The sequence below is a fragment of the Lynx canadensis genome, chromosome C2, assembly GCF_007474595.2.
Source record: "Lynx canadensis isolate LIC74 chromosome C2, mLynCan4.pri.v2, whole genome shotgun sequence".
NCBI lineage: Eukaryota > Metazoa > Chordata > Mammalia > Carnivora > Felidae > Lynx > Lynx canadensis.
Window position 1 is genome coordinate 82,909,013 of NC_044311.2, and position 72,089 is coordinate 82,981,101.

The window sequence follows — 72,089 nt, forward strand, 5'->3', positions numbered from 1 at the left end:
GTGCATACCTTATACCCACTGAACATTTCAATTCATATTAGACACATTCCAAATGCCATATATGGTTAGTAGCTACCACTTTAGACAGCAGTTTTAGAAACTTCATGTGAAAATATCCAAGAACCATCAGATGGAGTAACTCATGTATATGGTGTTATTGATAAGGTAAAAGTGGATAAGATCATGAAGAGAATAAAGAGAAATTTAAGAAGAAGACTATAGATGTATTCTTGGAAATATCCATGTGCAGGAGGCCTAAGAGAAGTGAGTGGAGAAGAAAAAATATTGAATGGGTAGGAGAAGAAACAGAAATAGGGATCATGGAAACCAAAGGAAATGAGATATGTAAGAATTAGAAAGTGCAGAACAGCCAACTGACACACATTGCAAGGAATAAAGAGAATGAATATTGAAAAATAAATGAAAAAACTTGGCAGTCTAACTGAATTTTAGTGTGCTTGACAAGAGCTAGTTTGGTAATAATTTCCAATCACTTGACAGGAGTGTTCTGGAGGAATATAGGCAGACTGAAACAAATCATGGACCTGACTTCCATAATTCATTCTACGAATTGATTGTAACAAGTGAGGATATAACGCAAGAAGGCCTGAGTGTGAGCTGAGGTCTTGGATACAGGAAGTTCAATGTCCTTACAAGTTGTTTCATAGTGAAAATAAAGAGATGCTATAATATTGTGTGCATCTATAAAATATGAGGGTTTGTTGTGCATTTGTTTGTTTAAGTCTGCCAGAGACATGCACATTTCAATAGGCTAAGGAATCAGGAGAGAACACAGATACAAGGAAAATAAAAGAATAATACAGGGAGGAAAAAATCCTAAAGTAGAGACATATTTCTTTTCTTGAGTTAGAAAAAAATAAAAGGTTGTTAGATATATAAAAATATGTATAACCATAACAAAAAGAAAAAGTAACTAAAATGAGGTTCAATAGCCTTGGGCTTTCACTAACATAGCAGAGACAGTCATTTGTACAACAATATAGGGATGGCATAAAGACTTTTATGAAAGTGGGAAATATTTTCCATGGACCTGAGAGTCAACTGAAGCAAACAAAGAAACATTGGGAAAGTAGCTATCATATCATAGTATGAGTTAGCAGCGAGTCCTATGAACTAATCCAGTTAATTATGAATTTCTTCCTTTGCTTTCAATTATGGATTGGGATATATCTGAATTTGGTAACTGGCATGACAGAAATTCATCAGGACAAGGCATTGATGATTTGTTTATTAATCTGTTTTTTTTTTCAATTAAAAAAATCTCCACGCAAATATTTTGCGCACCTGTTATACCAAAGGCACAATGCTGGACACTTGCAGTACAGCAGTAAACATAATACAGTTCCTGTCCTCATGGATCTTACAGTCTGATGAGGCAGAAATTCAAATATGTAAGCAAATACAGTATGTTGTGTTGGTATAATACAGTACATACATGGGGCTGTTGGGCTGCATTGGAGAGTCCTCTAACACTGACATGAAAGGTTTCATAGCAACAACTCCGTGGTGATTAACAGAGTGAAGATAGTGTGGGAAGAGCTCAAGGAAGAAAAAAAAAAGAAAAGAAAAGAAAAGAAGAAAAGAAAAGGAAAGAAAAGAAAAAAGCCAGTCATCAATATGTGAGTGGGGCTCAAGTATTTACTGAGGACTTACTTGTGGCCCAGATCTTTTTGCCATATTATGGCTGATAAAGTCTATTTGTCTTGAGTTTGGAATACCAACATCAATGCTTTTCAAAACAAGACATCTACTGAGTAACAAAGTCACATAAAACTGATGTTCTTCAAGCTGCATTTATCAACACCTACAGTAACCCACAGACAGTGTTAATTTTGAAGTAGTAATATGTAGCCTGACTTTTCTCTCTCATATACCTATTTCCAGCTTGTCACCAAATTCTACTGGATACACCTTAAATATGTATCCAGAATCCAGACACTTACCACCCCCATTGCTACCACTCTGGTCATAAGTCACTGTCCTTCCTCACCTTATCATGCAATAGATTTGTCGCTGGTGTCAGTGTTCCAAGTTTTGCCCTCCCCTTAACATGCCAAATGTCAGGCTTGGCACTCGTCTGCTTAAGATTCCTTACTAGTGACCTATTTATTCAGAATAAAAGCAAGCTCTTACAAAGGCTTTCAATATTCAACATATCCAGTTCTTACCTGTATGACATTATCTACTGACACTTTTAATGCCCCTCTGACCTCTCTTCAGCCAAAATAGTTTTCTTTCTGTTCTGTTTTGCAGACACTGTTTTCTCAATGACACCTACACTGACTACCCTTATTTAAAATCACAAACTGCCTGCAAAACCTTCCTCTGCTCACATACCAGATCCTACTCTCCTAGTTCTATTTGCCCCACTTAACACCTTCTAACATAGTTTACAATTGACCTGCTTGTTATTTTTATTATTTACTATCTGTCTCCCCTCATTAGAAAATAAGCTTTACAAAGACAGGTATATATCACATGTGCCTCCAAAAGGACTTCTCATGGCACATGCTCCATGTATATATAGAGTAAAATAATATTTATTCTCAGCAGAACACAAATCACTTTTCCATAAATGTGTATACAACCCCACATTTATGTTGATGACCTGTAGGTATGGAATTATGCACTGTACTGTTGCTGAACATGCAATGATCTGAAGTTCTCTCACATGTGATATAGCTTTAAAGTTACTGAGAGTCTCAGCAAGAGTTTATGACCTTATTTTAATGAAGAGGAAAATCTGTCTATCTACAAATTACCACAATAAACGATGTTGTGGACAAGTTAAGGATGTACAATATTAGAGCTAAGAATTTTATCAGAATTTGAAAATTGTGACTCCCTCAGAAAATGCATTAAACATATCTTCTGTGTGAGGAGCCAGGTTTGAAAATAAGGGGATGAAATGACTGAAAAAAAAATGCCTCTAACCTCAAAGGAATTTAAATTCCAAAGGGTACGGAGGAAGTTGTCTGAGGAAAAGATCCAACGGAAACAGCAATAGAAAGAGATTATGCTAAAACAGAAAAATCTATAAAAAAAAAAAAACAAATTTGAAAACTACTTACATAGGCTAGGCACTCTTAGGAATCCCACCCCACCCCACGTTGGTAGTCTATTTTGTTATTATCCATGATAGTAGGACTAGGCAAAGAAAGGTCAATCAACCTGTAAATTAGATGCCCGGGTTATATACAACTGGGAAGCCTGGAATGGATACATTATTAAGCCCTTGGAAATTCAAATGCAATCTGTGGCAGGAGCAGCTCCTTTTTTCTTCCTGGGGGCCTTCACCTTCATGATGCTGAAGCCATTCTGCATCCATCCCTACCCCTGCTATTTAAATGCTAATTATAACAATATTAATAATACAACAATACCACTAGCAACAGCAATAATCATAGAAATGTGATTTAGAAACATCTGTAGTTTCTTTTATGTAGAAAGGGAGTAAGTTATATTATCAGTGTCAACAAACCTTCCGTCTTTATTCTATCCTATATGGTCATTTTCTGTGACATTCCATCCCTGCCATTTCCACTATGACTTGATCTTTTTTTTTTTTTTTTGACCATTCAAGTACCCTTATTTTCCCTAACATGTATATCCATTTTGTCATCTATTACTTTTCATATGCATAATATATGTATAAACATAGTTTTTCATGTGTAATTATCAACTTTTTCATCTGTCTAAATTTATTTGCCTATATCTATCTAGACATTACAAACTAGTCTTGCTAAATATTGAATTCATCTCTATTGTAACTATTTTATATAAAGTTTCAATAGTCATCTAGTTTAAAGATTTTTTTTTATTTTAGAGAGAGAGAATATTCAGGTGAAGGGCAGAGGGAGAGGGAAAGAGAGAATTTTAAGCAGTTTCCACACTAAGCAAGGATCCCCTCATGGGTCTTGATCCCACGACCCTGGGACCATGGCTTGAGACAAAATCAAGAGTCAGACACTTAACTGAATGGGTCACACAGGCACCCCAGAGAAGTCATCTAGTTTAATTCTTTCAGTTTTCAAATGAGGAGACAAATTTAAAAAATATTAATTTCCCTAAAATTGCTCAAATTATTGATGAAAAGTCAGGTTTAGAAAACAATAAAATATATTAATATATTACTTTTGGTATACTATTGTTCTTTTTATAACAGAATTTACCCCGAACAGAGCAGAGCAAATTAGATGTAAATTTAATAGCAACAAAAATATTTCATTCAAATAAACTACTTAGGATTTAGAGGGTTTTTTTTTCCTATTTTGTTTTGTTTTTGAAGGATGTTTTTGCCATCTCAACACTCCTTTTTCTGCACATTGCAGGCTAACCCAAAGCTATGATACAATTTTGCAAAAATACCTCATTGTAGTATTTCTTAAAGATAGCCATTATTCCTGTGGCAAGAACAGTACATTTCAAAACAACTTAATATGCAAAATAGTCATCTGTTTCCCATAGCTTCTTCACCCTTTTCTTTGCACTTGAATGGATTTCAAGATAAGTAATCTTGAAGAATGATAATCTTGATAAATGTTTTCCTCAATGACAAGAATTCTTCAAACACATCTAAAAAGAGCAATCGATATTCATTGCTCAAAATCAGAATTATTTAACCTTTACATGATGAATCCAATCTCCTTTCCACCTTGCTGTTTATCATTTATAAAATGCTGGAAGAGTATCACACTTTGTCAAAATGAATTTGAAATTGAGGTATCTTGCAAAATGTATGAATAAGAAGATAAATACACATTGCCATATCACGAAATGAAAATATGTAAACAGCCTCTGGCTGCTACATAGATGAGTTGGTAAGCACACAAAGCCAAAAAGTGACTGCATGCTCCAGTACGTGGTAAAACCTCTCCTCTCACTTAATCTTAGCCTGAGACCAAGCATTTAACTTTTTGAAAAATCTTAAAAATCAGTGCCTTTTTCATAGGTCCTATGGTGGTCAAAAAGAAAATTTCATGGAATAGAACAGTTTTGGGACAATGGAAATAAAGGGCCTTGTAACCAAGAGGCCCATCTACCTTGACCATATATTGCATTTTTGTAACTTTGTATCTTTGGCTCAGACTACTTCTGCCTGGAATGCTGGGTTCCTCCACTGAATTATCACCTCCATTTCTAATATATAATCTATATCTTTTAATAGCATCTTACATACACTCTATCACGTGTGAAAATAATTTTTTGTATAGTTGCCACCATGGAATGCTGGAAAATCCATGACAGTGAGGCCTATGAGGGATGTATCTCTGTATCTCTGTTCTGCGCAGAGGGCCTGGCTCACACTTACCAATTAGTGAGTGAATATGAAAGTACAATGTAGCTGTTTAGTTACTACCAGCTCTATTGAATTGGTTAGGGCACCTGAAAGATTCAGTTCTCTCAAGATCTCCACTGTGAAATGTCACTACAGGCTTAGACAGCCGTGATGAATCATGGCTTCTGAAAGACCATATTTAAAATAAGCCTCTGTTGCCTGGGAACAAAGCAAGTCCCACTGGCAGTTTTATGGATTATCTTACTAAATGCTGATATCAGCAAGAAACCCCTAAGAACGCGGGATAGAAAAAGACCGTAAAAAGGTAAGGAGAAATCAGCATAGTCATGCTTTGTATAGACTTTTACCATTTCCATATACTTTCTTCACTTCTGAATCATTTTATCCATATGATAGATACTATTATTGGTGGTGGTGGTGTTTTTATTATTATATTTCCATATTCTACTGAAATGTTGCTGAAAGTACAGGACCAGCCTGTTTTCTTGGCTTCCTTCTTTTTTTGTGTGTGTGGATTTTCACTTTTTAACGTATGATTTTAACTCACAAATCAAAACTCTGTTTTAGGTCAAATTTTATATATATATAAAAATAAATTATATATATAAATTATAAATATAAATATAAATATATATAATATATAAAATATAAATACATACAAATATATATAAATAAATTATATATATATATTTTTATATCAAGATGAAGACTATAGCTGTCACATGGGTGAGATTCTCTCTCTACTCATAAAAACAACCGAACAGCTCTTCCATGTGACTAAACATTCATGTAATTCACAAGAAGAAACTAACTTCTAAAATTATTTTAAAGTTAGTTTTGAAATTATCCTTTTTAGATATGTATTTAAATTATACACACATTACATGTGAGAAACCCCTTTAATAAACAAATTTGGATATGAGCCAGAAAATCATTTTCATGACTGAAGACTAATTCTAAGCACTTGATATATATTAATATCTAGCTTCTTTTTTTCTTTTTCCAAAGTTAGTTAGTGAAGAAAATTTTCAGGACACTTCACAGGGTATATGTGTAATGTTCTTTTTTATTTTCCTACTCTGCATAGATGAAGTGAGTTTTCATGGAACTAAATTTCTTCTAAACTGAAACTGTAAAGGGACTCATGAGTCAAGGGAGATACCATTAGTTAATAGCGAGGTGCTGGGATGAAAAACTATTGTCTTTTTTACTCAGGAAGCTTCAAAACTACAGATTCTAAAAAAGGGTGCCATTTATATATCATGTTTTCAAAATAAAGGGGAAAAATTAAGATACTTCCAAACTGTTATTAAGAAAAATATCCAGTAGAGGTTAAGAACATATCTAAAGATACTGAAAACATAAGACAGAGACGAATAAAGTAACTTAGTTGTGGCACAAATAATCTGATGTATGGATTCAAAATCCTTGCTTTGCTCAGAGGATTAGGGACTGTTTCAGGGAAAAGAGGCATTTGGATCAGAAAGGAATTGGTAAAAAAGACACTAAGACATAGATTTCAAAGCCTTATCATACACAATTTAAAATAGCTTATTAATAATTCTTATATTGATCATATGTGAAGATGGTAATATTTTAGATATATTGGGTTATATATATTGTATTATAAAAATCAATCTTGTCTGTTTCTTATTACCTTAATATAGCTACTTGAAAATTTAAATTACGTATGTGGCTCTCATTATTTATCTATTGGATGGATGCTATTCTAAATAATTTACTTACTGGGTAACCATAGAATGCTGAACATTCATCTAAGAGTGAAGATTTTTGCTGATGGAAAGGGGGAAATTTCTTCTTATTGAATCTGAACCCTATAGAAAGTTACATTCAGCCTTGAGATAATTTCAACCAGAATCCCAGGAAGAAACCATCTAACTAGATTATATGCTGTACAGACTTTAGCAGAGCAGTTCAGAAGATTATGTGGGAGTTAAAATATATGCACATATCCCATTATATAGCAACAAGATATGTGCTCAGAGAAAACTCCCACACACCACTTAGAATACTGGCTTAAATTTTTTCACCAGTAAAGCAACTTTGAATAAAGGAGGAAAAAAAAAAAAAAAACAACTAGCAGTAGTACAGTGAATGCCACATACTGTAGTTAAATGGCAAGGGTTGTTTTGCTTAAAATAAATTTTTCATGACTGTTTTTTAAAAAAAGTGTCTTGCTGGGAATTTTTTTCCTTTGATACGGTCAGATAAAAAACTCATTACTTCTTACTGAAATTTTATGACTGATTCTTTGCATATTTGAAACAATTTGAAGAATATTTATTAAATGCTGTTTTGTGTCAACCTAGCTGAAGTCCAATAGAAGAGATTGGTGCACAAAGAAATAAAATAGTGTAAAAAGTTGAAGAATTGAATTACATCTAAAATGCAAATCTAACATGATTTTGCCTGAGAAGCATATTATTTAATCATACTGTCTTTATTTTTTCTTAAAAATCAGATGACTACTGAAAACCTTTAGCTACTTTTAAAAAACTGTCTCACATGAGCCAAATATGAGAATTGACCCTTAATTTAAATACATTAATATTTTATTCCGAGGACCTGTCAAGAATGATACAGTGCATATGTGTTTCTACTGGCATTTTATATTTCATAATTATTATGTGGGTATCAAAGAAGTGATTTTTTTCCAATCTTTTTGAGTCTTCTGTGAAAAGATTTTGCACTTTCCTAGTCAGGCTCTGACATGATTATGTATATGGAGTGTAATTGATTTGCAGAAGAAATGCACCATGATGGCAGTCGCTGCAGACTTGCTCCTTGGTGCCCCACTTACTTAAGCCATGATACAGATTTTTCTGGGGAAAAAGAGGTCAGGTGTTTTGACTCTATGACTCTATACATTTTTACGGGTGGCCGGCTTTTATATTTCTTTTGAAGCACTAAACTGTAACTATGGCTTGTAGGATGATCCTATAACAATCTTTAAAAGTGTCCAATTAAGAGCCATTCCCCACCTCAAATTTCTAAATCTGAATCAGACTAAACAGAAATTAGCTGATTTTAGCTATTTGCATCTCTTACTATTTAAAATATTATTTCAAAATACATATTTTGAAAGTAATATAATATCACATTTAATATTCAGGTGGCAGATAGCTTAGATGGGACACTTCACTTTTCTTCAGATCATACAGGATTGGTAGAGTATTGGAATATTTAATATATGATTTCCATTTTCCTGGTTTTTATATTTTTGCTTGGTACCTGGCCTTTAAGGGGAGTGAATGGGGAAGGCACATTCAGTAAACTGACTTTTAAATAAGATAATTAAAATATAAATAAACATCATGAAATTTTTCGAGTTTTAAAGAACGTTAGGAGTCCAGCCTGGGTGAGATGGAGTTAGTACCAGTCATTCTGTGTTTTGCACTGAATAAAATCTGGACAGAATACACAGAGCAGCTCTTTGAGGACTCTGTAAAGTAGTAAGCAAATTGGGGAAGAGGTCTGGAATTCAATTACTGATGAATTGATGACTTTATTATTTTTTTTCCCCAACATCTCCCAGCCAACACTGCACTGTAGTAGACAGAGAGAGCTTGGGAGAAGCCCTTTAAAACTGGTTCAAGTTGCAGAAAGGGAAATCATACTACTCAGAGACAATGTGAAAATCTGTTGTATTCTCTTCCTTTTTTCTCGGCCCAGCCCCTAAGTAATCCTGTGGCATAATAAGAACCCACAGTAGCCAAAACTCTGAGCAGAAGAACCTTCCTCTACCTTCAGTTGAGATGTAATTCCAAGAGGGTGGGGCCAACCATCATTGCTTTCTGTCTTATTTGTCCTTCCATTGTTTGGCTCATGATGTGGGCACACTTCAGAAGTGCACTGGAGAGCAGGATAACTAAAGTTCTAGTTTTCTAGCTGAAAGATAAAATAGAGAAGCCCCCAGGAACCAGAAAGTATGAGAAGGTCATGGACAGGAAAAAACTAAGGAGATAAACCCCAAATAATTGTTTGTAAACCTTGGACTCTTTTCCAAGCTGTACACTTGTGGAGTTGATATTATTTAGCATAAAAAGACTTTGAGAACTGATTAGATATACCACTGCCCATGTCTAAATCTGGCCACTAGGTGGCATATACACCAGACAGATCTAAATAGCAATGAGAATGCTTTGAAAAGTGTACTGGCATTGGAACCACAGACACAGGAGGCTAGTTGGAACTTAAAGACTTAACCTAACCAGGTACTGACTATAAAAACAAAAATGTCAACACTGTCCAAGGATTTAAAGAATATTCACAACCTTATAATATAATATTCAAAATGTCCAAGATACAATTAAAAAATTACTTGACATGTGAGTTAGCATGAAATTCTCAACTTTCATGGGAACATGCAATCAACAGACATGAATGGTGAAATTAAAAAGATATTAGAATTATCTGACTTTTAAAACCAAAGGAAACATAGAATGAGTACTAAACAGAAGATATAAAGAAGAACCAAATATGAATTGTAGATCTATACACACAATAACCAATATTAAAATCAAAAACCTCCCTTGACCAGCTCAATAGCAGAATAGAGGTGACAGAGGAAAGAATCAGTGAACTTGAAGATAAATCAATAAAAACCATTCAAGATGAACAATACTGAGAAAAAAAATTGAAAAAATGAAAAGAGCTTTAGACATCTGTGGGTAAATGACAACAACAACAAGAACAACAAAAATCTAGCATTCATGTTATTGGCATCTCAAAAGAAGAGGAAAAAGGCAGTGCAGGAAAAATATTTAAAGCAATAATGTCTCAAAGTGTCCCAAATTTGGCAAAAGAACTAGACCGTGGATTCCAGAAGTTCAGTGAATGCCAAACAGAATATACACAGACAAATTCACATCCAGACATATCAAATCAAACTGCTAAAAGTTAAAGGGAAAGAAAAAAGTCCTGAAAGTGCCCAGAGAAAAATGACACATTACCAAGAGGATAACAAGCATGGAAGCAAGAGAGAAGTGGCACCATGGTTTTAAAGTGCTGAAAGAAAAGAGCTCTCAACCCAGAATTCTCTATCCAGTGAACATATGCTTCAGGAATAGAGATGAAATAAAAACACTTTAAGATAAAGGAAAACTAAGGGAACTCATTGCCAGCAGACCTGCTCTAAGAAATTACTGAAGAAAAATTTTTAGACCGAAAGGAAATACTATGAAAAGCAAACATTAGGAACTAAGAACAAAAAAAAAAAAAATGCCAAACATCGAGGTAAATATAATTGATTATTCTGTTCTTAAGCTGTTTAAAGTATGTGCAGGTTAAAAGCGCAAACTTTAAGTTTGTCTGATAGGGATTTCAAGGTATGTAGATAATCATAATATAAGAGGAGGGGCCAAAGGAACCTATATGGAGGTAAGGTTTTTTACATTTCATCCAAAGTGGTAATATATCAATTCTAAATAAACAGTAAAAATTAAACATGCTTATTGTAATCCCTAGAGAAAGCACCAAATAATCCAAAAGAAGTCAGGAAAGGAGAAACAAAGAAATGGAAAACAGAAGGTTAACAGAAGGAACAAACAGAAAGCAAATATAAAAAAGCAAATAAAATCCAAACATATCAATAATTACATTAAATGCAAATGGGCAAAACAAAACTATTAAGAGATAAAGATTTTCAAGGTGGATAAGAAAAATTAGACAATCAAATTAATCCCTACTTTACAAGCTACCCCCATTTCACAGTGAGGAAAATGAGATTTACAGAGAAATTAACTTGCTCAAGATCCTACACTGACTAGATTTAGATGAGAGTTTTTCTTATAAGTATCGTCGCCTACTACTATACCAAATACTCTGTTTCAGTCCTCTATGGTATTGCTGAGATACGATGATGATGTTATGACAAAATAAGGGTAACAAGGCTGCATCCTGTCAGGACTGTTCACTGGATGGGAGTCATAAGCCTCTGCCAAGGGAATGTGTTACTAGGAGCTCCATTGGAAAAACAAAAAACAAAAAACAATAGCCATATAAGGAAAGAGTCAAAGATGGAAGAAATGGCATCAAGCCCTATAGTAATATAGTAGGTCTGACCCAATTTCCAGCCTCCTTCTGTTGGAAAATAGAGGACCAAGTTTCCCCAGGCTTTTCCTGATAATTGGCTGCCATTCTGACAGAGACAGAGAACCTGAGCTAGTTTCCACGTGTGTTCTTTTGTTGCACTCTCTTTGTATTTAGTAGATTCTAAGCACTGCAACTCAAGACAACCTGAAGTAAATTTCTAACTCTTCCTTTCTCATCATCAGGGCAAGTCAAAGGGGACTTAGAACTTTGACAGGCTGTGTTTCTGATGGCAAAGATAAGGACAGGACTGGAGAAATACAGAGTAGATGGGCTGAAATGGTAAAGTACAGAAAAAAAATACCACTGAATTGCTTACCCTTCTGGAACACACACAGAATACTCTTTTCTTGTTTGTGACAGGGTTAGTCAGTGTGCATGTAACAGAGGAAGAGTCGTATGTTGCCTTTTATTTGGTTTCTAGGGGATAGTGCTGGGCAGAAAAGAAAATATTAGGAGTGACAATTTTGTTTGCAGAGGACAGTATGCTCTGAGTCAAAGTGTGGAAAAAATTCTGTCCCAGGAATTGATGGTCTAATCCAAGACAATAAAACAGACTACGATGCTAAGAGAAATATCATAGCTAAAACTACACTGTCAGGAGAAAGTGAACTTCTTTCCAAGTAACAGAGAAGCATGTCTTAGCATGTTCACCCTAAACAAAACGGCATTGTGAGCCATGACAGGAGAGAGGAGAAATAAAGCCAGTTTTCTATAAAGGTCCAGATAATTCATAGATGCCCTGATGACTTTGGGAGCTACTATCTCAAGATAGCAGCCACGCTTATTGACATAACCCAGATCCAAATATCTTATGCAGAAATGTAAGTACCCATTTGATGTGGCTGTTTAGATAAATATCTCTCTGAGCTCAGACAGACAAAATTGTCCTTGAATCAATTACAAATATATAGATGAATTTAATATGAGGCTAACTTCAAATCTCTGAATATACCACTACACCTTCTCTAGGAGATTAGGCAAGATGCCAGAAAATGGCAGGGACATGGAAGTGGCGTGGCATCTACCACCACCTGCTATTCAAACTGTCTAAGCTTTATCAGGAAGGGAGTCTTCTGCTCATAAGTCTCATGGATATTTACAACTTACAAGGTGTCTAGAAATCCAGATTCATCCAGTCTTAAATGGGCACTTAATAAATACGGGTTATGCCTTTTTTAGGAGGTTATTTAGTGGGGTGATTCTCAACTCCTACGGAATGGAATCACCTGTCTTCATTCTAAACCAATTTAATCCTCTTTCTAGGCTTGCAGCTTGAGCCTACATAGTTCTGATATGCTATCAGGATAAGAACCACTGAATAGGTCCAATAATAGGAAGTGCACAGGTCATTTTGTTTCCTTAAATAAATGGAAAAGGCCTGAAAACTAAATCATTTTGATTGATGATTTAATCATTAGAGTCCTTCACGTGGAAGACAGATACATACATTTGACCAGACCTGGGTCTAGTTGTAGAGGCAACGGATGGAGGAAGTAAGAAGGGAGAGCTAACTCCTTCAATTTTTGCTTTTAGGACTAAGTTCCGGATAACTATGTATCCTCTGTCAGAGAAGTGGATAGCCCTCTGAAAGTCCGCAATTATGTTGGCTATATTCAACAAACCATAGTCATTTGTTTTGAGGCAGGCCAGAAATAACTCTAGCATTTAAGATGGAGAGTGGGTTAGTCAAGTGGGTCAATGTCTCCCTTGCCCATAATTCCATGCTTAGTTTGTATGTGTGTTGAGATGTGCCAACACAGGCTATCTGGTATAATGTGGGTGGGGTTATACCTCAGTGAAACCATTACATAAGGGTATTGTAATGGATGTTCTCCTATTTAACCAGATGTGCTGAGCCGATAGAATCTGTGTTATTCCAGAGTTATCTGGCCAAGGAAAAGAACTACCACTCAAAAAATTAGGGTAAAAAATGTTAACTAATTCAGAGCTAAGTTAGTCAAGCAAGTGGTATGACAATCTGAAAATGCATAGATGCATAAAAAAAAAAAAATGAAGCCAAGGATGAAAATGGGGTTGACAAAGACAAACCAAAGCGTAGATAGGCTGACATGTAGTTTGCATATTAGAGACCTCTTCTTTCAGTGTTTTCCTTGTGTATGTGTCTGTGTGTTTCTCTGGGTCAGGAACATATTTTTGAAGATGACAGCTTGCAATGGAATGGTAGGGCTAATGCATGAATATCTATATAAGAGACACAGCACATAAATTAAAATATTATTTTCTAGATAATGTATTATTTTCTAGATAAGCTTGTCAAATGAGTTAGAAAGATAACATGACAATATCAATAACATTTTAAATTCTTAAGAAATAATTATGAAAGCTCATTCCAGAGAATGCATATTAATTTCAATTAAAGTATAGTATGTCCCTAAAAAAGCCTACAGGTCAATGACACATTAAGAGAATTTTACAGAAGGTAACTCAAGGACTTGATACCCACCCAGGTGTCATTCACAGGCCAAAGTAAGCAAAAAGGCATTCTCAGGTCCTCAAAGCCTCAGAATTGTTACCAGCTTAAGAGCTTTTGAGAGTGTGCACAAGACTGTTGCAAGCTGACTCGGAGAAGAAAAGTTTGAATAGAAATTTGAAGAGATGCGTAATTGATTATTGAAATAAGTAGGCCAAAATTTAAAATTACAGAATGAAAAAAAATGAAATCAGTGAGAAGCTAAGTAACGATTCTTAAAGTCTAATTAATGTAATTATTGGGGGTATTGCTAATTAAATTAATGGAGACTAAAGAGAAGAGAGAAAGTTTAAAATGGAGCAAAACCGTGTGTCTTCTATAAGGGCACCTACTCCTTAAGACAAAGCACTGCCAGCAGAATGATCATTTCTGAAACCTCACCCCAGTTTAAGTGAGATGAGAAGATGAAGGGCATTGTGGTTAATCCCCCAAAACAGATTGATCTGATCACACAAGATAATCACACAAAGTAGATGATTTGTGATTAATCACTGAATGGGAGTTTTGTCATACATCTGGAAAATTCTGAGTATGTTTCTCAAAGACTTAATCAGATTAGAATTATTTTTATGAGTCTATCAGCAAACTTCCATCTTAATTTGAATCATAGAGATGAAAATGCCTAGGTGTTCTAATAAAAATAAACCTGAATTTAAAAAAAAAATTATGAGATTGTTAAAAAAGCTAATGCAGAGGAGCACATGGGTGGCTCAGTTGGTTAAGGGTCTGTCTGACTCTTGATTTCAGCTCAGGTCATGATCTCATGGTTAGTGAGTTTGAGCCTTGCATAGAGCTCTGTACTAACAATGTGGAGCTTGCTTGGGATTCTCTCTCTCCTTCTCTCTGCATCTCCCCGACTTGAGCTTTCCCTCTTTCTCTCTCTCTCTCTCAAAATAAATAAATAAACATTTTTTAAAGCTAATGCAATCTTAATTTAATACTGTTACCATGATGAGAATGAGGGAGCATCTCTGGACCAGTTACATCGAGAATATCATGTTCAGTTATGCACTCCAAGTTACTAGAATTTGCTCTGAGTGAAGTAAACAGAATGGCAAATAAAACATTTAAAATACCTGAAGAAACTTAACAGGAACCCATGGGGGAGGGGAAGGAAAAAAAAAAAAAAAGAGGTTAGAGTGGGAGAGAGCCAAAGCATAAAAGACTGTTAAAAACTGAGAACAAACTGAGGGTTGATGGGGGGTGGGAGGGAGGGGAGGGTGGGTGATGGGTATTGAGGAGGGCACCTTTTGGGATGAGCACTGGGTGTTGTATGGAAACCAATTTGTCAATAAATTTCATATATGAAAAAAAAAAGAATAAATATTGTGTCTAGGGAAAAAAAAATACCTGAAGATATTTCACATGAGTAGAGACCCTTGAAGATTGGGAAAGAAATGACAGTGATCTTGAAATATCTGTATTGCTTTTCTATAGGTGAAGGATTAAATTGACATTGACTAGTTCTAGGGAGTGAAATATGAAACAATGGGTAGGAGCTACAGAAGAACAAGTTACTTCATATAAAGTAGAAATTTATAAAACCAGTACTGCTGCCATGTATAATAGGCTGCTTTGGGAGATTAATATATTTATCGTCATTCGTTGTTCAAGTATATGCTATAATCTAGAGAAAAGACTCAAGAATGGTATGTATGTCCATCCCAGATGACTTTGAAATCCCAAGTAGCCCTGAGTTGAAGACTTAAAATAACTGTTGGGTGATATTTTGTAATGGTCTAATCGTTACAGGTTTTTTCTTCTTTTTTTTTGGTTATGAAAAAGTAGATACGATATATACCTTTGATTTAAAGTAGCCAAGATGCATTTTCTAGTCCTCTTTGTAATGCTCATTTAAAAACACTGACAGATATATACTACGTTGTTGTCAAATGTACCACAGTGGTTTGTATCTTCTTAAGTGACCCTCACAGTGCCTTTGCATAGCGGGCATTTAATCATGTTTAGGGAATTGAATCTATAATGCCTTTATTTCCTCCCCCCCCCCCTCACACACACACCGTGGTTTATGGCAGTAACTTTAACCCACTAATCTTTGCAAAATTTTTCTAAACCAGGTTTTAGAAAATCCAATGAGATGTGGGAGGAAATACAGTCATTAACAAGTAATGGAAATTTGTTGTTATTTGCTACTCCGTATTCATTTCCATTTCTTCTTGATAAATGGACCCTGAATTCCACTCAAATATTCATCCCTCATCTATGCAGACCTGTATCTTCTTGGGGAAAATACATCCAACAGATACATCCAAGAAAAGGGTCAGGTTGACTTAAACTAGTCAATTCATATCAAATTTCTGGCTTCAGTGGTTCATCCAAGTATGGATACATTACCCAATTTGGGCCAATGAGATTTTAGAAAATATTTTTGTTTTTTTGGTGGGGAGGGAGGTAGACTGTAAGAGACAGCACTTGATATAAATATGTGGCATCTGCAACTTGTGAAAGAATACCTTACTTGAAGAGGGACATTATCACAGGTGGAGGTGGGCGGAGCTGAAAGCTGCAGACAAATTTAGCCTCAGGCAGTGATGCTGTGAACCTGGAGAATTGCCATTCTGGTTTGGGGATTCTGTTACAAGCAACCACAAGCATCCTAACAGATACGGAGGCTAAAACAAATCCAAAGAGCGCCTTGACAAAACTTTGAATAACTTTTCATTTTTATTGGTATTAACTCAGTTTCCCCCCACCTCCTCATTTGAACCCTCCTTCATTGTTTCATTTGTATTTCCCAATAAGTCGTGATTTTCATGTCTCAACTTTTCTTCAAATTATTTCCTCTACTTGAGGGACCCCTTGTCATCTCTCTTTTATTACTCAGTAGATACCTTGTTTCTTTTCAATCCCTGTCTTCCCTGCAGGCCTCACTGTTGCATTATCAGTTGTATATAAAGGTTTAGTCACATACCTATTGTAACACTTACTTTCAGGTATTTACATTATTTATTTATGTGTCTGCCTTTCTTGGATTTTTTTGAGACTAAAATTTAGGCTACAATCCTTAAACTCAACCAAATCTCTAGCTAGTAAATTATGAATCAATGAATAAATGAATGTGCTATATAGTTCTTAACCCTGAAAAAGTAAAACATTAAGTTTACCACCAGTAACTTCATATTGAGCAAGTAATTTTTGCTTTGGCTATTATGTTCAATAAAAAAGCTGATTTATTATGATTCTAATTTTGATGTTTTGTTAAAAATAAGGCATAGCACCTTTTCACTGACAGATTATAAGATAAACACATTGACTTCCCAAAGAAGTTTAATATTAAAAAAAAGTGCAAGTATTTTGTCTACATGCATGAGCATCTCAAGATTTTAATTGCTTTTTACTTCAGGAAGGTTGTGATATATAAACATTTTACAAATCTGATCTCAAAAAACAATGATTTGAGTAATCTGTGCTTTAATGCAAAAATGAAACATTAATTTGTTCAATTTTCTCATACAACATGTTTATTAAACATTTCAGTGTCAATAATTTCTTAAAATTGTAACATTTAATCTTATAATGGAGCTAATACCAATTCTATTCATAGGAGTGTATTTTGGACTTTTAAACAACTTTAAGTAAAATGAATGCCACTGTCTTTAAGTTGTGCTTGGAGCAAAGACAAAGAAACATTAATTCTTTCCAACTAATAAAACATCTAGTGATGTAATTTTTATTATGAAATTATTTTAAAGCTATTGTATGTTTAATACATTTTGCTTCTGTTACTGAAGCTTAATATATCATCTCTGAATATTAATAATTTTCACTTAATTTAGATTTTAAATATTGAATTTTTAACTTGGGCTGCAAGGAAAAATACTGAAAAATAAAGATTTGCATTTAGCATCTTTTCCCTGCCCTCAAACATAACTTTTCAATCTGATATGACTTATCATGGAATCTGGATCAGGAAGTATAGCTTTTTAAGATAACTTTTCAAAAATAAAAAAAATACTTCTACATCAAAGAAGAATTCAGAATCACTTAAGTCTGAAGGAGCATGTGCTTTGATAATTATTTCCATCTGTTCCTTTTTTTATTATAAAGTGGCAATTTATATTACCATTAGAAATATACATTTGTATATAAAGTTTTGCATTCAAACCTCTTTATTTTTTGATTAGCTATGACTAAAGAACACAAGTCAAATAAAAACTCTATATATCCTTATTTCAGAAGCATATGTATATATACACATATATATTTGTAGAACAATCCACTGTTTTAAATGTGACTCTGAGTTAAAAAATGCTATTTACAATTTTATGACAGAGAAATAATCTCAGCCTTTTATGATATTAAAATGAGCAGGGGATTTTTATGTTTGAGTGTGTTTCACCTTGTGCAGACGAAATTAAGTAACATCATGGGAAACCTTCTCAGAGCAAGGCCTTGTAGACTAAGCCATGAAGGTAGAATAGTAGATTTGCTATTTCTGGGTCCATGTTTAAAAAAATTACTGTTGATGTAGCTATGTTTCTTTGTCAAGAAATCACTGGTCCCAAATTAGGACCTTCAAATTTCCAATACATAATAAGTCATTCTTCATTCTTTACTTCTGTCTTAATATTCTCATCTCTTGCTAGTGGCACCACAGGACAATCATCCATACATATAATACCTATCTACAGCAGTGTCATTTCTTAAATTGGAGAATCCTTCTAAAAAGCTACCTGGATTAAAATGAGGCCCATAAAGCATCACAATTTACATCAAATTGATGTCTCTTTATTGTGCCAATCCATAGTGGCTAAAAATGTGCTATGAAATTCATATGTAAAATTCAAAACCCAAACTATTACTGTGATCAAGTACAGGATGGCTTGCTGTCCTCCAGTTTCCTGAAGCACAAGTCTCTGAATTAGCAAATGGAACATCAGCACCATTTTGTTTCCATACCTCAAACTTCTAGCTTAAAAATCAAATAAAGTATATTGACCAAAGAACTGTTTTGAGATTCTCAAAAGTATTGGTTTCATTCTTAAGCCCACTGATTTTGAAGCATGTTACAATGAGGACTCTTGGAATAAACACATCTTAACTTATATGTACATAGTCAATTACAAAGCTTTACTGAAAGTTATATTTTTCCTGAGAATATCCCAATGGATGAAAAAAAAGAGTTATTTGACTTATAGAAACTTAAGAGATGAATGAATTGAGACCCAGAAATTGGAACGATAAAAATCAAAGAATTATTTTACTTGGAAGAAGCCTGGAAAACAAACTATTTAAACTGGCTCATATTTTTGGAAGAAATAGGATAATTATATGTTTGTATTTGGTAATTAAAAAAAAAAAACTAAGACCGTGAATACTGATTTTTTCTATTAAAGGTTTTATGTACCTAAAACGTAAGCAGCAGTTAAGCAAACGTTCACCCTATGCTCTCAACTACAGGTTTTGTCAAGTTAATATGTAAAAGAAAGGTGAGCTTTCCAGTTAATTCTTCAAAATTAATTGTAAATAAGGCAAAGCTAATTTCTGAACAGTTACTGTGGTCAACATTTGCTTAAATGATATGAAAAAAAAAAAAAAACAATATAGAAACCAGGTGGTTGGACTCCTGCTTCTTAACTGCTACGAGGAAGAAGACAAATACGAATCTAGATGATAAATGATGGGCAGCCATTGAAAATAGAGGGAGGATTTGTGTTGCAGTTCATATCGCCATCATATTTTTCTTAATATTTAACCAGACTAAATATATTGTAATGAAATCATCAGTGTAATTTATAACACTTTGTGAAACTGTCAATTGTGTTACTGATGAGTTTGTGGGGTGTGTGTGTGTGTGTGTGTATCACCATAAAAGCTCAAGTAATTTCATGCTAAATGAGCCTGTGACCCATTTTGTAGAAGACTCTTTTTGAATTTTTTCAAAGAAAACAAGGCTTTGTGCTTGGGGTTTGTTTGGTCCTAGAAGTGACAGGTGTGTTTAAAAGCAAGTTGAATCAAGAGTGACAAGGAGAAATACAACCAGATTTGTAAGTTTTTTACAAGTGTGTTCTTTTCCTAGAAGAGCAACATTCTTTTTTTTTTAATTTAAATGTCTTTATTTGTTACTTTCAAAATATTTTGTTAAACAAATATCTTTTGCAAAGGTGTGTTCAAAATCCTTGCCGAGGTGCCTAGATGCATAACTTTTATTCTTTACAACCGATAAGGCAAATTCCTCCATTTCATTTGCTGCTAACCTCCTGATAACATAAATTAAGTACTTGGTGAAGGACACAAACCACTATTAAAGAATAATGATTGTGTAGAGTGAGGGGAACTACATTGACTTTGAAAGAATACAGCAACCAATGGCAAGGTCATTTAAGTGAAGGCCTAGAGCTTCTGCAAAGTGTATATATTTTAGGGAATCATATTTGGAATAATACATGCTGGACAGTAGAGCTATAGGAGAAGTAACATGCTACGTCTTCTCATTGATAATATCCATAATTCTGCATACATTTTTAACATTCTGTTTTGTTTGAATTTGGATGTCTCTACACCATCCTGATTTGTAGGACTATGTAGATCTATTTTTTTTCCAAGGCGATCATATAATGTTCATTTCTTCCCTAATATTTTTCTAATACTTTAGTATTGCCTAGTCCTTACACTGAGTTCTTTTTTTTTTTCTTTTTGATGCTTTTGGAACCATAACTGTTAATTCCATATTGTTTCTCTATGCCCCTTGAAAACTCAGTGTATCAAGTTCCTTTCTGTGTTCTAGGAGACAGATTTATTGTCAACTAGACTTATTAACAAGGATATACAGCAACAAGCAAACCACTGGCTTCATAAGATATTAGGTTAGGAATTTCACAGCCATGCCTCCCAATTTCTTGGTGAAGTTTGGAAAATATTACATACGTAAAACTCTAGTAAGTTTCAAAGGCAACTACAATTTGCTTTGACCAATTTCCTAAAACTTATTTCCTCATGCAAAACTCCTTTTCTTTCTTTCCTGCTGCAAGAGATGGTACAAAACTCTCTAATACAGCTAGACATGCACCTCTACTCTCAAATGTGTGTACAATGTAAACAATCAGACCAAATGATAAGAGCATATAACTTATTCATCACTGCCCAGACATGGCAATGACACAGAATTCCCAAAAGTTATTTCAGCCTTAGAACACATTTTATTTTTCTAAATGACTAAAAAAAAAAAAAATGAGATCCTAGACTAATCCCTTTGATAAAAATATGATAATCTCCTAGGTGAATCTGAAATTCTTTTTTATGAAGGAATGATATCAGCTAATACCATTAAGTTCAACAGAAGTCTATCCTTTGCATGAAACAATCTTAAGTAACAACTTCAAGAATAAAATTTTAAACTTTTAAATGATTCCTGGCTTATACCATACAGGTGTTAGAAGAATCTATAATTTGTACATGTTCAATATCATGATAAAAAAAAAATCCTGGAAACAGTATGTAATTATGTGTCAATTCCAGATGCCCAAAGAAAATTCAAATTCAAAACACAGCACACATCACAGCATTATCCAAAGTTTAAGTTATTTAGGGTATTACATTGATTTCTAAGTTAAATTCTCCAAAACCCTTGTCTTTAAGATAATAACTTTATTTCACATTTATTATAGCTATGTCTTCATTATAATTGGCCTTTTATTAATAACAACACAATGTTGTGGCATCTTGATTTATTTTTTCCCTTGATTTTATGTGTGCTAATATTTTGTGCATGTGCATTTTCTACCAAACTGCAACAGGCAAGCTTTGGTTCAATTTCTTTGTCCTACACAAAGGAAGATTTTGAGTGCAGAATCTTAGTCACTAGGTCCTGGGTTGCCATTTTATTTTCCTCTCCTTGGGTGGATTTATTGGAAGGAAATGGGTAAAGGGGAGGGGATAAAGGGAAGGGATGAGAGAGGGACAAAGGGAAGAGTTCTCAGCTATGTTGAATCTTGATTCACGACTTTGCCTCCATTCATGGTTGGTGTTCCAGAACTTTTCCTCGAACGCCCTTGTTTTTCTCCAATTTCATGTAGCGATGGCTCTCTGTACATACACACTGAAAAGCAAAATTACATCAATTACTTATTACAATAGTAGACATCAATTTGGATTCCATAAACATCTCAAATTTAATTTCACAATATTCTTCACTCTCACCACGAGCTCTTCTCTCCTGTGTAAAAACTAGTTTTAACTGGATAACATATTTAGTGGATATAAATGACCCTCTACTAGTTTTATCAGTCATAACCTTTTAAGTCTTCTTGAACTGTGGACATAGAGTGGTTTCTGCTCTCTTACAGATAAGGCTTGAGTCTTACCTGTCTGCTAACCTATATAACAGGATTTTCATCTAGCGTTAGAGGAGACATTGCAAGCATAACATTAAAAGGATAGAAATAGATATTTTCTTAGTCCTTAGTCTGCAATCTAGTTTGCACAGGAAAAAAAATCCTTATATACATGCTCCTAATCTTTACCTTACTACAAGAAATATGACATTGTTATATCAAATTGAAATATTTTGCACCAATTTTCAGGGCACCCTACATAAGAGGTGATAATAGGAGGGAAGGCAGAGAAATAAATCAACAACGCCATTTTCCCAATTGCTTCAAGTTTGAATATGCAACTGTGAAATTTTAGTTCACATCTACATAAGACAGTTTCTCTCTCCTCTATTGTTTTGTCTGGCTCCAAAGGTTAGTCATCTGTGAATTATCATGGCTGTTGCTAGATTATTGCATAAAAAGAATATTTTTTTTCAATGCATAAGAATTCAGTTCTTATTCTTGTAAGACAGGATCTATCAGCATAAGGAATACATTACAACATTCATTATATTGTTGTGAAATAGACATATGTGACTATATACAAGCACATGAAGTATTTCATTCAAATATCGGGAATTATTTTTATCCTTGATTTAGGAACAAAGAGTTAAGTCCCTCCATCCATTAAACCATCGCTGCAATGCTTTGGTAATCTGAATATTATTACCAATCAAATAGCTTCCTCCCTTGGGTTTTGCCATGATGCAGGAGAGCTGAGCATGGTTATGACTGACTGGATGTCATGCAGTGATTAAGGGCACAAATTTGAAAGGGAAGCAAAAATAATATAAAAACAAGGAGGGGGACGAAACATAAGAGACTCTTAAATATGGAGAACAAACAGAGGGTTACTGGAGGGGTTGTGGGAGGGGGGATGGGCTAAACAGGTAAGGGGCATCAAGGAATCTACCCCTGAAATCATTGTTGCACTATATGCTAACTAACTTGGATGTAAATTAAAAAAAATAAAATTAAATAAAATTAAAAAAAAAGAGAGAGCACCAATTTGGGAGCCACACTACCTGGGTCCATGTCCCTACTCAGTCACTTGCCAGCTCTGTTAACTTGGACACATTTTCATCACTGAAAAACTGAATTTTTATGAGGATTAAATGTTGGGAATATAGGAAGTGTCCAAAGATGTTTAAGAGAATGAAGGAGCTGATCTCTTCATGAAAATATTGAATAACAGATTTCAGAGAACACAGTGATAATTTTTTTTTTGGCTAAAGGTATTCTAAATTCAAAACTAGATTAAGAGAGTTAAGACATAAGAAATGGTCTCATTACACTAGTTCAGTGAAGAGGAGACAGGTTTTTTTGCAACATCTCAGTGGTAGAGCTCCTTAAACAATAACGTGCTTTTGAAACATTCAAGGATATTGTTAAAATGGAGATTTTGATACACATTTTTGTGGACTTGAGATTCTACATGTTTTAAAATTTATTTTGAGAGAAAGAGAGAGCACAAGCAGGGGAGGGGCAGAGAGAGAATCCCAAGCAGGCTCCATGCTTTTAGCACGGAGCCTCATGCGGGGCGCAAACCAGAGAACCGTGAGATATGACCCGAGCCATAACCAAGAGTCAGACGCTTAACTGACTGAGCCACCCAGGTGCCCCTCTACATTTTTAATAACCTCCCAGATGATGCTGATCTTGGCAAACTGAACCTCACTTCAGGTAGTACAAAAGGGATATATAAACTATTTTTGCTAAATATATCATGCAAAATTATTACATATATATTTTTTTACATACATATTTTAAATGAGATTTTAAAGTATTTCAATTATTTTACTAAATGGCTTCTCCAACATCCCAAAAGACCTCTGGCTTACGTAGCAAAGTTGCACAGAGTAAATGAATTCAGAAATAATTCTGTAATTTTCAGATGATGCCATTAGATAATTTAAGTTTCTACTTTCTTTTCCAAAAGACAGAAGATCCATGTGGAAGATCCTATTGAAATGTTGTAATTCCTCAAGTCTAATGTCACTTACCTATATTTCTGTTACAGAGAAAGTGTTAAAATCTCCAAAATTAAAGCATACATTTATATATGCAAATATAGATATTTGCACAGGGAAGTAAGTGCACAGGGAACTCAGAAGTAATGAAGTGATTCCATCAGAAAGCTATTCATATGATGCCATAAACACAGCTTTTCCTACTTTGCCAGTGAGTCAACTATAAAAACCAATACATCCCCAGGACTGACTACAAGCTGCTAAATCAGAGTCTCAAAGAATGACAAAAATTACCTTTTAAAAAATATACATAATCAATATATTTTGACCTGCAAATTTCTTTTTTATTTATTTCTTTGAAATTTTTTTTAATGTTTTATTTTTGAGAGAGAGAGAGACAGAGTGTGAGAGGGGGAGGGGTAGAGAAAGAGGGAGACACAGAATCTGAAGCAGTCTCCAGGCTCTGAGCTGTCAGCACAGCCAGACACGGGGCTCAAACCCACAAACTGTGAGATCATGACCTGAGCCCAAGTCGGACGCTTAACCAACTGAGCCGCCCAGGCGTCTCTGACCTGCAAATTTCTTAAACTCCCAACTTAAAGGTACATGAAGGATGTTACTTCTGATTTAAAAAAGAATACATTTTTAAAAATAATTTTATAGCTAAATTTCTTATTTTACTACTTAGTTTTTAGTTTCCTTATGTTCTTATGTTCTAGATTCTTCCCAGGGCATTTGTTTTTACTTGTTATCTTTTCTTTTGCTTTTTCTTTTGCTTTTTTTTCTTTTTCTTTTCTTTTTTGCTATTTCTCACTAATACATAAAATACTTCAATTATGACAATGTGAAATGTTGCCATTACAATTACCACTGTAGACAACTTTCCCAATAACTAAACCCTGCTGGCCATCCTGGTATCAAGTCCTTAAAGAGGTTTTTTAAAATTGGCATCTGAAAATTGTCAGTGTTTCAAAAAGAACAAAACTCATTAGTACCATAGCAGAGCATGTAAGTTGCTCTTCTTCCAGGCCTACTCACTAACTTTCCAGTATTTTCATTAAATGGAAAAATAAAATTCTGGGTTTTGAAAAAACTAGTCCATATATCTTAGTTGGAAAATGAAGAGTAAATAGTGGGTTACTCAGTTTGCTGAAAATCCCCCTTCAGTTAGTCAAATAAATATTTGAATTTCTGTATTTCTGTTTAAAGAAAGAATTGTTTCTTTAAAGAAAACAAACTTGAGTCAATCAAGGAATTACAAGCGAGTATAATCAAAGAGAGCAAAAACTTTGTCAAACAAGATTAGTTTCTTGGGCTTTCATTTTCATTATTATTGATAGACTCTGGGATGTCTGTAATACTGTCTAACTCAAGAAGCTGACAAATCAAGGGGTACAAATCTCAATCAAATTTTGAATGAAAATGTAGTTAAAAGAACACGATCCAATTAGAAAGCAAAGAAAGGACAAAACATTTCTCCCCAGTAATATAGCTCCCTTGGGTAGTTGTATCAACACTCCATAACTGTACTATTCTAAATGGCACACAATTAAAAGATGACACAGAGTACACGAAGAGAACAGAAGGAATAACTGTTCTATAAAGTGCATTAGATGTGCAAAATGTAAAACCCATCACATTGATGTACAACGTAATCACAATGGTAATCTCGTAAATAAACTTTTAATCCCTTAAATGAATCTATTATTCAAGATTTTTCAAAGCCATTTTAAATTGACTAACTCATTTGATAATCATATTAACCTTATGAATAAAGTGAGAAATTCTTATCCACATTTTTAAATATAAAGGAAACTAAGCAACTTTCCTAAAGTCAGATGGTGAGTAGCAGCAAAGCCAGGATGAGAATGTAAGGCTTCAAAATCCTAATCAAGAGTTCTTAACAAAAGCAGAAGAGCAATTCATCAAAAAATGCAACAAAAGATTATCTTATATCAGACAACGTTTAAATTATATCCATATATTAATTGAGATCCAAGTTGGCCTTACCTCTACTAAATATTCTTAATGTCATCCAAAAAAGGTTAATGAAAACAAATGTCACTATAGGATGAATCCTATGTAATAGGATGGCTATTATCAAAAATGAAGACAAAAACAAAATAACCAGTGTTGGTGAGTATGTGAAGAAACTGAAAACACTGTACATTTCTGGTAGAGATGTAAAATGTAAAGCCACTATGGACAATGATATGATGATTCCTCAAAAAATTAAACATAGAGTTATCATATGATCCAGAAATTCCACCTCTCAATATACCCAAAATAAATGAAAACAGGGATGTGAACAGGTATTTGCACACTGAGTTCAGAGTAGTATTATTTACAATAGTCAAAAGGCAGGAGTAACCAAAATATCTACCAATGGATGAATGATAAACAAAATGTAGTACATACATACCATACAATATTGTTTAACCTTAAAAAGGAAGGAAATTTGACACAAGAATGGATGAATCTTGAGGACATTATGCTAAGTGAAGTAAACTAGACACAAAAGAACAAATATTTTATGATTCCATTAACATAGGATATCTAAAGTAGTCATAGAGACAGGAAGGAGAATAGTGGTTTCCTGGAGCTGGGGGAAGGGAGAATGGTAACGTGTACAAGTACAATGTGAATTACTTAATGGCTCTGAAATGTACACTTACTTTGGCTAAAATGGTAAATTTTATGTTGTGTCTATTTAACACAGTTAATAATTATACATACTTTAAAAAATCACACAGACACACACACACACACACACACACAAATAACGAGTGTAAGCTATACACAAAGAGATGACTATTAAAGCCAGAAATGTTCTATTTGCATAGGAAGAGTCAACAATTCCCTAATAGTCAAAAGTATTAGTCTTAGAAGCACAGCAAGACAGAGAGAATTGAGATATAACTGAGGGGTTATAGAGTTGGTAAGAGGAAAATCTGATGAGAATACCCTAGAACTGCACTGCCTAATATACTATCCATTTGGTATATGTGGTCACTAAGCATTAAATGTGGTTATTCCCAATTCAGATGTGCTGCAAGTATAAAACAAACACCAAATTTAAAGACCACACAAGGGGCGCCTGGGTGGCTCAGTCGGTTGGGCGGCTGACTTCGGCTCAGGTCACGATCTCACACTCCGTGAGTTTGAGCCCTGTGTCAGGCTCTGTGCTGACCGCTCAGAGCCTGGAGCCTGTTTCAGATTCTGTGTCTCCCTCTCTCTCTGACCCTCCCCCGTTCATGCTCTGTCTCTCTCTGTCTCAAAAATAAATAAACGTTAAAAAAAATTAAAAAAAAAATAAAGACCACACAAAAAGAATAAATATCTCAGTAGTAATGTCTTAAAGTGATTACATACTGAGTACATGATATCTTGGATATTTTGGGTTGAATATACTATTAAAATTTACATCACATGCTTGTTTTTATTTTTCAAATGTGAATACCAGATAATTTAAATTACCCATGTAGTTCATATGATATTTCTGTTAGACATTTCTATCTTAGAAGAGTTTGTTGTTCTCTACAGGTGTCCTGACTGGAGCTAACGCTCTAAATTACTGATCAACAGGAGGACAGTGGAGAACATTTTCTGACCCGACTGGACCCGAGATTCATATGTAGACTTGGTAGAGGCAGAGTATCTTGGATGCCTTTGGTAGGATGAACTTGGCTTAACTAATGTTGTATCACTTTCATTCAATATGGATTTTTCATTTTCTTTTCCCTCCTCCAATTCCAGTTACTCTTTTGTGAACAAATATCTAAAGATGCATTTGTTCAAGCATTGATTTGCTCATTTATTCTATAAACGGGTGCACATTTAATTTGTGCTGGGAGCTCTGCTAAATTCCTTGGCAACTGCAAGAAATGACCTCTTGATTCCTGCCCTCATGGAGCTCAGGGTGAAGAAGGAGAGCACAGACATGCACACAAATCACAGGCTGTTCAGAGCCAGGGTAGAGAGTTGAATGGAAATTAGGACATCACAATAGCTATCTGATGTTGATTTAGCCTTGATGCAGAGGAGTTAGAGATATGGCCAGGCTACTGAAGAAGAGTGAGGAAACGAAGTGCAGGTAATGTAAGAAAAAGTGACTGGTTGAAGAATGGGGTAAGATAGAGAAGTGGGAGGGTTAAACCTGGCAGGGTTAACTTGTGTCAGAATTATGGAATTCGACGCTAGATTTAAACCATTATCCTGATATCTGTCAGCTTCAATTTGATAGTGAATGAAGAGTTAAAAGGGGCGCCTGGGTGGCGCAGTCGGTTAAGCGTCCGACTTCAGCCAGGTCACGATCTCGCGGTCCGTGAGTTCGAGCCCCGCGTCAGGCTCTGGGCTGATGGCTCAGAGCCTGAAGCCTGTTTCCGATTCTGTGTCTCCCTCTCTCTCTGCCCCTCCCCCGTTCATGCTCTGTCTCTCTCTGTCCCCCAAAAAATAAATAAACGTTGAAAAAAAAATATATGTCCATCAAATACAGGAGTTTATAGGGAAAAATCTATTTATTCAATCTCATTATCTGGAAAAATGTCTAACTATGTTTATATGGCCTGAATACAGCCAGTCAGATTAGTCAGAAAGAATCAATCAAACTGCATCTTACTGCACAGATTCTATAAGAAATGGTTGGCAGCATCTGAAACTTTCATGAGTTCTGCTATCTTGCAAACACAATTGTTAAGTTCTTAGAAATAAACCTAGCTGAGGCACCATTACATGTGAGACCTGCTGCTTATCTAACATGCACAATATCTGATATACTCCAAGTACCATAATTTTGACTGCAATTGAAAGGTGGGGTTCACTTGGTCAAGCTAACTAACATGTTAAGAAGGGTTATCCTTTTGTTTTGTGGGGAACTTAATGTAGCACTTAAGAAGACTAACCAAACAAAAAATAACAAATCAAGAGGTACTAACCCCATATATGAGCATCACATATATTTACAATAAAAAAAATAATTTTATATAGCTACTAGTACTAGAATTTGGAGTTCTGGTATTAATTTCCAAACATATACTCCTAAGAAATTGTGGGGAATCTTTATCTTTTTATTAAAAAATGTGTTTTAGGTTTTTGGGTTTTTGTGGGGGGGTAGGGGAGGGGCCAAGAGAGAGGGAGAGAGAGAATCCCAAGCAGACTCCACGCTGTCAGCACAGAGCCCAACATGGAGCTTGAACTCATGAACCATGAGATCATGACCTGAGCTGAAACCAAGAGTTGGACGCTCAACTGAGCCATCCAGGTGCCTCTATTGTGGGAAATATTTAAGAAGCATGTCTAGGAAAACAGCTAGGTCCTGATTTTCAAATAGTTCTTTCTGCAGCTACAGAATTGTCTTCCTAAATAATCCCTGCATTATGTAAGATTAAGTTTTTCTCTTCCTGATAATCAGGTCATTATTAGTAATTGAAATGACCTCTGATCTCTCAATTTGCATTATTTCAAAGTACAATGATATTTACGGGGGAGTGCTTTTCCATCACTTTCTATTACAATAAGCTATTATTTCATTAGAAATAGATTTATTTTGCTTTAGGAAGCTCTACGATGTTTTAAACACCTCTTTGTTCTTGAATAGATTCTTCTGGTGCCCTCTGTTGTATGCATTTGGCCCACTTCAGCTACTCTTGGTGAGGAATAATTTCCAGCCTGGGAATAAAGTGAAACAAACAAACAAAAAATCCAACTCCCTGTATTTCTTGTTTTCCCAGCTCCCCAATCACAGTTCTCAGAAACTCAGATTCAGTGCCAATGCCCATTTAACCATTGGACACAGTTCTCTGATTTAGGCAACTTGAGATGTTATTATCTACCCATGTGTCATCCAAGACTCTGTGGACTACACTTGTGATACAGAGTTTATTTTCAGTGGGTATGATTTAATGGCTACCATTTGGCATGGAACTTATTTCCAACTGTGTTTCCTTCTGATTTCACTTTATACTATTTTTTCAACAGAGTCTCAATATCCAGCTATCAAGAATGTTCAGTGCCTGATGATACAATGCCTGATTAACAACACTGCTTCTGTTTCACCTGGCACTTCTGGTTGGTTCTTGATCGCATTCCATGCCCTCTTTCTTCTTTAAAGCAGGATAAAAAAGAATACTTGCTCTTTTTTATCCCACAGGATGTTTTTGAGATACATATCATTATTCCTCTAACACATGTGGTATCATAATAGTTTTGGATAAATGGTAAAAGGAGATAATGTTCTGAAAAGGGAAGCATATCTGTTTCATTCTTTAGCACTCTTTCTTCATTTCAGTTTTCTTTCTCTTTTCCCTCCATTTTGATATATGTTTCGATTTTTTTCTTTTCTTCCCCTCCCCACCACCCTTCTCCCGTCTCTTCTCCTTCTTTTGGGTGTCTCCTTTTATTCATGTTTTGACTTTTCTTGATCCATAGTACACTGAAGCAGAAGGATTCACTGTAGCTTTCAGAGTAAAAATGAGGTAGAGGGATTTGGTGAGAGAATATTCTTCCTCATGTGCAGACACGAGGACACACAAAGTTTCTAATAGCAGAGCCCATATCATGCATTACTTTAAGACACAGAAATCACTAGAAATTCCCAGTTCAATTTATTAATGTGAACAGATCACACCTGTATGATGTCACGTTGTGACTTGGCCTGGTGAAGTCTGTCATTTTGACAGCCACCTGAGATACACTGGCTATATTTCTGTAGAAAGCCACGCAGTCCTGCTATCATAAATAAGATGCTACACTTGGTCATAACAAGACCATAAGCTACCAACTTTAGAATACTACATAATATTTGTTTTATTAATTTCTTTTTTGCTTTACTTTTAAATGCAAGAAAGGAGAGAGATCTAATATATATCACTGAGCATTGAAATCTTGTCAAAAATAAAACACATCTCCTCTTTATAAGATTAGGTACAGGATTTCCAGGACATGGTTTCCAATTACTATTCTTCTATTATATTCTTTTCATGGGTACCTTTGTTGCAAATGCAGTTATCAGAAATATGCAAGCGTTCTCTGCCACTTTACTAGCTCAGATTCCGTTTGTAATTTTTAACATTCAAGAGTCACATTTATATCAGTTACAAACCTTTCTTGGGAAACAAACCAAAATAATGCCTTTCTTAAAAGTATGAAAAAAGTGGAATCTCAAAAGTTGCCATTATTTATAAATCAGACAACTGTAATAAACCAGACGCAGTTACCATCCAGTGGGTCCTCTCCTCCTAAGCAGTGTCCTCACAACCATAGCTAATACTAATTGAGTACTTAATATTATATCTTAATATAATATTAAGATATACTTAATATTAGATCTTAATATTATAAGTATAATATTAAGTATAAGATATACTTAATATATATCTGCACCTTATATACACTATGATTATTTTTAAACACCCAAAAGAGAGATACTTTCATTGGTTAGCTTTGCAACTGAGGAAACTAGAGAACAGAAAGGGTAGTTTGCTGGAAGTATTGCAGGACACCATAGGGCAGAATCAGCATTAAAACTCGTGTGTGATTAGCTCTAGGGTTCCTGCTTTAGGCTTACAGTCAGATAGTTTAATATGTCTGAGAAAAAACAAACACATAAATCTTTCTTGACTGGTCTCAAGTCAAGATCTTGATCCCAGTCCTCATGGGGGTGCTCAGCACTTCCTGGAACCCTACCGCATTTCTCTTGCCAATTTCCTCTCCCATTCTTCCCACGGGATATTACATCCCTTCACTTAACTCCTCAAACTCTCCTCAGACTCAGGCAATAGGCCTGTCTTCTTTCTTTTCTTGACTTTCTCTCTCCTTCCTCTCCCTCTCTCTCCTTCACGTTTCCCTTCCTTCCTCCTTTTTTTTTTTTATCAGTAAACCACCTTGTTTTGCATTTCACGTAGAAAGAAGAAGAAGAAGTGTTTGTATTTCCACCATGAAAACGACCCACCTGCATATATCTGCTCACACGTGTTCTGGCTCCCTGCTTGTTACAGAGCTTGAACCCTCTCTGCACCTGTCTAAAGTTGGCCCTCCACTTGCCACTTCCATGCTGGAGCCCACTCCCTTTGGTCAGTATAATTCAGTGACCATCTCTCCTCTAATGCCCAAAGTCACTTCTCCCCACATGTTCCCATCAATCTATAAATATGGTGTAATAGCTCTAAGCAAACAAGCCAATAAACCCCACTGTAACTTGCATATTTCTCTTCAGCTACTGCTTCCTATTTCTCTGCTTCTCTTTTACAGCAGAGCTCCTCCAAAGTGTGACTTAATATTACTTTCTTCTTTTCTTTACCTCCTGTGATAACTTGAATCCACTCTAATTAGGCTTATTCTGCTACACCACTGAAATCACTTGCCAAGTCACTGTTGCCTGTATGTTATATACCCATTGGTCAAGCCTCCAGCAGCTTATGGGATCCTCTGGCAGTCTTTGATAGATAACAGCTGTGGTCATAGTTTTGCCTCTTTCTAACTATACGAACCTGGGTGAGCTAGTTAACCTCTCTTAAACTCAGTTTCCTCATGTTTAAAATTGGGATGATAATCTTAACCTTCATACTCTCAAAGTGTTAGTGACTATCAATTGATACTCAATTGATCAATACACGATCGATCATTTGTGCTTAGGGAAGCCTGCTGAAAATAACAACGAGCCACACAAATGGCATATAAGGCAGTACAGCTGCTACTAATTATTACTTATATTACTGCTGGATTCCTGAAAATTATTTAGAAAGTGAGAGTTGTTGTAATTATGGAGAGAACTAGGTGGAAATCTTTGAGGGTCAGTATGGTTCTATAAGGGAGATTGGAAAACCTGTGTGGAAGGCAATTGTAGTTGCTGACAAATTATTTCCAAATGGAAGCAATACAACTCCAGTTTCTGATAAAGTTCACAAATGACACTCTATAAAGAACCCCCATCCTACATCAGTTTCTATCAAAGAAGGATGAAATATGACTAATCTTCTTATTACTACCAATTTAATTGAATATTCCTTGGGCCTCTGTAATTTCTAAGAAGTAGAAAGGTTAGATTGCTCTGTCAGTTAATGTACCATTAAAGATATTTAATTGTCTTAATAGCAGATCATGGAAGGGTGTGAGCAATTAACATGAAGCAATTTCACACCTTAATTAACGTCACATGGGATCCCTTTGGAACTGGAGAAAAATTCTAAGCGCTGGTTCAGAAGCAATGTATTGCCAAAGGAACTCACCCAGCACACTGTAAATATTTATTATAAAGACTTAAGAGACATTGTGAACACAAAGATCTATATCTTCATGTGTAAAGAGATCAGAAGCAACATTTGTGTGCAGGAGAGAGATAGATATGGAAGAAGAATGTGTCAGGGAGAGGCAGGAGGGTTTTATTAAAGACTAAATTCAAAGCCAGGAAAATGCTGCTTTGAAGGAGTTATACTGGTTTGGGGGAAGAAGGTGTCACAGGCTGGCATGGATCCAAAACTCAAAAGGTGGAGAGAGAGAGAGAGAGAGAGAGAGAGAGAGAGAGAGAGAGAGAAATTACAGCTATTGTCTTTGCTATAATTAAAACAATCAGGGGCATCAGCGGTACCCTTTGCTCCTCCATCTTTCTTTGTCTTTTAGTATGGTTGGGTCTAAAAGAGGATTTTGGAAAACACAGCAGTTTTCTTTCCAGGCAATTGAAATAAAAATGTCAAAATCATTTTGCTATTAGTATTCTCCCAATTAGAGGTCTAAAGCATTAGGACCCCTGATTTGTTCAGTTCTTTGGTACCCCATTATAGAGTTCTTGAAGAGATTATTTTCCCTCCAAATTTCAACTTTCACTGTCTCTAATCCCTTTATGAATACCACATCTCACAGCATTTACCCAGTACATAACCCAATAACACTATGTCCAGTTTCTGAGAGAAAATGAAAAAGACACTTTGCATTGATCTGACAGATTTGGGATATCCAGCTTTCTTACAATGTCTAATCTTCATATTATTCCTATGAAACAGATGGCATTTATAATCAACTTCATCTTCAGAGATCACTGAGGTTTAAAAGGGCAAATCATTTTCTCAAAATTTCTTAGAAAATCATTGGCAAAATTTTGATCAGAAGAATTAGACATTTATTCTTGATTAATTGATTTCTACTAGGTTATTTTTTTCTCAGTGTTGACATAGTGCGATAATTGGTGTTACCTCTTACTCTGTATACTAATTTAACTCAGCACTAAAATACAGCCATCTTAATAGCAGTAGGAAATGGCAAAATGTGACATGTTTGATATATTTAATTCCATGGTGTCAGAGTGACAGTTTACTCTATGTTAGTCCAATATACTGATCACAATAATTTGAATAAATTTAAATAATTGCCTTTGGACATCTAGATTTAATCCAAATAAGCCTCGAATCACCAAATTCAGTTTAGGACACTAAGTCTTGATCCTGGTTGCCATCATAAAATCAGAACAACTCTGGAGACTTGGCCTGAGAATTTATAGCTTTTTGAACACTTCAGATGGTTCAGATACTCATGTTTGGGAAACACTGATCTACATTATACTTCTGGCACTTAAATCAGGTTCTATTAGCTTAAGTCAACAGTTATAACAGGAAAAACGGATAATTTTACCTGTGTGTGTGTCTGTTAGTCTTGTCTCCCCACTTGAAAATACATTGGTGGAAATCAGCAAATGTTCCTTTATTTCCAGTTTAATATTTCTGTTGCAATGATTCTCAGTTGATATTTACTGATTTTACTTTAGAAACATATTTCTCTCTCCAGGATTAAGTTCATGAAGCTTAAACCTTTGGAAATGCACACATTGTTTTCAGGAGGAAGGAACTAGATTCTGAATGCCAACCACCTGCAGGAGCTGAGTAATGAGCTTCTTGGAGGAGGGAGGAGAAAAGGAGGAGATTGTATCTTGCTCTTTGTCAATGAGTATTTGGCTGCTGTATCTAAAGCTAAAGGGGGAGGTTACCACCAAGACAATTTAAATCTGGGGGAGTTACTTATCTGTCGTGTGAACAATGCTCTGAAAGGGCAAAATTGGGAATCATGAAGCTTATGCTGTTGTCTTAAATTCCAGGGGAGGGGACCCACGTAAAGTAAAGGTTGACGTGCAAGTGTACATATAATGGGTTTAAATATCAAGTCCATCCATCTGTCTGAACAGACACCCTTGCAACCCTTCATTAACACCGCCTGTGTTGTAAACGAAGGGTGGAGAGTGAGGCCATGATGGGAAAGGGGCTGGTGGGTAATTATTATCATGTAATCAGTGTGGGATTTAAAGATCCTGGGACTGGTAGAGTTTAATTTTGGGAATCATGACATTCAAAATGATATCATCATCAAGAAGTGGGGAAAAGACAGAGCTATTTGAAAAACAAAACAAACTTCCTCTGACTTTTCCTCTATCAGTGGCCAATTCCCTTCCTAAAAGGACATTTACAGTCCGTAGTACTGGACTCTGTTGGTAACCATACAGTGGTAGGTTTACAGGTTTACAAAAATTCCTTTAAAAACTAAAAATAACTAACAACCTTTCTGGTTAGCCATCAATATGGACAGCCTCTTATGAAGCCGTCATTTTCTTTCTTTTCTGAAAGTGTCTTCTAGTTATGTGCTTTATAACCGATGTATGGAAGAATTTACCGAAGACTTTCTTTACAATGAGTTACGGCTTAGAATGTTTTTCATCCTACTGCTTCCAAAAAAACCCCAAAAAACAAAAAACAAAAAATAAAACAAAATCACAAATCATCCATTATGGAAATAGCTCATAAAATTGTACTTTTTTCATTCAATAATTCAATAAAGGAAATGTGTTTAGAATCATTTTGTTTATAAGTCCTAAGCTAGGTTCCATGAAGGAACATGGGTTTACAATTAAGGTCTTATAAAGACTGCACAGAATGCCATTGTCAAAGAACTTTAGGAATCAGCTGCTCCAAATTTTTCTTTTGCAGAGTAGGAAATGGAGCCTGTTAAAATTAAGCAAAAAAAAAAAAAAAATGTATTCTCAATTCTTTCTTGCCTAGTTTTAGCATGGCATTCCCATAACTATCCTATCTGATTATCTACCAATACGAGTTTATCTCATCATATCATGTATACCTTTCTCCATTTTGCATGGTTTGGAGCTAGCTTACCGTTCAAGCTGTGCCATGGTATATAACATTTCTGCTTTGCTATCACTGACTTTTCTAAGTATTAGCATATCCATAGGCTTACTTCAGATTAAAGGGCAGTAGAGTACAGGGAATAGATGTATAGGTTTCAACAGTGGGCTTCCTAGACTGCAGTCTCAGTTCTGTATTTATCTAGCCCTGTGATTGGACAGGGCTCACTAACTTTGTTATTGAAATATTAGTTTCTGCATCTATAAAATGAGGGTAATAACATAAAGCTGTTGTGAGGTTTAATGAATGTAACATATACAACCTGCCTAGCAAACGATAAATTGCACATAGATGCAGTAAGACTAGTAATCGTAGTAATAAAGTGGTGGCATGAACAGTTTGGGGATCCTAGTGAGGAGAAAGAAATTCTCACTGCACAGTTCTTGATGCCTAACAAAACCTCCGGTGTACATATCTTTGATAAGAATGGTTATTACATAATTATATCATTTGATATTATAAAGCACAGCTGCATGAAGAATCATTGGGAAAGCATTCTTATTTTTGCATCATAACAATGGTATCAAATTACAAACGAGGTATGGGTGGCACCTGTGTGGCTTGGTCAATTACGCATCCCACTCTTGATCTCGGCTCAGGTCATGATCTCAGTTTGTGAGTTCCAGCTCTGCGTCCAGCTCTGCGCTGACAGCTCAGAGCCTGCTTGGGATTCTGTCTCTCCTTCTCTCTGCCCCTCCCCCGCTTGCTCTTTCTCTGTCTCACTCTCTCAAAATAAATAACTACAATTTAAAATAAAAACCAAACTAGGTATGGGAGAACTGATCAATTTCATGTGTCTGTCAACAATATTTAGAACATGAAGAGCTCCATGAATCTGAAAAGGCTTTTATTTCTAAGCAGCAAGTATATTCTCGATTAAAAAAGGAGAGAAGCGAATGGAATACATTTATTCAAAAGCATTTGCCAGGGTCTTATTATGCTATGCTGAGGTTCCATTTCAGACTTCAGACTGTAAGCAATTTCATCCATCTTCACAGAGATGTAGCGCTTGTTTGCTGGAGTCAGAATGCCTTGGCTTGGACTCTGCCTCTGGGCAAAAAAACTACACGTGTCCCCAAACAGTGAAAAAGGAGTATAAGAAGGAAAGTTCTGTTTTGTGTAGTTAAAAGTACAAAGTGTGAGAAGAGTTTTGAGCAGGACCAGGGACATTTTCCCCCAGTGCTTTGAACACAGTATCGATTGAACAAATGTTTGTTGACTGTTACAGTCATAGGTACTATGCAGCAGACATTGTGACCCTACACTGCTTGACCTGACCATATCTTGTAGATAGGGCATTGAAAGCCTGGCTAAGTTACAGAATTGCAATGCACTGCCTCAGTTTCCTCATTTTCTCAGACAAGAAGGCTGAACTAATTCTTTTAATGACTAATAATGTGACTTTTAGAAAGGAATGTTATTGGTAAACGTCTAGGTCACTGCTATTTTCTTAGGCTGTATTAAAAAGCTTGGCTGAATTCAGTAAAAGTGTTTACCTCAATGGTATATCTCATCTTACCTAAGGAACAAGTCACCAAAAATGGTGACCTAGCATAAAATTATTTATTCCACCAACCAATTTGAAATAAGTGAACACTATATTAAATGATCATGAGAAAGGAGGTTATAGCCTCAACTGAGAAGGATAAAATTGAATATTGTAAATATTTATTGATCACAGTAGATAGAACACTCCTTTCCTTAGAAAATACAAAGAAAAATTAATACATCATATTGTTAGATCTGTTTAGAAAGATGTATAGATTAGGATACAAACATATTTCTAAAGGCTTTTTGCAAACTTTACAGCACTATCATAGCATGATTGGTTTTTCAAGAATGTAGCTTGAGAAATCGTTGTGTTCACCAAAGAAGGAAATTACCTGCCAAATGGTAGCTAGCACTATTTTTTTTTCTACTTGGAGGAATTTTCTAGCTTCTATAGTCAAACAGTTTTTAAAATAAATGCCAAGCATTTGTAACAGATTTTTTTTTTTAAGGAAGAGGTACCACTGCGTTTTCTGAAACTTTGTTTGGATCTGTTGCATTCCAAGCAAACTCCACTGAGCAAGGGATAAGGAACCAAATTGTCATCAACACACAGATCAGGGTCTAAAAAGAAAAGAAGTTCATTTCATACCTTCAATAGGTTTTGGTACAAAATGTGATGAAGGCTTGGTTTTCTTCACTCTGTTTCCCTTCATAATTTGACCTTCTTTATTGAGTCCTAGAAACCATGCTCGGCCTGATTCCTGCTGACGATACAGTGTAGAAGAATAAATCACATAGTAGTTTTCAAATACAGATTCCTTAAATTTGCATTCTGGAGTGAAAACATCCTGCAGAAGAAAAGGAGATACAAAAGAAAGGACGGATTTAAAAAGTTAACTAGCATATGCTTAAATGCAATGAACCTGAAATATAGGTTCTCTGTTAAGAACAAATCAGAGGCAATAGCACATAATTTCTGATAGTACTTGGTTATAAAGATTCATCATACAAAATCAAGAGGCAAGATTTCCTTTCTTTTTAAAAAATTTTTTTTTTTTTTTTTTTTTTTTTTTATATGAAGTTTATTGACAAATTGGTTTCCATACAACACCCAGTGCTCATCCCAAAAGGTGCCCTCCTCAATACCCATCACCCACCCGCCCCTCCCTCCCACCCCCCATCAACCCTCAGTTTGTTCTCAGTTTTTAACAGTCTCTTATGCTTTGGCTCTCTCCCACTCTAACGTCCTTTTTTTTTTTTTTTTTTTTTTTTCCTTCCCCTCCCCCATGGGTTCCTGTTAAGTTTCTCAGGATCCACATAAGAGTGAAACCATATGGTATCTGTCTTTCTCTGTATGGCTTATTTCACTTAGCATCACACTCTCCAGTTCCATCCACGTTGCTACAAAAGGCCATATTTCATTTTTTCTCATTGCCACGTAGTATTCCATTGTGTATATAAACCACAATTTCTTTATCCATTCATCAGTTGATGGACATTTAGGCTCTTTCCATAATTTGGCTATTGTTGAGAGTGCTGCTATGAACATTGGGGTACAAGTGCCCCTATGCATCAGTACTCCTGTATCCCTTGGGTAGATTCCTAGCAGTGCTATTGCTGGGTCATAGGGTAGGTCTATTTTTAATTTTCTGAGGAACCTCCACACTGCTTTCCAGAGCGGCTGCACCAATTTGCATTCCCACCAACAGTGCAAGAGGGTTCCCGTTTCTCCACATCCTCTCCAGCATCTATAGTCTCCTGATTTGTTCATTTTGGCCACTCTGACTGGCGTGAGGTGATACCTGAGTGTGGTTTTGATTTGTATTTCCCTGATAAGGAGCGACGCTGAACATCTTTTCATGTGCCTGTTGGCCATCTGGATGTCTTCTTTAGAGAAGTGTCTATTCATGTTTTCTGCCCATTTCTTCACTGGGTTATTTGTTTTTCGGGTGTGGAGTTTGGTGAGCTCTTTATAGATTTTAGATACTAGCCCTTTGTCCGATATGTCATTTGCAAATATCTTTTCCCATTCCGTTGGTTGCCTTTTAGTTTTGTTGGTTGTTTCCTTTGCTGTGCAGAAGCTTTTTATCTTCATAAGGTCCCAGTAATTCACTTTTGCTTTTAATTCCCTTGCCTTTGGGGATGTGTTTAGAAAGTTTATTTATTTTGAGAGAGAGAATCCCAAACAGGCTTTGTGCTGTCAGCACAGAGCCTGATGTGGGGCTCAATCTCATAACCCTGAGATCATGACCTGAGCTGAAATCAAGAGTTAGACACTTAACCAACCACGCCACCCAGGCATCCCAAGATTTCCTTTCTAGACAAACTTTCCTTCACAGAAGACAACTATTCAGGTTTGAATCACCCATTGGGCTAACATCATTCAAAGCTGTGCCCAGATCTGGTGCCAGTAAAATCTTTTATAAATTTAAGAGAATGACTATTGCACATTTTAGTGATCCTTATCATATAAAATGTATCTCTGGGAATCAAAATCAAACACAATCACAGCACCTGCAGGCTCATAGGTACACATTTGTGTACCTTATATGTACACAAATTTACTATGCAGTCAAAACTTGTTGCATTAAATCACCAGTACACTACCTCTTTGCTTAATGTCAGTAACTTTCCCTTTCATCTCTGTAACATTTTTTAAATTTAGTAATTTAAATTTCAGGTATAAAAACAAAACACCCAGAGATAAGCAGTAGAAAAAAATATTACCACTATACTGTGTGATCTTCAGTGAAACATAGAATAAAAGTTGAATTCAAGATGGAATCTTAAATATCTTCTATTTCAACATCATCATTAGTAAGTGATATAGCCAAAAGGTTATATGATTAATTCAGAGTTACACCAAAGAAAAAAATTACTGCACCAATGCCAGGACTCACATTTATTGCTTTTAGAATCGCTGCCTCTCAAAATCACCTTTTCTGCCCGAGTCTTGTTTAGTGACTTACAATGAAATTTTATAACCAATACAATAAAATCAAATCCTAACATGTCAAATGGACAAAATATATTCTATGGAGAGAAGAAATTCCTCCCCTTCTAATATAAGCAGAAGAAAAACAATTGTGCTAACATCTTCTTTAGCTATATGTAAATAAGAATCCTATATGCAAAACAGATTCACAATCATCCCTGCTGCCTTTGTGATGTGCTGGAAGAATCTCTTCCTTGTAACCCTTTAAGTGTAAGGCCCCAATGGTTTCATGCAGTTACACCTGTAGTTAAGTGACTGAGGAATATGTGGGACTAAAGCTGCGTGAAATCATGTCCTTCTAGGTGATAGACTAGTCCCCTAGCTTCCTTTGCAGAAAACTACAGTGACATGTCGATGGGTGCTGGTGAAGGCCTTCAGTGACAAAAAAGACAATGGTTAAGACACTTTCTTAATTTAAAATGGTTCTAAAATTACAGAGCAAAAAAGTGAGACTACAAAGATGGGAAGGGAAATGGAAAGGTGGTTGTAAACATTATGTATGTGTATATGTGTAATCTACACATACATAATATAGATAGATATATATTATTGACATATATTTATAATATTTATATGCATATCTATTTATACTATATTGATAATAACACTATAATGCCATAGGACACTCTCAATTTTTTTTTTTAATTTTTTTTTCAAAGTTTATTTATTTTTGGGACAGAGAGAGACAGAGCATGAACGGGCGAGGGGCAGAGAGAGAGGGGGACACAGAATCGGAAACAGGCTCCAGGCTCTGAGCCATCAGCCCAGAGCCCGACGCGGGGCTCGAACTCACGGACCGCGAGATCGTGACCTGGCTGAAGTAGGACGCTTAACCGACTGCGCCACCCAGGCGCCCCAGGACACTCTCAATTTTAAGTAAACGTACTGGCTTAAGAATCAGAGAAACGAAAGACAAAGACCACTTCACATCTGCTACAATGGCTGTAATAAAAAGATGGATCATAAAAAGTACTGGTGAGGATGTGAAGAAACTACAGCCCTCATCTACTGCTGGTGGGGATGCAAACAATGCAGCAGCTGTGGAAATCAGTTTGGCAGGTCTGCAAAAAAGTTAAGCATGCAATCACCATATGATCCAGCCATTCTACTTCTAGGTACATATCTAGGAGAGATGGACACTCACGTCTACACAGAAACTGGTACACAGATCTTCACAGCAGCATTATGCATAATGTGGAAGCAACTCAAATATCTATCAATGAATGAATGGATAAACAGGATGTGGTACATCCATACAATGGGATATTATTCAGCCACGAAAAAGAGTGGAGTACTGATTCATGTGACAATATGGATGAACCTCAAAAACATTATGCTAGGTCAAAGAAGCTGACAGAACAGGCCATATGTTGTATGATTCCATTTATATGAAATTTCCAGAATAGGCAAATCCAGACACAAAAAAATTAGATTAGTGGTTGCCAAGAGCTGGGGGTCAGGTAAATGAGAAGAGAGGAATTTTGTATGTTTGTTTTTGTTTTGTTTTTGTCTTTTTTGGGGGGAGATGGAAATATCTTGATATTAGATTAGATAGAAGTGATGGCTGCTGATTTGAGACCAGCCATCATACAACCTCATAAAACCCACTTCCATCAAAGATAATTACTACATTGTCTTGTATACATGATTAACAATAACAGTTTGACTGAGTAAATGATGAACTATGAGGTTTCTGTTTGGTTTTGCAATTGTTTAAAGTCTGTTCTTGAAACAGTGAAAGTCCAGGATATTGGGCAGGAACATGAGCCAGGAATAGCATTAGGCAGGGACTGGGTCTTGAACTTCTGAGCTGGTGAAGGGGGATCCCAGACACAGCACTCAGGTCCGAATGAGAGATGAAAAGTCGGGGTGCCGGGGTGGATCAGTTGGTTAAGCATCCGACTTCGGCTCAGGTCATGATCTCACAGTTCAAGAGTTCAAGCCCGATATCGGGCTCTATGTTGACAGCTCAGAGCCTGGAGCCTGCTTCAAATTCTGCGTGTATCTCTCTTTCTGCACCTACCCCTCTCGTGCTCTCTCCCTCTCTCTCTCCCTCTCTTTATCTCTCTATCTCTCTCAAAAACAAACATTAAAAAAAAGAAACGGAAAGTCAAGTGGAGTATCACATTTAATGTCATTCCAAGGGGGCTACAGAGTCAGAGTTCAGAAATAAGGCAACTAATACCTGGCTAGGGCAAAACATTTCAGGTGGAAAAAAACGTCAGAAGCTTAGTGTAGGCACTTCTAGAAATAGTGAGGGAAACAAGAACACTGAGCAAACTTGGACAATCATTCTAAGTGCAACCTTTATGCTATTTATATAATTTCAACATAAATACGAAGTTGTACATTTAAAAATTTACAATACAGTTGCTATTATCATTCTTTTAGTTTTTTTTAAGTTTATTTTGAGAGAGTGAGAGAGAGACAGAGAGACAGAGAGTGTGAGAGGGAGAGGGGCAGAGAGAGGCAGAGAGAGAATCCCAAGCAGGTTCCACACTTTCAGTGCAGAGCCTGATACAGGGCCCCATCCCACACACCGTGAGATCATGATCTGAGCCGAAATCAAGAATCAGACACTTAACCTACCCAACCACCCAGGTGCCCCAATTGTGTAATGAGAAATGAAATGTCCAGCTAGTTAGAATAAGAAAGTCAGAATTTTGCTTCTGGATCCATACCTACTCGATGTGAGACTTTAGGTAAGTGATTAATCTTTGAATTTTACATATGCAACTATAAATTATTTTAAGGAAAGTAAGACAAAGGATGTGGAAGCATGTTGTAAGCTTTCAGAATTTACAAAAATTCCAACTCATTATTCTTCTTCAGTTTTTATTTATAGCAAGAAAAATACAATCAATCATGTAACTAGACACTTAATTCTGTGTTTTTGTCATAGAAGTTTATATCTGCTGCAGCATCCAGGGCCCTAGGCTATAAGTTAAGCTTTATTCTGCATATATTACTTCCACCATAGCTAAAACAAATTACACATACATACTTGTTTAAAAAAAATTATCTAGGGGCCTCTGTTAAGTGTCTAACATTGGCTCAGGTCATGATTTCAAAGTTTGTGAGTTCAAGCCCTGCCTCACACTCTCTGCTGTCAGCACAGAGCCCGCTTCAGATCCTCTGACCCCCTCTCTCTGCCCCTCTCCCACTTGCTGTCTCTCTCAAAATAAATAAACAAATAAACTTTAAAAACATTAGCTAAAGCTTTCAGCAAACACTCGGGCAGTCACAGACATTCAGAAGAGGATCTGAGGTTAAAAAGCAAGTGGGTTCACAACGACAATAAATCTAATGTGTAGTGGAGACGAATAGACTTCAGAGCTAAAGGTGATAAAATCCTGGATTACCTTAATCCAGTGCATCTAATTAAAGCAGAGCAATGAACAAGTATAAAAAGGAGGATTTTTTCCATCTTTGAAAGATTAAACAGTCATATTGCATCTCATAAATTGTGTTCATATCTATTATCCTGAGCAATCAGTTCAATGTAGGTACATAGCAAGACTTGTAGAAATATTTGTTGATGAAATAGAAACATCTCCACATGTGCATCATGTATATAGATATGTGAAATGCTTTATTTTTATGTTTATTTTCCACATTTATTATACAGAACCTTTCCAAATCCTACAAAAATAAACAAACAAAAAAAGTTAAAAAAATCTTTCCAAATCTTTTTTTTTTTTTTTAACGTTTATTTATTTTTGAGACAGAGAGAGACAGAGCATGAACATGGGAGGAGCAGAGAGAGAGGGAGACACAGAATCTGAAACAGGCTCCAGGCCCTGAGCTGTCAGCACAGAGCCCGACGTGGGGCCCGAACTCACAGACTGTGAGATCATGACCTGAGCTGAAGTCGGACGCTCAACCGACCAAGCCACCCAGGCGCCCCAAAATCTTTCCAAATCTTAAGTGTATTCAACTTCAGCTGACCTGGATTTCACTGGAATATGAATACGACCTTTGATAGGGCTCCAAAATTACTTTTGATCACTCATTCTTTTAGTAGAATTTGCAACGAAAAACAACTGATGTTTTTGTTCTGGCATTGTACAAGCCACTATGTGACCAGTTCTATTTCACATTTCAAATACCTATTCACTCTTGCCTTGTCCTAAAAAATTAAGAATACCTGCCCATTTCAATCCAGATAACAAGGAATGTTGGAACACCACTTAAACCCAGGCCAACCGTTCAGGATTCCTTTCAGTCTCTCCCCACTTCATTTGATTCTTACCTATTCTCTATACAATTTCTCTCTCTGATCCCCAATCTCATAGTTTCATACTCTACCTTGATCCCTCTTCAATACTGAATTTCTTCCTTACTCTTTTCTCTGCATTGATATCCTGCACAGATTCACGCTTCTCCTCTCCAGTCTTAGCATCTGCCATTACCCAGGATGAGGCCTTTCCTCCTCGGTCAGCCTGTAACTGTGCCAGCCTTGGCCCCTCTCACCTTCATTTGAATGACCCCTCTCACCTCCTTTATATATAAATACCATGAGGAACAAGGAGACAGAAACTGAGGATATTTGATGGTTAAAATGTTATATTTTTTTCATGGTTGGCTATAATTGCCAATTGTGTTTTTATCATATCCAAATTCCTTGACATGCCCATACTTTCCTGTCCTCAAATTGTACTTTGCTCAGGTTGTTCTATTTCTCTATCCAATGGAACCATGACAAACGCTTTTCTCAGTCATTATAGGTAACTGTGAACTTTCCCTCATTTAGTTTCTTATAGAATTGCTTTTTTTTTTGTAGTATTTAATGCACTTTGCCTCTTGTATTGTGTTTTTTCTTGTTCCTATCCTAGACATTCTGAGCTTTGCTCCAAAACCATGTTCCTCATCAATGCTTATTATGAAGCCCAGCATATTCAGCATTCAATTTATTCTTGTTGAATTAAAGAAAAATATTCTAAGGAAACAGCAAAGACTGTGTGATAAAACGGAATTGAATGACAGTATTGACTCTGTTTCTCTAGTTGTATGGTCTTGGGCATACCACTTAATTTTGATAAATCTTTGTTTTTTTAAAATTTTTTGTAACATTTATTCATTTTTGAGAGTGAGAGAGACAGAGCATGAGTGGGGGAGGCACAGAGAGAGAGGGAGACACAGAATCAGAAGCAGGATCCAGGCTCTGAGCTGTCAGCACAGGGCCTGACGCGGGGCTCGAACTTACGGACTGTGAGATCATGACCTGATCCAAAGTCAGACGCTCAACCGCCTGAGCCACCCAGGTGCCCTGATAAATCTTTGTTTTACCATGAATAAAGTGGGGCAATAATTATCATATTAAAACATTTGGTAAAGACACTTAAGATCTGCATTTTTAGTAAATTTCAACTATAGAAAACAATATTGTTGACTTGAGTCACATGGTTGTACATTAGCTCTCCAGAACTTATTCATCTTGTATAACTAAAATTTTCAACCCCTTGACCAACATGTCCCCATTTCTCTTCCCAGCCCCTGTATCCATGATTATACTTTCTGCTTCTACAAGTTTATTCAAAATTCCACATATAGGCTAAAATGAACAAGTCAGGAGACTATAGATGCTGGAGAGGATATGGAGAAATGGGAACCCTCTTGCACTGTTGGTGGGAATGCAAACTGGTACAGCCACTCTGGAAAACAGTGTGAAGGTTCCTCAAAAATTAAAAATAGATCTACCCTATGACCCAGCAATAGCACTGCTAGGAATTTACCCAAGGGATACAGGAGTACTGATGCATAGGGGCACTTGTACCCCAATGTTTATAGCAGCACTTTCAACAATAGCCAAATTGTGGAAAGAGCCTAAATGTCCATCAACTGATGAATGGATACAGAAGTTGTGGTTTATATACACAATGGAATACTACATGGCAATGAGAAAGAATGAAATATGGCCTTTTGTAGCAATGTGGATGGAACTGGAGAGTGTTATGCTAAGTGAAATAAGTCATACAGAGAAAGACAGATACCATATGCTTTCACTCTTATGTGGATCCTGAGAAACTTAGCAGAACATCATGGGGGAGAGGAAGGGGGAAAAAAAAGAGGTTAGAGAGGGAGGGAGCCAAAACATAAGAGTCTCTTAAAAACAGAATAAACTGAGGGTTGATGGGGAGTGGGAGGGAGGGGACGGTGGGTGATGGGTATTGAGGAGGGCACTTGTTGGGATGAGCACTGGGTGTTGTATGGAAACCAATTTGACAATAAATTTCATATTTAAAAAAATAAAAAAAACAAACACAAAATTCCACACATAACTAAGATTAAGCAGAGCTTATCTTTTTGCATATAGTTTATTTCACTTAATTTAATGTCCACCAGCTTCATCTATGATTTTGCAAATGGCAGGATTTTTTTTAAGGCTGAGTAACATCCTGCTATATATGTATTAGTGCCAGTTTTCTTTACCTGTCAACCACCAACAGATACTAAGGTTGTTTCCCTAACTTGGCTATTGTGAAAAATGCTAAAATGAAGATGGATATATAGATATTTCTTGAAGATCCTGATTTCATTTCCTTTGGATATATTCCCTAGTAGGACTGTTGTTGGACCATAAAGTAGTGTTAGAACCACACACACAAAGAAAGAAAGAAAGAAAGAAAGAAAGAAAGAAAGAAAGAAAACAGATGTTATGCAAGGTGATGGATATGTTAATTAGCTTACTTGTCGTGAATATCTCACAATCTTATATACATTCTCAATTGTCAATTGTACCTCAAAAAAGCTGGAAAAAAATCCAGCATGGGTTATATTCAAACACAACTGAAATAAAAAGATAGATAATGCCAAGTGTTGACAAAGATGTGGAACACGTGGACTTCTTATACATAAATGATAGGAGAATAAATTGGTAAAAAAAACATTTTGGAAACTGGGCGGTGTTTGTAAATATAAGTATATCCTATGATCCAGTAATTCTATTCCTGGATTTATACACCAATGAAACCTCTCTCTCTCTTGCTCTCTCTCTCTCTCCCAGAAGACATATACAAGAATGCTCATAGAAACACTATTTATAATAGTCCCCAAATGAAAACAACCCAAATGGCCATCAATAGCAGAATGGATATGTAGTACATTCAGATAATCACAAAATACTGCAAAACAGTGAGAATAAACAAAATACAACTGTAAGCAGTAATATGGATGATTCTCACCATCATCATGTGGAGCAAAAGAAGCCAAACAAAAATAACTGCTACACACACTGTATGATTCTATTTACATAAAGCTCAAAAGCAGGTGAAACTAATATATTGTGATAGAACACAGGATAGTGTTCAGCGAGGGTAGTTACTGGAATGAAGGAGAGGGAGGACTCTGGGATGTTGGGAATGGCCTACCTCTTGGTCTGGGAGCTGGTTACATGAGTGTGTTCACTTTAGGAAAATTAATTGAGCTCTGTTATAATTTGCACACTCTCCATGTATGTTATTTGTTTTCTTTTTTGATTTTTTAAATGTTTATTTTTGACAGAGAGAGAGAGATTGACAGTGTGTGAGCAGAGGAGGGGCAGAGAGAGAGGGAGACACAGAATCTGAAGCAGGCTGTCAGCACAGAGCCCGATGCAGGGCTCAAACCCACGAACCGTGAGATCATGACCTGAGCCAAAGTCGGTTGCCTAACCGGACTGTGCCACCCATGTGCCCCATGTATGTTATTTGTTAATAAAAAAGCTATAGAAGGGTAAAAATGTGGCAAAGATTAAGTAAAATGACAAATGTTACTTTCCTAAAACTTTGCCCTCTTTCAAAATCAAGTTTTTTCCACATAATTAGCTAACATATAATGCATGACAATTTTATACCAATAACAATCATTCATTCATAGGTTGTGGACAAATTTTGTTCAAGATGAAAAAATAACACTTTGGGATCATGTAATTTATTCAAGAAAAAATGTTTTCCCTCCAACTCACTTATTCTACTTTGCACTTTTTATTATAGGCCATTATATAATGCACATACTTACATGTTTTATTTAAATACTGCTTGTAAAACTGCCCAGGTTCAAAGTAACCATTTGCAAGTTCTTATGATAATAATAATAATAAATATAAAATGAACAGAATAGAAAAATACTATTACTCATAACACGTGAAGAAATGCGCAGTAAATATTCTCTGCAAAATCATTTGGATTCTCTAAATTTCTGGCTTATTATCCACTAAACAATTTTCCACATTGTCAAACTAACCTTTGGCAAATCAGTTAACCTGTCTGAACCTCAACTTCCTCTACTATGAACTGAAGATACATTTGCTACAGACTCATGGAGCTATAATGATCAAATTACATAACACATGTGCAAGCTCTCTGATACCTATAAAGACCTACACAATCATTTGAAAGTACTTATTTTACATAGAAGACTTGACACCATAACCTTAAAAGTCACTACATTTTAGAGCGATATCACTCACAACTGCTTTTCCTCCTAGTAGCTTTACTTGCAAAATGTATGCTTCCCAACTGAAGCAGGAAGACGACTTGAATAATCCTGTATGGTTAATATAATTAAATGGCAGTGCAATTACAATTTACCTTCATCTCGTGCCTTATAGATTCCCATTTCCTCCTTACTGCTTTAGCTACCATGCTCCATGGGATGAATGTGCAATGGATGAATGAACATTCATAGCACTGCAGCCACTGGTCTCCTTGCCATTTCTCAAAACAACAAGGAGAGCCCATTTCGAGTCCTTCCCAATTGGTATCCTCTGTTTTTGAAAACATCTTCAATAACACATTAACACGGCTTGATCTCTCATTTCATTCAGGTCACTGCTCAGATGTGACTATCTCAGAGAGCTCTCCTGACTACCTTGCATAATTCAGCACCTCCTCCTCACTTTCTAATCCTTTATCTTGCTGTTTTTTCCTCCATAACTTAACACTAGTTGGCATGATATTACATATGGATTAAGCTCCATGAAAGCAAGCACCATGATTGTTAATTTCCTTCATATTCTCCATAGTTGATGGAATTAAAAACAATCTACTCTGAATCAAAATAATTTGCTGGAAAAAAAAACTTCATGAAACCTAGATTTTTATTCCTGTATATGTGTAATTTGTGTTCAAATTTGGAAGATCACTTTGTCTTAAATTCCCTGTTCCCCTAAGCATAAAGAGAATTTTGTTGGACTAAGTGATCTCCAATGTCCCTTTTGATTTAAACTTCCCATAGCTTTAGCATTCATATTCAATAGTTAAATAATTTCTTGAAATTAAGGAGTCTGCATAAAATATTGGTATTTAAAAACAGTGCTTATCTACCAAAAATTGTGGTACTATATCACTATTAAGAAAACATAATAGGAAATGTAATCAGAGGAAAAAAACCTGCCTATTATATAAGTAGTTATGACTAATGACTTTATGATATGTAAAAATTACTAATATTTGAAACATACTAAATACAAAGGGCCTTCTCATTTTGTTTTTTTTTTTTCCATTCCAATTAGAAACCAAAATCTAAACTCTTTTTAATGTACAAAAGCATCTCCCTTATTTGCTGTGCTTTTTACTAGGTTGTATAGAAGGAAGAAAGACATTAAAAAACATGATGATTCTTGCAACACAATTTATGTCCAACAACTCCAGAGGTAGATACTTCCTTTGGTTATAACTCCAGAGGTAGATACTTCCTTTGAATATTTGGATGTGAAGCTCCTGGTTGGCTAACTTTCTTAATGGCTTTTAGATGTATAGAATTTTAAGATTCTTGGTGTATTAGCAGCTGCTTTGCCAAGTGCATTGTCAGACATAATGATATTAAGTCAAGCAAGAGAACTTTTGTTTTCTATCCTGACAAGAGGCAAAGAAAATGTTAAAATACATTATCTCAAATGAAGCATTTTTTTAAACTGAATTGCTTTGACTAGAACAAATCTAATTGTATAACTTAAAAAAAAAACCTCAACAGATATGGAATCTTTATCTATACACTTTTGAGATAATTTTTACTGGAAAACTGAGCTAATTTCTCTAAAAATAAAGCTTCTTTGTTAACATAGTCCCTGCAATATCTTACAGGACAACAAGGTAAATTTATATCATCATAAAATGATGAAAACTGGTATATTAGAAACAATTTTGGAAGCAGACATAAAGATTCAAATCCCCAATTTCTTAACTTGGACAAGTTATTTTATTTTTCTGAAGCTCAGTTTTATTATCTGTAAATTAATACTAATCATACCTTCACTATAAGGTTGAATAATTAAGACAGTAAAGGTGTGCTTTAAGTAGCCCTTGGCATATCACTCACTTTATGTACTTCTAGATATACTTTTTTAGGTGATATCTGATATCACAAATGAGAAGCGTTAGCCTGAGCAAAAGATTGAGAAAAGTCACTCTACTTGTGGAATTCAAATAATGTGTCGAGTTTCTTTTGCCTGTTAACAGGCTAATCAAGGTTAAACAGAGTACACAGATAAATCTGGCTATTTCTCTTTTCTGGGTAGAGGATGTTTTTATCAATCTGAGATAAGTGATGTGGTAACTTTCAGATTCTTAACATCTCCTAATGAGGCATAATACCACACAGCCATTTGACTTGGCCTCTAGCCAAAAGCTTGTGAGTATGGGAATGAGCAATTGGAGAAGGCCAGTGAATAAGAGGATATATCATATTACAATTAACTGTTATCACCAAAATTACTTCTAGGATTCTGAACATTCTAGAGACAAGAGAGCAGACATTGAGGGAACAGTGCAATTCTCCATTAAAAACACCATTGTTGCTGTGAAGTATGTATACAGTACATACTTATGAGTTTGAAAATCAAGGCAAGTACATTGAATACCCTCAGCAGATACATGAAAGATGAAGCATGCCTCTGGTGTCTCAGCTTCTGTTTTCCTTTCTGGGGGTAAAGACGAAAGTGGGGATATTTTCAAATTCCCATATTCAAAGTTTATTTATTTATTTTGAGAAAGAGAGAGAATGTATGCGAGCGGGTGAGGGGCAGAGAGAGAAAAGGAGAGAGAGAATCCAAAGAAGGCTCTGCTCTGTCAGCATGGAGCCTGATGTGGGGCTCAAACCCAAGATCCATGAGAACATGACCTGAGTTGAAATCAAGAGTCGGATGTTTAACCAACTGAGCCCCCTAGGTGCCCCCAAATTCCCATATTTAAATAAAACCATTATTATACTTTTGGGAAGTCATTTGAATATTCTAAAGGGCCCCAGAAATTATCAAGTAAGATTGGAAATATATTTTTACATGAAATTTTCCAATTTTTAAAACTCTAGGTTTCAACTTTTATGAAGTCATAATATCCAGTATGAAACTTAACTTCCTGATGTATCCATTACGAATATTGGACAAGTATATGAGGCAACAGTTTCCAGGAATCTGTCAACTGGAATTGCTGGATTTGATCTTTGAGAGAAGGGAAATATATGAAGAAAGTACTACATTAATCCTGGCTTTCTACAAGGGGTACCTTTCAACACTAGAATGAAGAGATAAAGCTGAAATATTGCACTGTGGTTATTTTGAACTGGAGACAGAAATTGGAGTTTAGGACAGCTAAAAGGACTTGAATTTGTAGAGCAAGGAGCCAGAGAAAAGGAACCTGTTAAAATGGAGGTCAGGAGATTACGTGGGAATTTCCTGAGGATCCTGGGCTTATGGATGGGCTTATGGATGAATAGAGATACAAGAGGTTATGCAGGGCTGGGATATGCTGAACTTCTAGACAAGCCAGAAAGCAGAGACCTTGATAATGGACATTCACAGGAGACCTCAGAAAAGTCACAGTTTAATGATCACATTGTAAATAGGGTCCCCCTGCACCCTCCCAGATTAAAGATAGAAACAAAATAACCAAGACCTAAACACGCGCGCACACACACACACGCACACACACACACACATACACACACACACACACACACACCAAGATCAAGAATATCTACTAGTTATTTATCTAAATGCCAGGAAATAAACACACAATCTTTATCAAAAGATAATGCAATGCAGTCTACAACATATCATAAAAATGTCTAATATACAATTATACAAATTATAAAACATGGATATAAGCAAGACAATGTAACCCACAATCAGCCAATTAAGAATTTCAATAAAGAAAAAAAATAAGATGATCCAGATGATCCAGTCTTTAATAGTCAAGGACTTTAAAACAGTTCCTATGGGGCATCTGGGTGGCTCAGTCAGTTGAGTATCCAAGTCTTCATTTTTGCTCAGGTCATGATCCCAGGGAATCAAGCCCCGTGTTGGATCCCACGTTGAATATGAAGCCTACTTGAGATTCTCTCTCTCGTTCCCTCTGCCCCTCTCCCCTGCTTGCTGTCTCTTAAAAACTAAAAAAATAAAAAATAAAATAGCTCCTGTAAATGCTATAGGACTTAAAGATAAATAAGGACATGATGAGTAAACAAATAAGATATATCAGCAGAATAAAAAAGGAAATGATAGAAAAAAGAACCGAATGAAAGTGTTAGAACTGAAAAGGTCAATATTTGAGGTAAAAAAAATATTGGAGGTACTTATTAACAAACTGGAAACTGGCAAATGAAAGCATCAATGAACTTGAAGACAGAGTAATTAAAATTATCCAGACTAAATTACACAGCTAAATGAAGATTTAAACACACACATAAGCGCATGTGCACGCGTGCACACACACACACACACACACACACTCAGCAATCTGTTGACAATATCAAATAGTCTAACCTATTCGGACACAAAAGAAGTAGAATAAAGCATAAACAATGAATAAATATGGTTAAAATTTACCAAATACAGTAAATATAAAAATTCCTATAGATCTAAATTGAAGAAGCTAAGCAAATCCAAAGCAGGATAAATACATCAAAACCATAGTCAGGTACTTTATAACCAAACTCATGAAAAATACAGAAAAAAAAATTAAAATGAAGCAAATAAGGGAAAAGGACACATCAGCACCACTAAACAATGGGAAGTAGAAGATAATGAGATGAAGTCATTAAAGTGCTAAAATAAAAAGCAAACTGAACTCATCCAGTGCGCATATCCTTCGAAATCAGTAAGGTAAAGTAAAAATATTTTCAGATAAAAAAAGTAAATTCACTTCCATCAGACTTGAATTATAATGTTTATTTTTTTTATTTTTATTTTTTTATGAAATTTATTGACAAATTGGTTTCCATACAACACCCAGTGCTCATCCCAAAAGGTGCCCTCCTCAATACCCATCACCCACCCTCCCCTCCCTCCCACCCCCCCATCAGACTTGAATTATAATAAATGCTTAAAGTTGTTATTCATACTGAAGGATGCCAGATAGTAACTAGGTTATATAGGAAGGGATAAATAGCACTGGAAATCATAAATATGTTGACAAATATGAAAGAATATACTTTTTCTCCTTTCAATTAAAAAAATTGCACTGAAAGGGTTCTAATGTAAGTGTGAGTGTGTGTGTGTGTGTGTGTGTGTGTGATGACATTGTAGAACAGACAGGGGTTTAGTTAAAATACATTGTTTTATGGTTCTTATATATTTTTAAAAGTGTATTTATTTTGAGAGAGAAAGTATGTGTGTGCACATGCGCGAGTGGGAGAGGGGCAGAGAGAGAGGGAGAAAGAATCCCAAGTAGGCTCTGTGTTGTCAGCGCAGAGCCTGACGTGGGGCTCAAACTCACGAATATAGTTCTTATATTTTATGTCAAGTGTCGTATTATCAATCTAAGTAGGCTGTAATTCAGTAAGAATCTCTATTATACTCTCTAGAGCAAAAACTATAATTATAATACCAAAAACGGTAGAACTAAGAAGCCAATATAAGGATTTAAATGGAACATGAAACACACTAATTGAAAAGAAATAATAAGAGAAATGGAAAAAACAAAAATCAGATGAGATAAATAGAAACAAATAGCAAATGGTAGATTTAAAGCCAACCATATCAAGTATCACTTTCAATGTAAACAAAGTAAACACTGCAATGAAAAGGCAAGACCAAACAAAAATGTAAAACTAGACAATATTCTGTCTGCAAGTGATATCCTTAGGTCTCATAGAGGTTGAAAATAAAAATATAGAGATGATATATACAATAATAGTAAGCATAAGAAAGCAGATATGGCTATATTAATATCAGACAAAGGATACTTCAAGACAAGGAGTATTGTCAGAGGTAAAAGGGAATATTCCATAACAACTGGGGTCAGTGCATCAGGACTTAGACACAATAATCTTACTTATATATGTGCCTAATAATAGTACTTCAAAATATACAAAAGTGACAGAACTGAAAGAAGCCAACAAATAAATCCACAATCATAACTACAGACCTTAATAATCTTCTCTCAATAATTGTTAGAACACATGGCAAAACTCAGTAGAGATCTAGAAAATCAGAATACTTCAAACAACCTGACCTAATTAATACTGTAGAACACATTACCGAACAAAAGCGAAATGAATATTTATGTGAGTTCACATGGTACGTTCACCAAGATAAAATGCTAGCCCATATAAAAAGTCAAAAGACTGATATCTTACAGGGTATGTTCACTGACAACAAAATTAAATTAGAAAATTAATAAAATAAATATCTTCAAGGGCCTTGCATATTTGGAACTAAACAACAGATTTATATAGAATCCATGGGTCAAGAAAGAAATCACAAAGGATATTCAAAATAGTTTTAGCTGAATAATAATGAAACACAAAACATCAAAATTTGTGGGATGCAGCCAAAGGAGTGCCATTAGGGAATGCAAATAAATTCTCATATTATAATGCAAACACCCATTGACCCACTTTTGGAAATTTGACCTGCAGATATAGTGGCTTGTGTACAAAATGGAGTATGTTCAACATTATACTCATAATAAAGGTGCTTGCAATATCAAAATAACAGAAACAATCAAATGTCCTTCAATAGAGGATTAGATAAATTCTGGCACGTCCACACAATGGGATATTATATACCAGCTGAAGACAATAAAGCAGCTCATTATGTATGGCTATGGAAAGATCTTTACAATGCACTGTTAAATAAAAGCAGCAATCTATGTGTGTGTGCCTACATATAAAATGCATGTATGCATTTGTACATGCTACCATTTGTGTTAAATATGTATATATGCACATATGCACAAGTAGGTTTTGCTTGTATTGTGCTTAGAAGTCTCTTGAAGGATACACAAGAAGCTTGTGTTGGTATTTTGTCTCCTGGGAAGGGATCTGGGAAGTTGGAGAATAAAGCTGTAAGAAATAGATTTGCTTTGCTCTGTGAATGTATTACCACTATAAAAAATAAATTAAGAGAGGAAAAAGCTGTTGGTCAAGTAAAATTAACCTACTAGCTAAATATGGCTTTCAGACCTCTAATATAGAGTACAGCTGCATTTAAAATAGTTCTATTTTTTAAGTTTATTTATTTTGAGAGAGAGCGAGCATGCGTGCAATTGCATGCGAGCACATGAGTGGGGGAGGGGCAGAGAGAGAGGAAGAGAGAGAATCCCAAGAGGCTCCTTGTTCAGTGCAGAGCCTGACTCGGGGCTCAATCCCATGACGGTGAGATCATTACCTGACCTGAAATCAAGAGTCGGACGCTTAAGCGACTGAGCCTCCCAGAGGCCCCTAAAATGTTCCATTTTAAATGTGATAAAACTTAGCCTCTGAAATTGAAATCTACTTACCCTGGCTCACACAACAAACGAAAGCCTCATGACTACAAGGATATACTCTAAGAACACCCAATCCTATACCAAGAAATGGTGTACTTCCTGTGAAAAGTTACTGAAGGAAGAGGATCAACGAAGCTCCATTAAAGCCACCATCCAAATGGACTAGTTGAGTGGAGGAGGATAAACAGGATTCCTTCCCCCATCTTTCATGTCCCAGTGATTACAGTGCCAGGATAACCTTGAGTCTTAGTACAAGGAATATACATTAAATAAAAATCATTGTCCTTATTTGGACTCTACTTTCACTTTTCAGCCTTTCCATGACTTGGATCAATCCCAACATCCAGAAAACCCCAAAATTCTCCGGCAATACTATTCAAATTTCAATCAAAGCTGCCAAGAACACTGTGGGCTCCAGAGAATGGTGGACATTCACCTGTGAATATGCAGTAAAGGGCTTTTATTGGGCTAATGAGTCACTCTAGGCAGGCTACATAAATATTCCCACTGTCACTGGAAGAAATAACCCCAGGATTTGCTTGTGTTGCTTGTTCATTGGGTTTAAATTACACTTTCATTTAAATATCTTCCTGGCAGTGATTACAACACTCAGTGACTGGAACATTTCTCAGTGAGGAACTACTGTTATGGTCAATGAATGAGAAATGTGGGCTGGGAGGCACTGTGGCTGCAGAACACCTGTAAGGCAGGATTGCTGGGATGTTGTTGTAAGGTATTGCACACATCACAAAACCTTTTATTAATCTAGAAGGAATTTAAGATTAAAAAAAAAAGCAAATAGAAAGAATCCTGGTATCATGCAGGCACCTAGCAGGTGTGAGCAGACTGAGACCTGATATTCTATCCCTGGCATTGCTATAAAACCACATTTCACAGGTGTGCTCTGTTCAGTCTCAATCAAGCCCACACATACAGTCACACCAGTCACTTTTATTTTGACAGCCTAAAGAGTAATCTGCTAGACAAATAGTTACGATAGAATTGAAAAGCTAGACTTATAGTTTTGTTTTTTTTTATAAATATCTTTTCTGCAATGCACCTTGCTGTGATGATGAGCCTTCAGAAGGATAATTCAAAGTAAACACATTTACCACTAAAGAGAAATGAAAAGTAAGGGGCCTGGTTCACTTAATGCTTTTCTCTGAAGTCCAAGGTTATTGAATATATTTACCTCTATCATGTTTTGAATATACGGTCATTCAGATAGATGATAAACACACTTGTTTGATTTCATAAAAGGTGCTAAAACAAGGGAACTTCATAAATTCTGTCCTTATGGTGAATATAGAATCCTTAAAATTTAAAGCTATAAATATATAGTCTGATGCTCCACTTTATAGATGAAGAAATCAAGGTTTCCAGAGGGAGGACATAAAACAATTAAGATCCTGCTGCTAGATAATACCAGGGTCAGAATTAGAATACAGTATCCAGTTTAGAGATCTTTGCTGGTTATGCCACAGTGCTCTGGTTATGATTTATGCCCTTTCATAGAGAAGGATGACCAGGTAAAATAGGCTTTGTACTTATAATTGTGTGTATTTTCTATTGATCAAATGATTTTGACCAATGCAGTTCAATTGCTGTAACAGTGTCACTTTGTTTACCTCTTACATAGTGAACATACTTTGCTTTTAGCCATTTTGGTTGTAGGTATTTTGCTCTTATTACATAAAACAGGCATTGGTAACCTAACAAGAGGCAGAAGGCAAAAATGGGTGACAGTTTTTACATAAACAAAATAAGAACAGAGTCATTTGACTAATGGTTTTAACTAGGGATGGTAAATGGAGAAGAGAGTGTGTTCTTCAAAGTAGAATTAGTATTTATACAAAGAGAACACTGAGTCAAAGAACAGGGGCAGGTCTATGAAACTCTGAAACTTACCAGTCATTCTACTACCTAGTGGTCTTATTAGTGTACATTGATTTGTTTGTGATTGTGGACTCATAACTTAATCCTGGAGTCCTTTTCTTTTGCAAACTAATGGGTGACAAGTCAGTCACTCAAAGCATCTTCTCAGACCCAACAAAAATGGTGGACCGCTGAAATGATTCTGTTAGCATGAACATTTACCTACAAGTCTTCCTATTTGTTTAGTGTTTGATTGCAAATCCATAAAAAGAAAAGATTCAGACATATGTGGGTAATTCATGTTCTTTACCTTCATCATCAGGTTGCTAAATCACCTCATAGAGGTGCATCCATGTTAATAGATTATATGTTATATACATTTTCATCTCCCACAGATTCTAACACATTTTATATACATATTTCATTTGTTGCTTCTGCTGTGCTTTCACATGTGGCAAGTCTTCCCACCGATAGCTACAAACCCAAATATCAATTATTAGTATGCTCTCTCAATTATTCTTAAAGACCTACTTCAAATTCAACTCCCTTCCCAAAATCTTCTCATTCTGTCATCTGAAAATCATCTTTTTTCCCTCTGATCCCTACCACAATTTTTTTTAATGTTTGTTTATTTTTCAGAGAGAGCGTGCAAGTGGGGAAGGTTCAGAGAGAGAAGGAGGAAGAATCCCAAGCAGTCTCCACACTGACAAGAGACAGAGTGACGTGGGGATCAAACTCATGAGACGTGAGATCATGATGTGAGCTGAAGTCAGATGCTTAACCAACTGAGCCACCGAGGTTCCCCACCCCACCACAACAATTTATCCGTGGCTCTCTTAATGTTCATTTTTATTTCATATTATATGTATTTGCAAATATGACCTTACTATGGACAACTTATTTGAGATCAGTATTTCTCTCTTACTTTTCGAATCTTGCAAGTATCTGGTACCTGGTAGCTTTTCCATAAATGTGAATGAGTGAATGAATGATGACTATAGCCTATTGCAAATGTCTGGAATAGTTTGGTGAAGTAGCCTTTGTAATGGTTCATCAAACCTAGTACTGATATATCTTCTGGAATTCAGCCTCCTTTGAACGAATATGCAAACAAAATTTATAATCCAACTATACATTTTCTTATTTCTTTGGTTTATAATTGAAAGGTTACAGCTAACAATCAACAAATTAATTGCCTAAACAGAAATACCATTTATTCCTTCAGGAATATCTGAAAGAGAAACATTTTTTAAAAAGTAAACAGGATTATACATTCTCAAGGAGCCTACAATATGACAGAATAAACACAGGTATAAAGCAACATCATTTTCACATTCTGTTTGCTTACAAAAGATGAAAATTTGTGTAGGGTGTCTATAAGAGATATTAATAGTTTCTTTTTTTTATAAATTTTTTAGTACTTATTCATTTTTGAGAGAGACAGAGGGAGACACAGAATCCAAAGCAGCCTCCAGGCTCTGAGCTGTCAACACAGAGCCCGAGGTGGGGCTCCAACTCACCAACTGTGAGATCATGACCTGAGTGGAAGTTGGATGCTTAACCCACTGAGCCACCCAGGCACCCCTACTTTCTTTTTTTAATGTTTATTTATTTTAGAGAGAGAGGGTGAGCACAGGAGGGGCAGAGAGGCGTGGGACAGAGGATCTGAAGCGGGTTCTGTGCTGACGGCAGCAAGCCTGATATGGGGCTTGAACTCACAAACCAGGAGACCAAGACCTGAGCTGAAGTTGGATGCTTAACTGACTGAGCCACCCAGGCACCTGGATATTATTACTTTCCCAAATTGAGAACCAATTATGTAGAATTTCCAATATATTTTAACTTGATAAAATTCATTAACATGTACTAGCAAAAAAAAAAGTGGTATTCTGGGTCTTGAAGAATAAAAACAGAATGCTAATGATTCTTTTTTTATGTTAATACTTTTAGAATTACATGTGAGTCATTTAAGAGTAAACCTTTTGATATACTCTAAAATGGTACAGTTTTTGTTTAGTTCTTGTGGACAGTACCCTACTACCCCCATAAAGTCTTATATAAAATGCTGTTTAAAACTTAGGAATACATAACTTTTACATATATATATGGTTCTATACATATGAAGCTGCTAGAAAGGCTATACTTCCATTTTTTATACAATTTTTTACACATTTTTTATACAATTTTATACAATTCTATTAAAGCCATTTTTAGGAAATACCAAATGAATAAAGAATTTTATTTTCAGATCACTGACTAAAAACCATCAATTCAATTTCTCTTGAATAATAATTTAGACTCATTACCTATTTTCACTTTCATGCTTCTATATAAAAACATAAAATTAGAAAAAAATGAATTAAACAATTTTTAAAAATGAAAAAGAGCCACTGTCTAGAATGAATCCTAGCTCCTCTTCTATTAATCTCAAATTCTTTTTACAACTTTAGTTGTAAAGTTTGAGGTTCAAACTGTATTTGACTTTGGTATTTGACTTTGGTTTTCCCTGAAGTGTGCCCAACATGTTCAAACAGTCTTTGCTCTTTTCAGATAGTTTGCAGTTTGGCATTTAAATTTTTTTTCCTTCTTGGTAGAAGTCTGGATTATTAGAAATGAAGCCAAAAGGAAACTTGGAACTTTTCTAAACCATTTTATAAAAGGGAAAGACCCAGCCTTGGAAGCCAAACACTACTGATGACATTCTCTTAACTTGAAGCCAAGTGGCAAAGTGTCACAGCACCTCACCAATTTAGCTTATATTCAGTCTGAATAGAATTTGACCATTTTCCCTAATAGAATCAGCATGCAAATTTCTAGCATTCAACTTCTGAAAAGCTGTATTTAAAACTACTGTGTGGGAGAGCAGAACAATATGTGAAGGAGATATTATGCTAGACTTGACAAGTTTTAGTTTCTGACACATGTAGTCTTTATTTGAGCAATGGCAAAATTTTAGATACTATGTATTTTTAACAATTTCTCATAAAAAGGTCTATAAAACTACAAGTATATATTTGCTTGTATTCTCATGTTCAATATATATTTTATATATGCATCAGCTATAGTTGGGTCAGCTAAGGTAAGTAGAGGAAAATAAGGTTAATGTGAGGTTGACAAAAGAACTTATTTGATGTTTAATTTTTGGATAACCACGGAAATAATTATACAATCCATGTATGCTTTCAGCTAACATTTAAATTCTGTGTTCCGATAACCAGTTAATTATCTGGAGATTAATAGCCCTTTTAGTCTGATTTTATAATATTGTGAGGCATAAGACTGAATAATAAAATCTCCTTTTGGACAAGGAAGAACTTCCTGGAAGAGGCTGCATTTGAACCTTAAAGAAAGCATAGGAACTTAGTAGCTATAGAATGAGAGAAGAGAGGGAAGGGAATAGAAGGGAAGGGAAGGGAAAGATTTTATTAATCCAAAATCAATTTATAATATTCCAATAATCGTGTGATTTTATGAATGAATCAAGTCCGAAGAGTCACTAGTGAGATAGTCTGACCTAAATGATGATCTAATGGCATGAATTCTAAGCATAGGACTTCCATGCTACAAACAACCTAACACATTTAGGAGAAGATTACTCTAGCATTTCCAAAAGTTAGTGTGGGATCACAGAAATTATGTACACATTTTTCTTTCAATTTTATGTTGTCTTCCAGAGGTGGTTCTTAACCTCCAATTAGAGAATGCTGCCAGTAGGTGAAACAGTGGTGACTTGGTTGTAATAGGCTTCACTCGGTGTGACTGAGAGAGTTATGGGGTCCCATGATTCCTATTTCTTTTCTTTTCTTTTTCAAAAACTGTGTGGGACAGTTAAACATATCTCAGAAGTAAGCTTTTAGGAATAATATTTAATATGATATCTGGATTAAAATACTAATTTTGATATCAGACACAGACACAAATGCTGCATCTGCCATTTATCCATTGGGTAAAGCCAGCAATTTCCTTAATTTCTTTGAGTCTCAGTTTTCCCATATGTAAAACCTGAATTACAATACTTATTTTACAACTTTGTTAGAATCCAAAGCTATATGGTTGAATGTGCTTTGGGAAGAATATGGGTAATCACCCAGCTATGACTCATGGCCTTTCTTGATTTAACCCCCCATTTTTTTTCTAATTCATAAAATTTCATATAGAAATATGATTTCTAACTTTTTATGAGCAGTCTGAAGTTCAGGCCACATCAGGTCTTCATTCCCCTGCCTAGGAATTATTGGAGTCATATTACCCATGTACCCCTTCCTCCACTATGGGCACTTGGTGCTTGGGCTTGTTATCATGGATTTAGAGTAGGCTTGCCTGGGACTCTGGTGCATTAATGTCAAAAAAACCACATCAGAATTTTCATATGAGCCAATAGCTTGTAGCTTTTCTGGGTTCCAGTCTCTGTTTTCTGAAACGTCTTGTTTTGTTAGAGCAGCCTAGGAGGGGCTATTCAATTTGCCCTGATTTCCCTGTTCTCTTTCCCCATGTCACTCCCACATTTGGAGGAATCCATCAGAGGAAGACAATATTAGCTAATCCCTTTAGCAATAGCATTCTCTTCAGTGACAAACGCATATTTTTCTCTTCTGAAATGAAAAAGAAACCTGATCTGTCCGAGCAGAGATTAGCTGGTCATCAAATTCACTGATTTGTTTATGAGTTGGATTTCAAAGTATACATCTGAGGAGCTCCTCCCCTCCCTTTGCTCTCTGTTATAGGCTGAATTGTGTACCTCCAAAATTCACATGTTGGAGCCCTAACTCGCAGGACCTCAGAATGTGACTATATTTGGAGATACGGTGCTTAAAAAGGTAACAAAATTAAAATGATCCTGTTAAGGGGCACCTGGGTGTCTCAGCGGGTTAAGCATCCAACTTCCGCTCAGGTCATGATCTCATGATTTGTAGGTTCAGGCCCTGCGTAAGGCTCTGTGCTAACAACTTGGAGCCTGGAGCCTGGAGCTTGCTTCAGATTCTACGTCTCCCTCTCTCTCTGCCCCTGTCCTACTCGTGTTCTCTCTCTCTCTCTCTCTCTTTCAAAAATAAATAAACATTAAAACTTTTTTAAAAAAAATTAAAAGTCAAATGAGCCTGGTAGAATTGGATCTGAATCGATTCCAATTTCTGCCCTCATGAGAAGAGCAGATTAAGTTACAGAGGAGACAGCAGGGACGTTCGTGCACAGAGGGACAACCAGGTAAAGAGGCAGCAAGAAAGTGGCTACCTGCAAGGCAAATAGAAGAGTCTCACAGCAAACCAACTCTGTTGCCACATTGATTTTGGACTTCTGGCATCCCAAACTGGTGAGAAAACAAATACCTGTTGTTTAAACTCTGCAGCCTGTGGTATTGTTAGTCGGTATGTTATGCAGTATTTTGTTATGGCTGTCCAGCAAACTAAAACACTCTTCAAAGAGGATTCAGATTTGGCAGGATATGTTTGGTCTTTCTGTTTGAAAGTCAGAGCAAGGAGGGAAGGGAGGAAGACTATATGAAACATAGAAGGTCAAAGAGTTTTCCATATTTTGTACCTTGGAGACAGGTGAAGGAGAACATTGAGAACACCTAAGGTGGGGTGCATAATTTATAAGAGTTAACAGAAAGGTTCTTTTTCTTTTCCTGTTGTTTTGGCTTTTGAAGAAGTAGTCTTGAGAACAATAATAATTTATTTTGAGATTATATTGCATAGACTTTGTTTATCGGCATCAGTTCTTCAGGATCAAACAAGGGTTTAAGTTTCACAATTATTATGTCAGTAGCAAGCAAACAACTTTGTACAAGTTGTAGCTGGCATGAAGTTTTGTTTCAAAAATTCCCATATGCATCAAAAACTATTTTAAAGGGCAAGCGATTAGTGTCTTGAAGATATTTTTAAAGCAACCACATTTTAGAAAAATTTAATTCTTTAACAGAGTTTTAATATGCTTTTCACATAAGCCAACATTATACTGATGATTGGATTTTGACAACTTCTAATCCCAATTCTCTTTGAAATCCTCTTCCTAAACCCCATTCAATCAATATCTTACCCTTGAAAGGCATCAGAATACAAACGTGATAATGTTAGTGGGAAGGTCTTGTAAATTATAAAGTACCCTAGATGTGCAAGGGATTGTCATTTATGTGCATTATTGTGATGTGTAACGACCTCTTCAAAAGAACATTCATTGTTTCTGCTCATCTCTTTAGGCTTTCATGAGAGTGAGCCCAAGAGAAAGCAATTAGACCAGAATTGTGAAATTAGGTTTCTGAAATTAGACCAGCTTGTTATAGTGACACCCCAGCATTTTTTTCTGGAGGTACTTCTTTTTCAGTGCTTCCAATGTTGGTGACTCTCCTGACACAATGTGGAGGAGAATATTCATATTTGCATAAGTAAAATAATGAATCCCTAAACAAATAAGAGGAATACAGAGAAATGCACAAATAGGGTAGGAGAGTCTCCCTGGAAAATAAGAAAATTACTCTAAAATTTTTCTACGCCCTAGCAGAGGAGCTATCCTATTAGAACTTGAAGTCTTGGTAACCCAAATTTTCACTTAGTACAGAAAGAACTGAATGATTCCTGGCTTTGTGATTTTCTGACAAGCTAACCCAAATGGAACTCCTGATTATGGGCTTCCCCACCAGGAAGGGAAATTGCTTTTTCTCTCATTCTTACGGTCTCTTACACACACACCCTTTATAGAACAAAATCATAATACATATATTTTTAAAATAAAGCAGGCAATAGGAAAATATTCTTGCTTAAAACATATTTTTAATGTTATTAGCAATGATTTTCCCACCCTCCACATTTACATTATGCATTTTTTTCATGAAATCATAGAATCAAAGTGTTTTAAAATTTAAGGGAAAACCATTTGAATTTACAAGGAAATAAGGCTGCGTGGAGAAATTACTTCCTCAAGATTCATTTTCAAAATGGAAAAAAACATTTAAAATTTTATTTTGCTGTACTAAAAGTGGGTTTTACAGGTATTTATGAACACCTGCATCTATTTTTTATCTACATAACACATCCTCATATATATATATCATTGTGTAAATATAGCATTGAGATGTTTAGTATTTTAAACAGGAAGAATTTTGTATCATGGAACTGCTGATAAAAAATAGAATTAATGACAAGACTGCAATTTTTTAAATAACCATGTCAAGAATACTTCTGGCAACTATGCCTTGAATGAAGTTCTATTAGATTTGGTTGTTATAACTGTCCCAATGCAGGGAGTCCATAGGGCAAGGTAAGATTTTCTCCAGGTAAATCAGAAATATGGTCTTGATAATCTAGGTTCCCAAGACACATGTTTTTCAGAGACCAGAAAAGGTTCCATAGGTGCCACATATTTTCTTAAACATTCTCTGTATGTCAATCATTCTGCATGATATGGTTTTACTTACCTCATGGTCTTGCTTGCTTTGCACTAGGTATGTTCCAGATTGCAATGAACCTATTAAAATATGGCTCCCAGTGATGAATGTCTACTGTATAATCTAATCTGTGCTATGAAAAAGAATAACGTCAACTCTTGACCTCAGATCTTCTACTGACACTATCCCTCTATTGTTACCTTAGACACAGACACTGGACTCAGTTAGGGTGCTCATTTTCTTTAGAGGCAATAAAGGACAAATTCCTCAACAGTGATTCTAATTTCTTTTCCTTTTAAGTAGTTCCCACAATCAGTTTTTCTTCCTCAAAGCCCTAATGTTATATATATATATATATATATATATATATATATATATACACACACACACACACACATACATATACATATATATGTATGTGTGTGTGTGTGTGTATATATATATATATTTTTTTTTTTTTAATTTGACACTCTTACCAAACACCACTTGCCTTAAGACAGGTGCTAAGAGCTACCTTGGTTAAGATTGGTAACATTTCAAGGTTACAACTCATGGTCTCATCCTATGTCATCTGTCATTTTCAACATAACTGGGAATAATATCATGATTCCACCTACTTTAGGATGACTTACCAATCCATATTGAAATACTTCCAAATGTTGGAAAATGGCCTTTGCCCTTATCCCTTTGTAAAGGTGTTTTGATTCCAAATATTGTAATTTGTTTATGTACCATCCTCACCACCCACACAGCATTGGATCTGTGTTTCTCTTGACATAATTGTTGAAAATAAATTTGAGAATTTTTAAAATGGAGGTATAATTCTTATAAAATGTATAGTTTTCTACTACTTCAAGAAGCTGATTTACATAAAGCCGAAATCTATTCAAGGGGGTCAGAAATTCATGAAATAGATAACAAGACGTTAGCTCATTATGCTTATCTTGTGGGCTGCCCAAATTGTTGAAGGACATGCACAAGAATGCGTTGAGCCTTTTCAGTACACTGGCTCAGAGATTAGTGCATTTTTATCTAGTGCAAGGATCATAAATTAACATGCCTAGAGGGATCATGTGGCAACCTTAACTAGTGAATCAGGTTGGGTGGGAGCTATGCAACCCTGGAGATACTAATTTCTCCACTTGTAAAATGAAAGCATGAATGAGAGTCAAGCTGATACTAGAAATATCAGGGACTTACCATTCCATTACTCTGGATAAAATTTTCCTTCATAGCTCTACACATCAGGATATTTCCATATGGGCTTATTTTCATATATTTAGATGTTTTGGCATCCTAAAAATAAAAAAACTGAATAATTGGTGGCATTTTTCTCTTTCTAGGCAGAATAGCATATCTAGATGCATCTAGAGTGTGTGCCATTTTTTTCCTGAGAAGATAATCATACTAATGCACCTTTTGTAACTATCTAAAAATCAATACTATACTTGAAGCCTCATCAAGTCTCCATTTACTTCCCATTAAACTATAATCTGAGGCATTTTAAAAAAGCCATTATGTATTTTTTTTAGTAAAAAAACAATCATTTTTACATAATACACCTTTTTTCAGATTTCTCACCAATAAGAAATGAAAATATTCACGGTACAACCAATATCAGTTTTTTTGTTTGTTTCTTTTTTTTAAAATTTTCATTTTGGAAAGAGGCAGATAGAGGGCAGAGGGAAAGAGAGAGAATCTTAGGCAGGCCCCATGCTAAGTGCGGAACCTCATGTTGGGCTTAATCTCACAGCCATGAGATCATGACCTGAGCCGTAATCAAGAGCCTGACACTTAATTGACTGAGTCACCCAGGCACCCCAACCAATGTCAGTTGTAAGGTTAGTTAATTCATATACCAAGGATTTATAGGATTCCTGCTTTTATAGGATTCCTAAGTGTTTAATAGAGAGAAACATCCCTATAAGATAAACTCTTTACCATTGTGGTTGCTCTGGAGCCTCAGTTAGGATGGATGTGGGCAGTCCCAAATAGGGACAGTGGGGTCCACCAATTGCTTATCTATTTCAAAAAGGCACCCGGAACTCTCGTTCTGCAATAGGAACAAAACAAATTTTTCTTTTACATTTAATTTATCACTGGCCTTAAATTTAATTTTTCATAAGGGCTCTATTTCAACTAACATAGACTCAATTTAAATGATCAAAGAGAAAATCAGAGTCGATTAATTTTAAAAGATAGCAAAAGGTTATTTCTAAGACTGTACCTAAGAAAAATTTGCGATTTGTTTTAAAGGCCTAGATGAATGCCATACTTTATAATGCCTCAGGCACAGATATTAGATGTGAGTGTGAGAACAGAGAAAGTGTTAGAGCCCTGAAAGTAAGAGATCACTATAAAGAGTGGGAAGAGCTTATTGGGTAAGAATACTCAGTGGTACAGTAGAAATTCTGAATTGGTCAGGAGATAAAAAAAAATCCCCAGTATCTATGAAAGTGGTTGGTAAGAGGTCTGACCCATGAAGAATGTCAAGTACAGAATGAATAACCAAAATATGCCAGGCTGCACAATTTTCATTCTCCTTGGAGAATGGCACTCGAAATGTGAACCATCAAAGTGGACTTGACCGCATTTTATACTCTTTTCCCCCTTTGGAGTCTATTTAGTTTTTTGTTATAATTTGACAGTTCTAAGCACTCTTTTTTAACACAAACTAGGAATACAGAGTAAAATCATAGATTAATTTTACAGAGGCCATATTTGCAAAGGCAAGTGCCTGCTTTGCAATAACATAAGCACTAGTTACAGAAAACAATATTTTTCATACGACAGTGGGTAAAGATTTGGGGAAAAAATTAGTATCTATTGAGTAGACTCTGCCTTAATACAAATCAGAAACAGGATCCTTGGGATTTCCATGTTTGTTTGATAGGAGGTACAATTACTAGAAATAGAAAGAAAAGTAACTTTCTAAAAATATTTCCCTTGAAACTGATTATCTAAAAATAATTATAATGAGGGGCGCCTGGGTGGCTCAGTCGGTTAAGTGGCTGACTTCAGCTCAGGTCAGGATCTCGCGGTCGGTGAGTTCGAGCCCCGCGTCAGGCTCTGGGCTGATGGCTGAGAGCCTGGAGCCTGCTTCAGATTCAGAATCTTCAGATTCCCTCTCTCTCTGCCCCTCCCCCGTTCATGCTCTGTCTCTCTCTGTCCCAAAAAAAATAAATAAACGTTGAAAAAAAAATAAAAAAAAAAAAATAAACATTAAAAAAAATAATGATAATGAATTACTCTTACTGGTTGCTGTGGATTGGCCAAGCACGGTCTCTACTTTGAAAGTGCATGTGCAATTCTCTATAAATATTTCTACAAAGTGCTAATATGAAAGAAAAATGTGCTCTTAGTGACATTTTTTTGTTTTGTTTTGTTTTTAATTCCACATTCTTCTCAGTACCTACATAAAACACTATGGACAGTTACTATTAACCTCAGGATCAGACAATCAATTTTAAATATTTGTCACGTGTCTTCCTTTAGTAACTTTTAAAAATGATTAATATTCAGTTGTGGTTTTTTATACTAGGGATGAAACTAAGCCTTAATTATATGGAATTTAATATCAAATGTAACATCACTTAAAGAATAGTGTTTCTTTGTTATATTTCCTTCCTTACCATGTTTTATAAAATATCCTCAGGTAAAGCACCATAGAGATCATAAGGGACTTCCTAGTCCTTGCATTTGAAAATAGTGAATGGAAAACTACAAGCTTCTTTATTGTCCTAGGGACCCTCGTAGTGCCCAGACTGACCAACTAGGATGGCACAGTAAAGGTATTCACAGGAGAAAAGAAGATTATATCTTGTACAAATTTTTTCAGCAGGTTCTAAATGTCACGCAACAAAACAACTTTAAAAAAAGAATTACCTCTCATTATATCTACTTACGTGTTGTCAACAGATTTCTTAATTCTATAGCTTTGTTACAAATATTTAAGAGGAGGAAGAACCCAGAGATAACTCAGAAAAATAAATCAACTCCAAAGACAAAGAGCCAAGCATTTTGCATTATGGTAAAAAAAGATAAGCTAAGCAAATTAATCACATAGATAAGATTAGGAGACAACCCTCAACTTTTTTAAGACCAAAATGTTTTCAAGCACCTAATTACAAGTGAAGTGTTCACTGATGGCCATTAGAGAATTAATGGCCTTTAAACTGACAATATATTTTTTTCATTACTTTAATTAATATTATTCTCTAACCTGTAACCTGAATAAAAATGAAATCGCACTTTAGAACGAGGCTACGAGGCTAGAAACCACTGAGGAAATGGAGAAACAAAACTAAAATCAGTACTAATGATCACTAAATGTGTAAATGTTGAGATGTTACCTCTCAGGACCTCACTTACATCATCTATAAAATGGGGTGAGAGAAGCAAAAGACAAGATCATTTCTAATAGCTCTTGTAGTGTAAGAGTCATGCTCTAATGGGATGCTAAGGATGTTGGAAAGAAAAACTAGGTTGTAGTTCAGATATTGGGGATATAATAAAGTTTAAAAAAATCAGCTTTTAAATCTGATGGCCCCCAAATTCCTGAACTAACTTCTTCCACCTCAACTACCAGAAGTATGTAAACATCTGATGGGATGTTTCTAGGAAATCCTAATTCCTTTACAATGAAGATGTAAATATGATCAACCCCTAGTGTTTATTCTGAAAGAGAAGTCTCATATTGTTTTTTTTAAATATGAAATTATTGTCAAATTGGTTTCCATACAACACCAGTGCTCATCCCAAAGGTGCCCTCCTCAATACCCATCCCCCACCCTCCCCTCCCTCCCCAACCCCATCACCCCTCAGTTTGTTCTCAGTTTTTAAGAGTCTCTTATGCTTTGGCTCTCTCCCACTCTAACCTCTTTTTTTTTTTCCCTTCCCCTCCCCACGGGTTTCTGTTAAGTTTCTCAGGATCCACATATTGTTTTACTGAGCCCCTCTATGGGCACTTTCAGTGGCACAAATCTTTTTACCTTTTAAGGTAGTTTCTCCATTACCAGTAATAGATAACTAACAGGCTATTTCTAACTTATGTAAGCTTTCCATTCTGGAATATTTTATGCATGTGTTTTTCAGATAAATTAGAATCACTTAAGTAGTAAGCTAATTAAGCTCATCCCAGCACAGTACCAAGGAAAATATGTGCAAAAAACATGAACAAACGGGAAACAGATGGAGCTGGTAACAATAATTTTCAAAAATTAAAAATTGTAAATTGTAAATGTTAAGATGTTACTTCACTTCTCCTGGTCTCTCTTACTTCATCTGTATAATGGGGCAGGGTAGAAAAGGAAAAAGACAATCTATAAGATCTGTTTTAAGTATAGTAGCTTATGAGCTTAAAATGAAATGCTAACAAGGCAGACACATACAATTGCGTTCCTGCCAAACTTTGTTCTATTTATCCACCTTATATTTCATCTAAGACTAACAACTCTTATTGGACATAGATCAGATCAGATCAGACATATTTGGGATTTCTTACTTTTTTCTTGAGGCGGGGGAGGTTGGTTAAGACAAAAAAAATAGCACTGTCTAAAACACCAAATAGCTTTCTGAAGCCAGCAGATAGAGGTCAGATGTATACGTTGCCTTTCATCAGAAACATACCATGGATATAGGTAGCCCACCTAAGCAGTGATTGCAGTGAGTCAGTACATGAAGTTTAGGAATAAAGGAGAATTATTTGGCCATCTGAGAAAAGTGAAATCTTGTAAATGGCTATTACAAGACACAATAAACAATATTCCTTGTCAATCTGGAAAGGTGAAGAAAAAAAGATAGTGTAGTTGTTTGTGAGATCTAACTATGCTCTTTTCCTCTCAGTGAAAACAGTGAAGATGAAAGTAATTATATCATGTACTCTTAAACCAGAAAAGCTCAAGAATAATACCATCCCAATCCAGATAGAATGAAGGGTATTTTCCTGGTTGGCAACCAGAAGGATCCATGTGCCAAGGGCCAATCATACACAAGTACTGGCTGAGGGATTATCAGAACAATTTCCTAGAGATGAAAGGTTTGTTTCCTGACTGTAGGAACCAGTAGTGATTAAAGATACCAATCAAGAAAGCAACAGAAATTACTCATGTTTCAGAACATAAAGATGTTAAAATCATGATGAAAATGAAAATGCTAATCAAGCAAGAATGAAAACACTTGTTATCTGCTACTTTTTTCCCCTCCAGTTTAACCCAGAAAAATACCAGACCCAAGAGGTTTACATGTTACACTAATTA

General features: G+C 35.7%; 1 protein-coding gene across 1 annotated transcript; it reads right to left on the bottom strand.

The window, feature by feature from the left end:
• Window positions 1-17,557: 17,557 nt before the first annotated feature.
• LOC115522873 (fibroblast growth factor 12-like) lies at window positions 17,558-45,299 on the bottom strand. Its single transcript, XM_030328447.1, has 4 exons — window positions 45,199-45,299; window positions 41,777-41,951; window positions 38,545-38,752; window positions 17,558-21,984 (listed from the first exon to the last, which is right to left on the bottom strand). Exons 1-4 carry the CDS (start codon window positions 45,297-45,299, stop codon window positions 21,866-21,868), a joined length of 603 nt encoding a protein of 200 aa, XP_030184307.1. The 3' UTR covers window positions 17,558-21,865.
• Between the last annotated feature and the right edge of the window lie 26,790 nt (window positions 45,300-72,089).

What these genes read in the sequence shown, in the direction of transcription:
- LOC115522873 (XM_030328447.1), bottom strand. Translation starts at nt 45,299, where the DNA reads ATGGCAGATGCTAAGACTGGAGAGGAGAAGCGTGAATCTGTGCAGGAT. An exon ending in AGTATTGAAGAGGGATCAAG is followed by an intron (nt 41,952 to 45,198) that starts GTAGAGTATGAA and finishes ACTTTTTTGCAG; the next exon opens with ACCTGCCAAACTGATTTCCA. An exon ending in TTTCTCTGATTCTTAAGCCA is followed by an intron (nt 38,753 to 41,776) that starts GTACGTTTACTT and finishes GTATCTCCTTTT; the next exon opens with CTTCTGCAGGATGTTTTCAC.